The sequence below is a fragment of the Euprymna scolopes genome, chromosome 45 (genome assembly GCF_053919585.1).
Source record: "Euprymna scolopes isolate OS-2025 chromosome 45, ASM5391958v1, whole genome shotgun sequence".
NCBI lineage: Eukaryota > Metazoa > Mollusca > Cephalopoda > Sepiida > Sepiolidae > Euprymna > Euprymna scolopes.
In genome coordinates, this window is record NC_136526.1 from 56,863,340 (window position 1) to 56,935,428 (window position 72,089).

Here is a 72,089-nt window from a genome sequence, read left to right on the forward strand (position 1 = left end):
TTTTCTTCTTGATACTCAGACCCCATTGGCTGGCCCATCGTCACATCATCATGTGACCGTTTCTAAGACATTCAGTGTAACACGTGGGTAGGTCACCCATGAGTGACTGGCTGATCATGTTACATTACTTATTGTTGTCTAAACAAAACTGTCACGTATGCATTTTCTTGTATGTAAAATTTAAATCTTTCTTTTATAAGATACTAGCATTTCAGCAGGGCGTTGCCCGGGTGTTTGGAGGTGTATGCTGAGCAAAAAAAAAAAAGAGTAAATTTTTTTTTTAATTTGACCCCTATTATGACCCCTTAAAATTTATAGTTTCGGGCTCAAATCACTTTATTAAGTTAGATCCAGGTTCAAGGAACCTATATCTAAAATTTCAAGTGTCTAGACCCAAAATTGTCGGAGGAGTTTGGTAGAGTTCTTAAAGGTCAAATCGTTGAAATTTGACCCCCTTAACAGCCAAATTTCTAGCTGACACCCGTCACATCGATTTTCCCAAATCTCAGTACCCGGTATTTCAAATTTCGAGTCTATAGACTAAAAATTGACAGAGTTATTGCGTAGGGAAATGTACACAGACAGACAGACAGACACGTTCACTTTTATAGATATATAGATATAGACTTTGTTCAGCGAGGGATTCTTAAGCTTGAATTTAAGATTTCATACTGTTATGAAATACGTAGCTGCGGCTACAACAAAGTACGTAGCTACAACTACAACCTCCTGCGAAACTGCGTATGAAAACACGACTAGCTCCGCAAGCCACCATTCATTCAGGCAATAAAGCTGCAGCGTATTCTTAACTCAATATTGGCTTTGTGTTCTCTCTGCTTCTCGCTACTTAACATGGTGTCAGCGGGATTTCTCTCTTCGGAATGACCCATATACACTCAGTGAACACTTCCAACACATGATCGGCAAAACTCACGTAGTATAATACTTTAAACTCTAGTCTTACATACACCCTTGTCTCTGTACGAAACAGATATTTAAAGAGATTTAAACAAGCTCAGAATTTTGACAAAGCCTATTCATCAATAAACATGGCGTATGCAATTCCACCACCAGCAAAAATGGAAATGGATGGCGATTTGCGATAAAACTGGGCGCTTTTCAAACTAACATGGGAGAACTACGCAGCCGCGATGGAAATTCGGAAAAAAGCAGAAAACGTACAGGTAGACACACTTCTTTCACTAATCGGCAAGGAATGTCTGCAACAACATTTTCTCTGGACTGAGAAGGCTACCAGGTGAATATAACCTTACAACTGACAATTCTGTTTCTAAAGTGTTAATGATAAATGAAAACCTGGATGGCAGCACTAAATTTAAGAGGCTACTTGTATATTATCAACAAACATTAAAAATGTGTCTGATCTACTACAGGTAAACAGAATCATTACCAGAGCCAAATCATCTAAGCTATCACTAAAATTTCAACCCCCTTGGAAGAGATGAATGACTACACTTGATGATATTTAGTGATGAGTGAAGTAAAGGATGCAAAACCAATCACAAAAGAAGAAATCCTCAGCAACATTTTCTCTGGACTGGGAAGAGTACCAGGTGAATATAAAATTGAAATCGACTCGAACATCAAGCCTATGCAAAATAGTCCTCGCCAAGTCCTTCTGCCACTTAAGGTAGAGTTAAAAAGAAAACTTGATGAAATGGTCAATGAAGGAATAATAGCCTGGGTCACTGAGCCAACTCCATGGATCAACAACCTAGTTGTCATACAGAAACCTAATAAAATGCGAATATGCATCGACCCATATCACCTGAATAAGGCGATCAGGCGCAACCTTTACCCAACCCCAACAGTCGAGGAAATTGCAACGAAAATGAAGAACGCCAGACTCTTCTCAGTTGTAGATGCCAAATACGACTTCCTTCAGGTTGTTCTAGATGAACCATCCTTGTTCATGTAACGACATGCTTGACCCTCTTTGGCAGGATACAGTGGCTTCGAATGCCATTTGGAATCAGCTCAGTTCCCGAAGAATGGCAGCGACGACTTGACTGCGGTTTCGAAGGACTCCGTAACATACAAGTGATGGCAGATGATACTACACTCTACGGGTCCGGTGATAGCGATGCAAAAGCTGAAAAAAGTCATGACGCTGCCCTTGTGGCACTTCTAGAAAGGTGCGGCAAACAAAGAGTAAAACTTAACCCTAATAAGTTCAACTTCAAAAAAACCTCTGTTAGCTACATGGGACATACTTTCAGTGCACAAGGGTTGGCACCAGATCCGGATAAAGTCAAAGCAATATCAGAGATGCAACGCCCTATGGATATCCAAGGCGTTCAGCGATTACTAGGAGTCGTAAACTACCTCGCCAAGTTTGCACCCACACTCAGTACAGTATGTGAACCACTGCGATGCTTACTGGACAAAGAATCTGTCTTTGACTGGCTGCCACAACACGAAACAGAAAAGCTCATCACTGAAGCCCCTATTCTTCATTATTATGACCTCAATAAGGACGTCTCACTTGAATGTGACAGCTCAAAAGTCGGTCTCGGGGCAGTCCTAACACAGGAAGGGCATTCTGTTGCATATGCATCCCGAGCACTCACAAAAACTGAGCAAAACTATGCTCAGATTGAGAAAGAGTGTCTTGCCATCGTATTCGTCACAGAACATTTTGAACAATACATTCTCGGTTAATAGAAAGTCAAAGTATTCTCTGATCATAAACCACCGGAGACAAAACTCGCAAAACTCATTCATGTGAGCCCAAAGAGACTCCAGCGGATGCAGCTAAGGCCCCCAAAATACTCCTTAGAAGTGAGATACAAGCCAGGACCCCAAATGTACATTAGCGATACCCTGTCTCGTGCATCACTACCTACTCATGAAGTCACGACAGAAGATAACTGCACCATATTCCAACTGCAAGAACAGGAACTCACAAGAGACTTGGAAAACATCAATATGGAAAACAGCCTCTTCGTTACAGACCATCACCTCTTACAGATTCGAGAAGAGACCAGTCACGACACAACACTACAGACACTAATAAAGATTACAAAAAAAGGATGGCCTGAGGACAAAAACGACACCCCACTAAACATTAGAGAATACTGGCCATACCGCGACGTACTGTGTTCTGAAAATGGTCTAGCATACCGAGGCACACAGCTTATCATTCCAAGCAAACTCAGACCAGAGCACACAGATCTCACCTAGGCATTCAGTACACACTGAACACAGCCCGTGACATAATGTTCTGGCCACAAATGCATGCAGAGATCACTGAGACAGTCTGAAGGTGTGAAAACCTGTCAACTGACCCAACCTCAACAACAGCCACAAACCTTGATGACCCACTCAATACCAGTACACCCTTGGCAGTGTGTGGCCAGTGACTGCTTTGAATTAAACGGTAAATACTTTTTGGTATTGGTTGACATATACTCTGATTTTGTGGAGGTCGGCCTGCTCCCAGACCTAAGTGGGAACTCCCTCAAACCCATCTTCGCTGCATATGGCGCACCAGCAGCAATGATATCTGACAATGCAAGCAACTACACGAGCAGTGATTTCTGTAGATTTCTGGAATCATGGGACATTGAACACATGACTTCTAGTCCTCACCCCCATCAATAGAACGGACGGGCCGAAGCAGCAGTGAAATTGATGAAAGGCATTATAAAGAAATTGACAAAGGAAGGCACGGACATGTGGAAAGCTATACTAGAATGGCGCAATGCTACAACACCTGGTATGCACAGATCATCAGCACAAAGATTCTTTTCCAGGCACACTCGCTCCATGCTACCCTGCAAAACCACAGATTACACACCGCAAGTGCAAACAGAGGTACAAGATAGCCTCATAAAAAACGACAAACAGCGAAAGCATATTATGACCGTCATACCAAGCCACTACCCAATCTCATCATAGGACAGCGTGTAAGGGTGAAATGCCACCCACAAATCCCTAACTGCAACTGGGAATTGGGCACAGTCATTAGTAAAGTAGCTCTATGCAGTTATGGGGTCGAAGTAAATGGAAGATGTTATAGAAGAAACAGAATCCATATCCGTCAACCAATCACTCTCCCAACGGGTGTAGATTCCATGCCACTACATGCCCCCACGATATTCTAAATTTTCTCATTGGTACTGTCTTCAACTACGTCCGCCAGAAATATGTTCATTTTATTTTTGTTATTGTGAGAAAAGCGTGTGGGCGTATTTGAAATTATGTCGTTGCTGGAAGAACTTATTTATGTGCAAAATGCACGGGGAAATTAAAATTAATAAACGTTTGTTTATTTGCGCGCGAGCGTGTGTGTGAGTGTGTGTGTGAGTGAGTGATAGCACAACTGTTACGTCATACGCCAAATCATATGTCTTATTTGCTGTCAAATCTAACCTAATGTTTATTCTATTTCTCTCAGCTAAAATTCGCAACTATAAACATAATTCTATTTTTAATAACTTCTGAAAGAATGTTGATACTTGTTGGAAAATTCCTAACTAATTTTTCAAAACATAATTCTTAACATAATAAATTATATTTTTGGTAAAACCCGACAATCAATGTATAGTGCTCTATACAGCGTTACTACACCACCTCTCCACACCTGGGCAACACTGGGTACTCCCACTAGTCTATTATGTAAAAGGGAAAATGTGTGTTAGGTTTGCTAACATACTATCCGAGTTAAGTGCCCTTGATAGGAACTCGGCTACCTTGGCTTTGGGGGCAACTCCCCGAGCAGTGGTAAGAAAACTGTGATGTCGACCTGAATAAAGTGTAACTGAATGAAGTGTCCTGTTATTATTCCCTCACATAAAATATCTCAAATTTTAATTATACAAGATTGTATGTGCGTGTGTGTTTGTATGTCTCCCAAAAACTTTTGACAGACGCATCGGATTGTCACAAAATTGGTATCATTAGAAAGATCGATATCTCACTTGACAAATATCGAAAAATTGACCAAAAAAGATAAATGCTGCACTGGTCAACTGGGCTGTTTTCTGTGTGGAGTGGTCAGTTTTTAGTGTCCACATTTTTGCAAAGTCATACGCCTGGCACTCTCAATGTACATTGAAAAACCCTTATTCCAGAAGGCCTGTGAGGTCGCTGAGATTGTTTCTTTTCACTTCCTTTTCCTCTTTATAGGTTCGAACCTGGCTACTGCAGCTAATTTTTTTTTTTTTTTTTTTGCTTTCATGGGCACTGCGGCAGTGCGGCACTCACTGCTATTTTGATTGAACCATTTTGGTGGAAGGGTGCTCAATAGCCTTAGTATACCACCTATCTCCACACGGGCAACACCAGATATCTATGCTAGTCTATGATAATCGTAGAAAAAACTTTTTAAAAAGAAAATGAAAAACACGCATTTTTTTGGGGGGGGGGAGCATTTTCGTACAGGTCCACAAAAAAATTTTTTTTCATAATATCATTTTTCAAATAAAAAAAAAGAAAATTATTTTTTAAAAATTTTGTCATTAAAAGTGCAAATAAAAACTAATTATTTATCTGTATTTTTTTTTTTTTTTACAAAGGCATCACCACATTATCAAGGCCCAGAGGCCACTCAAGGATAAGGGTTAAAGAGTGTACAGTAGAAATTGGTCAATATAGTAATCATTAGTAATGAAAATTTGGCAAATTTAATAACCTATATGGAACGGCCCATCAAGAACTTATTTACTTTAGACTTGAACACAACCATATTGTAGTCAGCCGGAAAGCAGGAAAACGGAAGACAATTCCACAGGCGTGCAGTTCTAAGAAAGAAGCTTTGTTCATGGAATCTACGTTTAGGTTTAGGCACAGATAAAGAGTGGGGGAAATTATTGATAGTGTTTACAGCTAGACGAGTGTTTCTTGTGAAGTTTGTTTGGGAAAGAGGATGGAACAACTTTCTCTTCTGCCTCTCTCTCACACTCTTTATCTTCTCTCTCTCTCTCTCTCTCTCACCCTGTTTCTCTTCTCTATTTTAATTCTATAACACAAAAAGGACTAGGGTGGACTTGCACCCCCTATTTGTATTATTGTTTTTCTTTTCGTCTTTTCTCAGCGGATTATTATAGATTTGACTTACAATATTATCAAATAATAAAAGAAAAAATTTCAATATTTATATGGGGTGTTCAGTTTCTAATACAACGTTCTAGTAAATTGACCCCCCATATTGGAACCACTCGACGATAACACGTACACCCTTTTTTTATGAAGAATTTTTCATTCATTAATTTAAGGGCAATAATAATAAGCCCTTTATTATCCATTGTTTTCTGTAACTTTGGGGGGGGGTGCAGGCACACAAAAACAAACATGGCAACGATTGAAAACAATATGGAATACAATGGATAATACAGGTCTTAATATCATTGCCCTTAATCAATGAAAAATCCTTTCTGTATGAAAGATGGTTTGCATGTTCTCGTGGAGTGGTTCCAATATGGGGGACCGATTTACTTGAACGTTGTATTAGAAACTGAACACCCTTCCAAAAATTGAAACTTTTTTCTTAATATGGAAAATTAGTGCCCGACAGTCTGTTGAAAAAAGACGAAAAAAAAAACAACAAAAAAAAAACAAACAAAAAAAACAACACAAGTGGGGGAGGTACCCTAGTTTGTTTGATTATTTTTTTTTAGCAGCTTTAAAAATGTTCACGTTCGGAATGAATGCTTACTACATGGGAACGTTATTTTAAAGCGTCAATTAGGTAAACAAGAGTTTCGTCTCACAATTTCATTATTTTCGTAATATAAAAATTAAACAAATAAAAATTATGGTGCTTCTACATTTTATTGGCGAAATTGGAGACGCCTTTTTTTTTTTTTCATGCACTTGTTGTCCAAATCCAGGGGAGATATCATTATATGGCCGAACGATTGCTTCCGGAAAGGGAAAGAATAAATTTACCAAAATTAACATCTATTACTTCCGGAAACGATAAATTAAACTAAAATTATCCTTTATTACTTCCAGAAACTTGATTTTTCAAAGTTGCTTTAATTAAAAAAAAAATGTATAAAATTATTTATTTGTTCGAAACACACACACACACACACACACACACACACACACACACAAACAAACAAACAAACAAACAAAACCTATTTTATACAAATCCAATGTTGCTTTCATTACAAAATTTTCTTAAAATTATATTTTTTACGCAAACTTTTCAATAAATGTTTTTCCGAATATATTTTGATAAATTTTTATACAATAAATGTTTTGGTTTTGTTTTGGTTTTCAAATGGCGCTCGCCAAGTTTAAACCATTATGAATATGTCATTTCATTTTCTATTTTTTAATAAAAACGAAATGTTTCATGAAAAACTTTCCCGTTCTCATTAATTAAATCTAAACATTTCCAAGTAAACAATTACGGATATATGTTCTCTTTCACCTCCTTTATTTACTTTTTTACTTTTTTTATAGTTCTTTTTTTGTTATTTATTTCATGCTTCGGCCATAGTTTGATAAAATGATGTCTCCCCTGGATTTGGACAGCAAGTGCGTGAAAAAAAAAATGGCGTCTCCAATTTCGGCAATAAAATGTAGAAGCACCAAAATTATTTCTGTTTTACCCTTCTTTTAAATGGTCCAAAAGTTATATTGATAATATTTATTTATAATAAAGTTACATCGTTTTACATATAGGTGGGGGTTAATTCTGTGGTGACATTTGGATGGAATTTAGGAAAACTCGTCCCGGGAAAACTCGTCTCGGGAAAACTCGTCTCCGGAAAACTCGTCTCCGGAAAACTCGTCCCCTTTCGCTAGGTAGGAAAACTGGTCCCTTATTGAATAAATGTCGATTGAAAACACATTTTATGATCGTTCTTGAAGGAGATATTATTTTTTTAAAATAGACTATAACCCCCATAATATTTAAAAAAAAATATTTTTACTTGTTTAATGTTTTTTTTTTTTTTTTAATAAAATCGATTTTCTAAGTGTTCGCTTTCTACCTAACTGGTTAAGTTCTTAGTGGTTTCACTTATTTTAAAGCGGTTAGTATGTTCATAAACGAGACCGCTTTTTTTTTATATTAATATAAAAAGAATTTATGGCTTTGTATTACTGTACACATAGATTCGAAAAAGTTGTCAAAAAACAAATATATAACAAATAAATGTTATCAAAGGCAAGATAAGTTACTTTTCTACCAAACTGGATATAATTTTCGTGTTTTTATTCAATTTAACATGTTTATTCAGCTCGAAAAGCATACAGTGTTTACCGACGTATTGGAAAATTTAAAATGGCGGCCGACTCTCTCTTTAACACGGTAAGTTCGGAAAAAGGTGTAATAAATAATAAACTAGACAAAATACTGTTAGAAATTTGCTCAATATATGTTACCGTGACATAACTTGACATATATTCGGTGTTTTTTTAATAGCATTTTCTTTAGTTTATTATTTATAACACCTTTTCCCGAACTTACCGTGTTAAAGAGAGAGTCGGCCGCCATTTTGAATTTTCCAATACATCGGTAAACACTGTATGCTTTTTGAGCTGAATAAACATGTTAAATTGAATGAAAACACGAAAATTATATCCAGTTTGGTAGAAAAGTAATTTATCTAGCCTTTGATAACATTTATTTGTTATATATTTGTTTTTTGACAACTTGTTCGAATCTATGTGTACAGTAATACAAACCCGAAAATTGATTAATGAATTTATTTAGTGATTACTTTTTCTCTTAATGATTTATTTTAGAATTTTGAAGTAAAAATTTAAAAAAATTAAAAATTAGTTAACGAGAGATTGTTAGCACATGGCCTCCCTCGCGCTCGCGCCAAAAAAAATATTTTGGTTTTTAATTTATTAGTTAATTTTTGCAAAATTTGACAGGACGACAATAAATGTTGATAATTGATAAAATTATAATTTTAAATAAGGCATGAGTGCATTTGGTATGAGAGAAAACAAAAACATAACAACAAAAAAACTATCATAATTAAAAAAACAAAACAAAAAGCAACGAAAAATCGAATCGCTGCCTATTTTTAAATTTTTTGGTTTTGTTTTTAATTATTGTTTTTATGACTCCAAAAAACATCGTTAAAATAAGAACAAAAAAAATTTGTAATTAACTTTGTATGAACATAATAAACGCTTTAATATAAGTGAAACCACTAAGAACTTAGCCAGTTAGGTAGAAAACGGACACTTAGAAAATCGATTTTATTTAAAAAAAAAAAAAAAAACAACAACATTAAACAAGTAAAAATATTTTTTAAAAATATTGGGGGGGGGGCTATAGTCTATTTTAAAAAATAATATCTCCTTCAAGAATGATCATAAAATGTGTTTTCAATCGATATTTATTCAATAAGGGACCAGTTTTCCTATCTAGCGAAAGGGGACCAGTTTTCCGGAGACGAGTTTTCCGGAGACGAGTTTTCCGGAGACGAGTTTTCCCGAGACGAGTTTTCCGGGCACCATTTGGATGTGCCTAATGAGTTAATTCTTAACGGTGTGACCTTTTTAAACCAAATCTTACAAAATTTAAAAAGGTAGAAAAATCTTGAGTTATAAATTTTAAGCCCTACCCCATCCCCACTGTTTTTAAAAATGTTTGGAGCTTATGACACCCCGCCCCCGCCCCTCATCAAACTAGAAAAAAATGTTTTACGACTACATGCCTCGTTGACCACTTTGCGGCCAAGAAAATGTTCCCCAAATCTAAAATGTTAAATTTTTATTTTTTTAATAAATTCTTTTCGCTCACATTATCTTTAAAATACTAGCAAAAAAGGTAAAACTATACAAACACCGTGACAGCGAATTAACCCTAACCCCAACCCTAACCCTAACCCCCCAACCCTAACCCTAACCCCCTAACCCTAACCCTAACGCTGTCACGGTGTTTGTATAATAATACCGCAAAAAAGCGGTAGATTTTGATTTCGTTTTAGTTGGTAAACTATACAGGATTATGCCGTAAAAAAATTAGGAAGTATGTTAGCTTTTACGTGTTTTATCTTTTAATCATATTTATTATAATAGATTCTGTCCTAATCTAGAAAAGTGTAAAAAAAATAAATAAATAAACAGGAAAATGTGAGATATAATTCCTTAATATAAAAACGAAAATAGTTTTATCCTTGTTCTGTGTACGTACAAAAAATAGCCAATCAGTATACAGCTTTCATTGACTTGCTTCAAATCAACCAATCAGAATGATCGTAGCATGTATTATAATCAAGATGGCGGCGTGCATCTTTTTCCGGTCGCCGCCATCTTGATTATAATACATGCTACAGTCATTTTGATTGGTTAATTTGAAGCTAAATAAAAAATCTATTCTGATTGGCTACTTTTTGTATGCATACAACGCAAAGGTTAACATCTCATTTGAAAAGGACAAAATTCAAATTTTTAATTAATACATCAAAATCTTGGGTTGAAAATTTTTTGTAATGTTTATGATTTTACACATATTATATTAAAAAATTAATCGCTACCCGTTTTATAACCCACGAAAGGTGATGATTTTCGTTTTGGATTGTTGCTTTTCGGTCACCATCTTGAATTTTAACTTCCTATTCCGTTAATGCCGTTGCGTTTTAATTTGCAATCACATCATTTCTGTCTCTAATAAAATCATTCAAAAGAAGATTATAAAAAAGTGAGTATTACTTGAATTTATTTTACCGACAGTGCGTCTCATTTGTATTTTATTTGTTATTTTATATTGTAATAATTTTTTGGGTTTGTATTACTGGACGCAGATTCGAAAAAGTTGTCAAAAAAAAAACAAATATATAACAAATAAATTTATCAAAGGCAAGATAAGTTACTTTTCTACCTAACTGGATATTTTTTTGTGTTTTTATTTAATGTAAAATGTTTATTCGGCTCGAAAAACATGCAGTGTTTACCGGTGTACTGGAAAATTAAAAATGGCGCCTGACTCTCTGATGAATACGGTAAGTTTGGGAAAAAAGTTAAAAATAAAAAACTATACAAAATACTGCTAAAAACCCATGTCAGCCTATGTCACGGTTACATATATTGAGCAAGTTCTAGCCTACCTACCTACTACCAATTTTTTTTTTTTTTTTTTTGCTCAACACACACCTCCAAACACCCGGGCAAAACCTAGACAATCCTGAAAATTTAAGCATGTAACTCACGGTGGTTTCCGATGTAGAGAATTTATTTGAAATTTCATTTCCTATTTTGCATATATCATCGCATTTTCAATCACGTCGTTTCTGTCTTAAATAAATCATTCGAAATCAGATTATAAACAAGTGAGTATTACTTAAATTTATTTTGTTAACATTGCATCTCATGTGCATTATATATATATATATATATATATATATATATATATATATATATAAAGGAGATTAGAACAATAGTCTAAAGAGCTGAGTGTATTTTAATGTAACAGTGAAATTACTAGTTTAATTAAAATACAGGAAATAGAAAGTGCTCGTTGTAATTTAGATATATAATAAGCTCGATAGTTAAATGTCCTAGAGCTAATTCAATATTAAGTAATGTGATTTATAATTTAACATTTAAAAATCAAATTTTAATTAAATTAAAAATAAATAAATTCAATAAAATAAAAAGCTATAGCAAACATCTAAATGACTACTTTAACCACAGTTCCTGATTTCAAAAAAAGAAAAATTAAAAGATTCATCTGCCTTACTTTTAATGCTAGGTTTATTTATGGTGTCTTTTAAATTCAATAAAAACCCTCCAAAATTTGCTGATGAGGAGACCTTGCTTACCAAAAAACTATATATAATTATTCTACATAACTTGATGTATACCACAATAAAAAGCATTGTTTTCCGAAACGATCGTACAGATAATTCATTTTGTTGTTGTTCCTTCTTATGAAACGGATTTTTAATTTAATTAAAATTTGATTTTTAAATTTTAAATTATAAATCACATTACTTTATATATATATATATATATATATATATATATATATATATATATATATATATATACGAGCAAACAGTTAATAAAACATGTTAAAAAACACTTTGAAATGAGTTAAAAGCATATTTAATCTGAAAAGAAAACACTAGATAAGTGGATAGTCCTTAATCCACGGAGTTTCGAAGAAATACTTTCCTTCTCATCAGAGGGTAGGAGTTAGCAAAATGCGGGATCGGATTTTGCATGCAAAAGTATTTGATGAAACAACAAGTAAGTCAAAGATCTTACTTGAAAACAAAAAAAGTGAAGCAGAGGGAATATGGTGAAGAAAAAGGTGATTACACATGAATGGATAGTCTGGTGGAAGATAAATAATCCAATATTCCTATTTGGTTTTATCGAGCTTTTACATCTGGCTGAGATAATTTTATAAATATTAATTCTTTAATATTTATAATATACTTTAATTTTACCATCTTGTATCATTTTGGTAAATTTAATGTTAATTTTTATTTTATATATATATATATATATATATATATATATATATATATATATATATATATAAGGCAAAATGTGTATTAGAGTGTGTGTGTGTATGTGCATTTTTTGTGTATGTCCAGCAAAGGCTTTTTTTTGTAGGGCTGGTGGTGCTCGGGGTGGTTACTGTTTTTTAGAACCTTTTATATGCTACCTAGATTATAATATCTAAGATTTACGAAACAAGCTCGCATGTATCTTAAATTTCGGCGAATTTTACTATTTTTGAGATTTTTTCACTCGCCACATGTTTGTTCTGCTTTTCTGTATAAAAAAAGCGAAACTGTGAAAGCGAAGTAGTTCTTGGCCTTTCGTGCCAAGACGTCCAGAAAGCAATAAAAAAAACCCCGTCATATCAGACAACTGCTATTCATTTGGACACTCCCTTTTTTAGGAGAGCTGTTTTCCCCAACATCTCGGCGGGAGAGACAAACAAATACACAGAAACTGGCTTGCAGCCAAAGTTAAGTCGCGTGATGTTTGACCTCATTAAATTCACGCACCTGCCACTTAAGTTTTTAATTGTTAAATTAGAATGCTTTTCAGTCCCTCTCCCATCCTGACCAAGCGGTAAGATGTCAGGTTTGTTCACACTTTCTTTTTCACCACTTTGCCTCAAGGCTTTGGGTTCGAGCCTACCTCCCTACCAAATCTTTTTTTTTTCTTTTACACCGACAAACACACAGGCAATGCCGAGCACCCCCGCCAGTGTTATATAAAATATAATATATTCAAATAAAATATAGTTTGTTATTGTAGTTAATTTGGAAATATGTCTGTTAATTGGGTCAAAATAATATTTTTCTTTTTTAAATTTGAAAGGTGAAGTAATATTTAAAACTAGCCTGATATTAATGCATTGTGTTTTCCAATGAAATATGTTATTATTTTCGCATAGCTGTTGTTTGTAACAGAGTAGCCAGTTTTAAATGTGATATTTATTTTCAGCAAACCCCAAAACATTAAAAAGTCGTGATTTTAAAGTTTGAAATAAATGAAAAAAAGTATTCATTGCTTTTTACTGTAAAGTAGTTTTTAAATTATCAGTTTTATCTAAATACTAGCGAGGGAGGGGGGTACCCGGCGATGCCCAGGTGTCTTGAGGTAAATCAAAACTCCCGGGGAGGTGGGGTAAATAATAAAAAAAAAATGTTTTGGTAGGTGAGTGTATGAGGATCGAACCCGTACCCTTGAGTTGGAAATTAATGTGTGAAAAAAAAAAGAAACCATGCTACGTTAACCATTGAGCCACGGCGACATACAACGTTAAGCAGGTTTGAATTTATTTATTTAACTATAAAAACAGGTGTGCGCAATAAAAGTTAACTGTGCTGCTTCCATTTGACCTAATTAAGAAGGTCAAATAGAAGTCACACAGCGTTTGGGTTTGTTTACCCAAATTTGACTGTTTTTTCCCCCCGACAGATGTTGGGGAGGGGGAAAGCAGCTCCCAATTATCCAGATTGAATAGCAACTGTCTGATATACAAGATTGATCAAAGCTGATTGCTTCTGGACGTTTTTCCCAGCACAATGCCGAGAAGACGTCGTTTGAGTTTAGTTTCATTTTATTTATACTAAAAAACCCAATCAACACGCGAGAAGCCAAAATAACAATAATTTTGTAAAAATCGACGTAAATAAGTCTATACGCTACGCGCTTTCCTAATTCCTAGATATTATTATATAGGACCTATATACACAGTTGTAAGCGATAGTAACGAACCCGGGACTGTGTGCGAGAAAAGTCTTTGCCAGACATACACAAAATGACCACATACATTTTGCCTTTTATATATATAGATGAAAAAAAACTGTAAAACATAAAAATAAATATTACTTTAACTTTTACGTCTTGGTCCAACATAATATTTAATTAAATGTTGCAATGGATGAAGTATAAAACTTGATATATTCAAACAATTTGGTGTAGTGCATTAGAAGATATCAATATAAAATTTTTTTATGATAATTTATGAAAATAATCTAATGGGGTAAAATCGCACGAATGAGGTGGCCAGTTCGATGGTCCATTTCGATAAGTTATTTGTTCAAAAAATGAGTTCTCAAAATAATTTTGCACAATTTGCAAATACTGCTTGGCTGTTAATCTCTTCATGATGAGCTACTAGATGAAGCTGAACTCAAAATAACCGATAGTTACCAAATCTGCAAATAACGAAAATAGACTGTGTGTATGTGTGTGTTTGTATGTCTTGCAAAACCTTTTCTCAGCTGCATCGGACTGGGTCGAGACCAGTACCAGCTGAAAGAGTGATGTCTTGGTCGAATAATATGTGAGAATTAGAAAAGAAAACAATCAATTATTCCGTAAAGAAATGCTTAAACCAATGGAGTACATGTAACGGTGGTCTTTTTGTTGTTTTGTAATTTTAAAAACAATTTCGATTTTTTTTATCAGGGGTTTTAAAAGAAAGTTTAACACCAAAACCAAGTTTAACATCGAAAGAAAGTTTAACACCAAAACCAAGTTTAACATCTAAAGAAAGTTTAACATCAAAACCAAGTTTAACATCTAAAGAAAGTTTAACACCAAAACCAAGTTTAACATCTAAAGAAAGTTTAACACCAAAACCAAGTTTAACATCTAAAGAAAGTTTAACACCAAAACCAAGTTTAACATTTAAAGAAAGTTTAACATCAAAACCAAGTTTAACATCTAAAGAAAGTTTAACATCAAAACCAAGTTTAACATCTAAAGAAAGTTTAACACCAAAACCAAGTTTAACATCTAAAGAAAGTTTAACACCAAAACCAAGTTTAACATTTAAAGAAAGTTTAACATCAAAACCAAGTTTAACATCTAAAGAAAGTTTAACATCATCAAGAAAGTTTAACATCATCAAGAAAGTTTAACATTTAAAACGAAGCTTCTATCTACATCATCAACGTTCTGATCCCCATCTGGCATCAATTGAAATGAATGGCTCTCGTCTTGGGGAGGCCTCATGTTTTGACAAGCTTCTGGGCTTAATCTTTACTCGTGATCTTAAATGGAACACATACATCAAATCTGTTGCCAAGGATACTGGAAAATGGTGGTATCCTATCTATCCAGTAGATATCTCACTGCTGATGCAATGCTCTATCTATATAAGAGCCAGGTATGTCTAAGGATGGAGTACTGTTGCCACATCTGGGCAGGAGTTGCTAGAAAGGACTTATCCTGCCTTGATAGAGTTCAAAATAGACTTCATAACCTTTTAGAAGATGTCCTTTCTTTCTTCCCTGCAACCTCTATCTCACAAAAGAGATGTTGTGAGTTTGTCTCTGCTTTATCGTCATTTTCATGGCAAGTGTTCGACTAAACTTCAATCTATGGTCCCCCCTCACCAAACTTTCACAAAAAACACTCGTTAGCTGAAAACACTATCAATAATTCCCCTCACTCTTTATCTGTGGCTAAACCTAAACGTAGATTCCATGAACAAAGCTTCTTTCTTAGAACTGCACGTCTGTGCAATTGTCTTCCATTTTCCTGCATTCCAGCTGACTACAATATGGTTGTCTTCAAGTCCAATGCAAACAAGTTCTTGATGAGCCATTCCACTTAAGTTAACAAATTTACCGAATTTCCAGTACTAACGATTACTATATTGTCTAATTGACTACTGTACACTCTTAACCCTTATCCTTGAGTGGTCTCTGGGCTTTTATAAGTGGTTATGCCTATGTAAAAAAAAACACTTAAACAGGGTTAAAAGGTTACGTAATGTGATTTTTTCCTTTTAAGTAATCACTTTCATAACGGTTATTTTGGTTAAAAACAAATTCTACTTTTTTAAATCTGAATTTTTTTCACTTTGTTTTTGTTGCAACAAAACTACGACTGGTTTTCACATACTTCTACTTTTTCTGCCTGATTATATTTTTCTGTTTTTATCTTTTTGTTGAGAGTTGAGACAGTATGTTGACCAAAGATGGTGACAGTAAATCAACTCAGCAAAGAATCAATGCAGTCATGATTTCGAGAATAAAGTAATTCCTAGTAACAAAGATTGCCGCGAAGAATCAATACAGTCCCGATCTTGAGTGTTAAGTAATCCCTAGTAACAAAGATGGCAGCGAAGAATCAATGCAGTCCTGATCTTGAGTGTTAAGTAATCCCTAGTAACAAAGATGGCGGCAAAGAATCAATGCAGCCGCAATATTTAGTTGTTCTGAAACAGAGGCGAACTGATTGAATCCAAAATTCAACATATTTTATAATAAATTTTGAAGCTTCTGATTGGTTGATTATTATAACTGTGGTTATAGAAACAATCATTGAAATCATTGGAATCATACTCTTTATGCTCCAAAATATTTTAACACTTTTATTTTCAAGTATATTTGCGAACGGACGTTGTATCTACATTTATTTTCTTTTAAAAAGTCATGCTATTCCATCTTTTTGTGTGTTTGTTGATCTTTTCCAAATAAATAAAGCGAAACTCATTGAAGCAAAGCTGTCAGTGGCCTTTCAGGAACGCACCACCAAAGATCAAAGTGTAATGGTTTTAAAATTGGGTTTTAGTAGAGACACCCTGCCACAGCTCCACACACAAAATACAAATTTAAAAGGGTAAAGATGATAAAAGATGCTAGTCCCGATCTTGAATGTTAAGAAATCCTGTAAAGTTTCCAACAGAGACGAGATGGACCAACTAGCCTCCCCCCCCCTTTCTTTTTGAGTTGGCCTTGTGCCTAAATTTTTTTTTCATTTTCCCATTTGTAGTTTTTTTTCTTGTGAATAAAAAATTTAATTTCTTAAAGTGTAGTATCTGTTCCGGCAGATGCTGCACTAAAAGACCATTGCCCTTGAAGCAATCAGTTTCTGGTCCATATAGGGGCAACCCTGCATACCAAGAGACACTACCAGTCCCCCTCCCTTCTCTAACTTCATCTCCACCCGGGCAACACCGAGTACCCATGCTATTTGTCAATTTAAAGTTAACTACCTCTAAAATATATATAATCTTAATTGTCTTTATTATCAATATAAGTCATTACATATGAAATCTTTTAATCTATAATGAGTTTTTTTATGTAAAGTAAATTGATTTTAATGCAGATATGATGCTTATAATTTTATATTTCTTTTTTCATTCACAGATTACAGTTAGTGGAGAATGAATGAAATAAGAATTTTAAGTGAGTAAAGTACTATTTACAAGGAACTCTAATTTTGAAATAAAAAACATGGAAAGAAATTCTAAAGGAAAGAAATATTCTTGTATAACATGCGGATTAAAGTTTCCATATAAACATCAGTTAAAAACACATGTCAGAACACACACTGGAGAGAAACCTTTTGCTTGTAAAATATGCGCGTCAACATTTTCAGATCATGCTGATATGAGAACACATATGCGAGTAACACATCCTGAACAGACAATGGAAGTGAAAACTTATCCTTGTATTATATGTGGGTTGAAATTTGAACAGCGTTCTCAGTTAAAAAAGCATGTTAGAACACACACTGAAGAGGAGAAATACATTTGTCAAGTGTGTGGAAAGCAGTTTCAAACTGATGCTTATCGAAAAAGACATATGCTGCTACACACTGAAGACAACAGCTGTCTAATATGCGGAGAAGTATATACACTGCGTTCTCGGTTAAAACAGCATGTAAAAACACACATTATAAAGGATAAACCTGCTTGTCAATTGTGCGGAAAGCAATTCACCTGCGAGGGTAGTAGGAAGAAACATATGATAATACATACGAAAGAGAAAACTTTTCCCTGTTCACTATGCGGGGAAGAGTTTGCACAGAGTTCTCTGTTAGTCTCGCATGTTGAGTCACACACCGAAGAGAAAAATTATTGTAAACTTTGTGGGAAGATTTTATACGATAAAAAAAATCTTAAAAGACATATGCGAACACATACGGGAGAGAAACCATTTAGTTGTCAGATTTGTGGAAAATTATTTGCAGATAGAACTACCCAAAAAAGGCACGAGAGAAGACACATTGGAAAAGTAAAGGAACAATAAATATTCTGAATTTAATGGATTATGGATTAAAATTTTCATATAAACATCAGTCATCAAATATAATAGTAGTACAGCGAAAACAATGCAGCCAGTCCCCATCCTTGAGAAATAAGCTAGACAAAGTTGAACTCAAAATAACCAATAGTTGACAAATCTGCAAATAAAGGAGATAGACTTGTCAAATTGAAGTTAACCACCTCTAAAACATGTACCACTTTAGTTATCTTTATTATATGTATAAGTCATTATTGTTATAAAATAATTAAGGTTTGTCAGAACAACCTGGCATGAGGATATTTTTCCCTTCAAGTAAACCCTGACTAATTATTCAAAAGAACATAGTATCCACTGCCCAAATAAGATCTCGTCGCGATAGCTAACCCACATTAGCTTTTATAAGAAATAATGCACCTACTTCAAGTGATGTTACCTTAAGCAATAGCATGAAACTGGATGCTCCACCAGTCTAGATAAATTCTTGTCCTGGAATCCAGTAAGACCAAGAGATGAAAATGAAAGATATACCACAACGTATGAAAATGGTTAATTGGGGAGAGGAAAATTGTTCTCAGTTTCTTTACTGACTCATTTTTTTTTTTAGAGATAAATAAGTTTAACGGAATGTTAAAATATCTATGTATCTTATCTAGATATATTTCCATACGTCTGAATACCCTATATACAAATTTTCTAATCTGTAGATAAAAAATTTGTTGAATATATAGGGTGAGAATTGTACTTACTCTCTCTCTCTCTCACGCACACATTCTCACTTTTATGGATATAATATATAGATTATGCTAGATATATTTCCATATGTCTGAATACCCTATATACAAATGGTCAAATCTGTAGATAAAAAATTTATTGAATAGATAGGTTGAGAATTGTTCTCTCTCTCTCTCTCTCGCAACCTTACACACACACACACGCAAACATTCTGACTTTTATAGATATAATAGATCGATTATGCTAGATATATTTCCATATGTCTGAATACCCAATATACAAATTTTCAAATCTGTAGATAAAAAATTTGTTGAATATATAGGTTGAGAATTGTTCTCTCTCTCTCAGGTATTAGGGTATTCAGACATATGGAAATATATCTAGCATAATCTATCTATTATATCTATAAAAGTGAGAATGTGTGTGAGAGAGAGAGAGAAGAGAGAGAGAACAATTCTCAACCTATATATTCAACTAATTTTTATCTACAGATCTGAAAATTTGTATACAGGGTATTCAGACATATGGAAATATATCTAGCATAATCTATTATATCTATAAAAGTGAGAATGTGTGTGTGTGTGAGAGAGAGAGAGAGAGAAAGAGAACAATTCTCAACCTATATACTCAACAAATTTTTTATCTACAGATTTTAAATTTTGTATATAGGGTATTCAGACATATAGAAATATATCTAGCATAATCTTTCTATTATATCTATAAAAGTGAGTATAGGTGTCAAATTTGAGGAAAATCATTTGCCGATGGAACCACCAAAAAGGGCACGAGAGAAGACTCATTGGAAAGGTAAAGGAACAATAGAAATTCCTGCAAATTTTATCTGAAAAGAAATCTTCCAAGATCTATCAGAGTGAAGTTTGGACTGACAAGTTTACCCTCAGGGACGTAAAGTAAATTAGCATTTTATTTTATGACAAGAAATATAATGGAACAATAAAAATCTGTTATCCAAACAGGAATTTTCCAAGGATATATATTCTGTACTTTTTAAAAAATTTTTTCAACAGCAATTTTTTCGTGCTGTTTACATTTTGATCTTACTTCCCTCCTAAAAATATTTAGCTAATTTGTCTCGCCCAAGCATTTTGCCTTAAATTTAAGTGGTTTCCTGCTTTAAAATATTGTTTCTTTTGGTTGTGTTTTTTTAATTAATACTTCCAACTTTTCAGGAAAGTTAATCGGCTAAAAAGACAAGATCTCATTTGAAAAGTGTGATCATGTGTATTCTTAGCATTTTACACAAATTAAAAAAAACAATAACATAGTTAATGAATGCAACACAAACTAGATAATTATTTCATGTTAAATTTATGCAAAAGTGATCTCTAATTCTAAATTCTAAAATAATTGTTCTCTATTTACTGCCAAGATTTTTTTTAGTAAATGAACATAGACTTTATTGAAAAAGTTCAGTAGTTTTGCATTATTTTTTGTGTCCAAACAAAATTGTAAATTATTGTTATTTATGTTGATATTTTCAAGTCAAATTCAAGTTTTACAGTATCTTTTTTTTATTAAATTGCCAGCTGAAACTACCTAATAGTTGAAAAATCTCCTCTACTCATGTTAAGAATGGGGTTCTAAATAATAGCATCATTGTTTCAACACAGTACCTTCACTGTATCAGGGCTAAAATCTAATTCGTAATGATTTTTAATATAAACTGAATTGATTTGATATTTCTCTTTCATTCACAAAAATTGTAATAAAATGAGTTATTCTTGTCTATAGCATTTTATTAATAATAATAATAATAATTTAGTAATGATAATGTCTATAGTATTTTATTAATATTTTATTTTAATTGAAAATGATTTTAATGTGAAATATATTGATTTCAATGATTGTAACTTAGTATTTCTTGTTGGAGAAGGTTCCGTGCTATGTTTCTGGTTTTTCGGTATCTTTTGTTCATTATATTGTTAGATGAATTGTCACAAAATTCTCCTCTGGCCATGTTAAAAATGAGTTTCTAAACAATAGCATTATTATTTCAACCAAGGCTAGAATCTTCTAATTTATTATAATTTTTAATGTAAAATGAATCGAGCTGATATTCTTTTCATTCACAAAATTGTAATAATAATTCTTGGCTATAATATATATAATAGAATATAATAATAATAATTCTTGGCTATTAATAAAAAAATCTGTTTAATATTGATTATTCAATTATCATACAATTTCATTTTTTGTTAATAGACATTTTTGTCTCTATGATATCATTTATTATTTTTATTCTTGTTTAAAGTTGAAATAATATTAATTAATCTTGTCTATTAATTAAAAACTAATTCTTTGCTTTTTATACAAACCTTAGTGGTTTTATGTAAAGTTTGAATAAATGATACTCATTACACATGAACTCTTTTAATTATTGTTATGTTTTAATGTGGAATGAATTGATTTTATTTCAACACAATACTCCCTCTGCATTAAGGTTAAAAACTTCTTATTTATCATAATTTTTAATGTAAAATGAATCGATTTGATATTCTTTTTATTCACAAAATTGTAATAATAATTCTTGGCTATAATATATATAATAGAATATAATAATAATAATTCTTGTCTATTAATAAAAAAATCTGTTTAATATTGATTATTCAGTTAATATACAATCTTTTTTAATAGACATATCTTGTCTCTATGATATTATGTATTACTTTTTGTTCTTGTTTAAAGTTTAAATAATGCCAATTATTCTTTATTAATTAAAAAAGATATACTTAATATTAATTCTTTGCTTCTTATACAAACCTTAATTGTTTTTATGTTATGCATGAATAAATAATAGTCATTATGTATGAACTCTTTTAATTATTGTTTATGTTTTAATGTAAAATAAATTGACTTTAATGCACATATTATGATTGTAATTAGATTCTCTTTTTCATTCACAGATTACAGTTACAGAATTAAATGAATAAAGTGTTATTTACAAGGAGTTCTGAGAAAGAAGCATGGACGCAAATTATACTTGTATAACATGTGGATTAAAATTTACATATAAACATCAATTAAAAACGCATGTTCGAACACACACAGGAGAGAAACCTCTTGCTTGTAAAATATGTGCATTAGGATTTTCAAATAACGCTGATATGAAAAGACATATGCTATTAAAACATCCGGAAGAGACAACTAAAGCGAAAACTTATCCTTGTATGATTTGTGGGTCGCAATTTGAAAAACGTTCTCAGTTAAAACAACATGTTCGAACGCACACAGAAGAGGAGCAACCGACTTGTCAAGTGTGTGGAAAGCAGTTCAAAACTGATGCTAATAGAAAAAGACATATGGTACTACACACTAAAGAGACAACCTGTTTAGTATGTGGCGAAGTATTTACACTGCGTTCTGTGTTGGAAGAGCATGTAAAAACACACAATCACGAGCAACCTATTTGGGACGTGTGTGAAGAACAATTAAGTTGTGAGGCTGGTCAAGAAGGACATATGACAGTATGTGCTGAAGAGAAACCTTTCTCCTGTTTAGTTTGTGATGAACGGTTTTCACAGAGTTCTCTGTTAATATGGCATGTTGAATCACACACTGACGGGAAATCTATTTGCAATGTTTGTAGGAAAACAGTATGTGATGATGGTAGTCTTAGAAGACATATGCGAACACACACAGGAGAGAAACCATATAGTTGTCAAGTTTGTGGAGAATCATTTTCTGATAGAACTAGCAAAAAAAGGCATGAGAGAAGACACGTAAATGGTAAAAGAACAATGAAAATTCCTAAAGTTTTTCTCTGATAAGGAATCATTAAGGATATACTGCAATGAAGTTTGGCCTGGAGTAAAGTATCAAATTTTTCCTCAGGGACTTTGTAAATTAAGTTAGCGTTTTAGTTTATGACAAAAAAAAAAAATACAATGGAATAATAAAATCATTAAAGTCTTGACTCAAGAAGAATGTTCCAATGAAATATATTCTGTACTTTTTTTCTTAAATGTCTTTTTTTTACTGGCAATTTTTTCATGCTGTTTATATGGGAGCTCTGCACGTTTGACACACCGGTTCTCATCAGATCACTGAAGTTAAGCAACGATGAGCCTGGCCAGAATCAGATGGGTGACCATTTGTGATTTTCAGGTGCTGTATGTGCTCTCTGCTTATCTCGGCATTGTTTCCAGTCGTCCTGGACTTTTCCTTGCCACTGTTTCAAACAGTGCCGGTTCAGGAGAGGTGTGGTTGGGGATTGCGCAACTCTTGTCTTAGAATTACATGTGCATCTGCCCCAACAGGGGGTATCCTTTGTCTTTCGATACTGAATGGAGGCATTGACTCTGCTGAAAATATACATTATGACTATTCTGTACTCATAAATTTTGTCAATATGTCCTTAAAACGCTATCTGGTCTGATCATTTGATCTTAAATTTAAATGGTTTCTTCCTTAAAACTACCTTTGTTTCTTTTTCTTAATTTTTTGTTTTTAATTTATACTGCCAACTTTTCAGGCTATAAAATCGACTAAAAAGATAGAATCTCATTTGGTGGGGGTGGGGGGAGTCAGATATATGTTAATCACTATACTCAAATTTAAAAAACAATGAACGCAAAAAACTAAGTGATCTCTCAATGTAAATTCTGAAAAAAATGTTTTATTTTTAATGAAAAACTTTTTAGTAAATAAGCACAACTTTTGGCTACAATTCAATAGTTTTGTAATAGTTTGGCAGTATTTTGTAACTTATTGATTATTATTCATTTTGAGGTATTTTCAAATTAAAATTCAAGTTTTACGGTATATTTTGTTTATTAAATTGTTAGGTGAAAGTAGAGAATAGTTACAAAGTTCCCTCTTTTATTATTTTACTTGGATAATGTGTTTTTAAAATGCTAGCTGCTCCCCCCTCCCGCTATTTTTTTTGTCACTAAACAAAATTGTAAATTATTTCCTATAATTTGTTTTGATAAAATTTTCAAGTTAAATTCAAATCTAATGTTATCTTTTGTTTATTAATTTGTTAGGTGAAAGTATAAAATAGTTACAAAATCCCATTCTTCATAATACTGCTCCTCCTCACAAAAACATCGGCTAATGTGTTTTTAAAATTTTACCTTAAATTCAAGTGATTCCCCATTCTAAAATATTGTTATTTATTTTGGTTAGATTTTTCTTTTTGATATATTCTAGAAACAAACAAATTGGAACAATAACAATAAATACAAAAAACTAAGTGATCTCTTACTGTAAATTCTAAAATAATTGTTTTATTCTTTTTACTACCAAAATGGTTTTGTAAATAAACATGTTTTGGAAATAATTATATAATTATTGAATAAAGAAAGAAAAACTCGGTGATTATTTTATATTAGTTAATTATTGGAATTCTGAGATGAACAATTTGTATATTTTATTTATTTATTTGTGGACCATTATCCTCACGTTCTATAGTTGTTGCTTTTACGATATTTTGCCCAACTATTCCTCTGTCCTTCACCAGGATGTTAACCGCAATGGGATAGGAATACTGAATCTTCAACTGTATCTTCAGTAATTAATGTCTTCCATAGTTGTTGCCCAGGTGAGCATTGTCTGAAGATAGCGGTTTCAATCCTACCCAAAGCTGGCCAGAGGGTTAGTTGGCCTAAACGTGGTTTAACGACAACAACTATGGAAGGCAGTAATTACTGAAGATACAGTTAAAGATTCAGCATTCCTATCCCGTTGCGGTTAACAACCAGAGGAATATTTCGCCGAAACATCGTTAAACAACAACTATAAAAACTATGAGGATAATAGTCCGCAAATAAAAAATAAAATATACAAATTGCTCATTTCAAAAAGAATTCCAATAATTGAATATAGTTGTTTTTTAATGTTTGGATGAGACTCGTATCTTTAGTAATTACTGCCTTCCATAGTTGTTGTCATCTCTCCATGTCTTGGCCAACTAAGCATCTAGCCGACTTTGGATAGGATTGAAACCGCTATCTTCATACAATGCTCACTGGGAACTGTAGAGATTCAATGTCTCTATCCACTGTGCCACTGGCACCGAAGTAGTGAGACGACAACAACTATGGAAGGCAGTAACTGCTGAACATACTATTGAAGATTCAACATTCCTATCCCATTGTGCTTAACATCCTGACGAAGGGCAGAGGACTAGTTGGCCGAAACATTGTAAAACAATAATTATAAAAGATGAGGATAATGGTCCATAAATAAATAAGATGATTATTTTATGTTAAATTAATGCAAAATTGATTTTTAACTTTAAAATCTAAAATAATTTCTTTTCTTATTATTTTTACAACAGTTTTTTTTTTAATCAATTATGTTTTCAACGTACTCGGAATTTTTTAAACAAAACTCACATCTGCAGTGTTTTTGTGTTCAAAATTAAAGTATTTCTTCTATAATATGCTTTGTTCAGCAAGGAGATCTTAAGTTTCGATTGAATATTTCTAACCGAGGAAATCCAAAGAAAATAAAGTAACACATATTTTATTTATACATTTTTTTTTATTTTATAGAGTTAGTAAATATTGAAATTCATTTTTTTTTTTTTTTTTTTTACATTTTCACTCCAAACAAGGCAAATTGACACTTTGGTGTAGGGGCTACTATCAAGAGCAACAACTACTGGGGTACTATATAGGGAGTTGGGCAGAATGATGTTATAAGAATGACAAAAATACTCTAAGCTTGTTTATAGTCGTGATGCATATTTGAGGCTGAAATCCTAAATTTGATTTCGGCTTTTTTTTTTTTTTTTTACAAGGGTGTCACCACTTATCAAGGCCCAGAGGCCACTCGAGGATAAGGGTTAATAGGTATACATTAGTCATTGTGATTTTAGCATAGTAAACAGTGGGAATTTTGTAACTTGGATTACTTAGGGGGACGATTCAATTAGAACTTGTTTACATTGGACTTTTTCTTTTTTTTTTTTTTCATAGGTATCAACTCATTATCAAGGCCAAGAGGCCACTCAAGGATAAGGGTTAAAGAATGTACAGTAGAAATTGGACAATATAGTAATCATTAGTAATAAAAATTTGTTAAATTTGATAACTTATATGGAACGGCTCATCAAGAACTTATTTACGTTAGACTTAAGAGAAGTGATAATCCATATGCTAACTATGCTGACTAAGTATAAGATTAGATGGCATATTGTGTACATAGTATAAGATTAGATGGCATATTGTGTACATAGTATAAGATTAGATGGCATATTGTGTACATAGTATAAGATTAGATGGCATATTGTGTACATAGTATAAGATTAGATGGCATATTGTGTACATAGTATAAGATTAGATGGCATATTGTGTACATAGTATAAGATTAGATGGCATATTGTGTACATAGTATAAGATTAGATGGCATATTGTGTACATAGTATAAGATTAGATGGCATATTGTGTACATAGTATAAGATTAGATGGCATATTGTGTACATAGTATAAGATTAGATGGCATATTGTGTACATAGTATAAGATTAGATGGCATATTGTGTACATAGTATAAGATTAGATGGCATATTGTGTACATAGTATAAGATTAGATGGCATATTGTGTACATAGTATAAGATTAGATGGCATATTGTGTACATAGTATAAGATTAGATGGCATATTGTGTACATAGTATAAGATTAGATGGCATATTGTGTACATAGTATAAGATTAGATGGCATATTGTGTACATAGTATAAGATTAGATGGCATATTGTGTACATAGTATAAGATTAGATGGCATATTGTGTACATAGTATAAGATTAGATGGCATATTGTGTACATAGTATAAGATTAGATGGCATATTGTGTACATAGTATAAGATTAGATGGCATATTGTGTACATAGTATAAGATTAGATGGCATATTGTGTACATAGTATAAGATTAGATGGCATATTGTGTACATAGTATAAGATTAGATGGCATATTGTGTACATAGTATAAGATTAGATGGCATATTGTGTACATAGTATAAGATTAGATGGCATATTGTGTACATAGTATAAGATTAGATGGCATATTGTGTACATAGTATAAGATTAGATGGCATATTGTGTACATAGTATAAGATTAGATGGCATATTGTGTACATAGTATAAGATTAGATGGCATATTGTGTACATAGTATAAGATTAGATGGCATATTGTGTACATAGTATAAGATTAGATGGCATATTGTGTACATAGTATAAGATTAGTATAAGATTAGATGGCATATTGTGTACGTAGTGATGAATAGCTTATTATTCTTTATTAATTACTAGCCCGGGTGTTTAGAAGTATGTGTTGAGCAAAGAAAAAAAAGTGGTAGTAGGCAGGCAGGCTCGAACCTGTGACGTGAAGGTGGAAAAGAAAGTGAAAGAAAACCTGATCCCTATTCCATGACGTAACCAGAAGTTCGGAACGTTAAAATTAGTAAAGTCATTCCAACTGATTCGATGACTTGAAAAAATGGCGACACAAAAAAAACAAAAAAAAACGACCCTTCTTGTAGAAAACTGCCCAGTTGAGGGTAAAGGAGTTAATGTTTTCAGCCAATTTTTTTATATTTGTCGTCTGAAGGGTGGAGCTTCAAAACGATACCAATCTCATGAAAATCTGTCGCCTCTGTCGAAAGTTTTAGGCGGACATACAAACATACATACATTTAAAAAGGCAGATGAGATTTATATAATAAACTAGAAGGGGTACCCGGCGTTGCCTGGGTATTTGTAGGTGTAAAAGAAAAAAAAAAGTTTTGGTAAGTAGGTAGGCTCGAACCCGAACCCTTGAGGTTAATAGACTAATGACTTCCCGCCACACTACGCTGGCAGAGAAGTGTGAATGTGTGAAATAAAAAAATTTTTTTACATGGTAGTCACCACTTATCAAGGCCCGGAAGCCACTTGGGGATAAGGGTTATTGCGTGTACAGTAATCAATGGGATAGTATCCTAGTAATCGTTAGTAATGGAAATTTGATAAAGTGTCTTAAAGGGGCGGTTTATCAGGAATTTATTTATGTTAGACTTGAACACATCCAAGTTGTAATCAGGTGGAAAACAGGCAAATGGAAGAGAGTTCCACAGGCGTGCACTTCTAAGAAAGAAGCTTTGTTCATGAAATCTACATTTTGAATTGACCTACTTGGCTTTTATATAGATAGAGAATTGCATCAGCAGTGAGATATCTTCTGAAGCGGTAGAAGGATCCCAACATTTTTCCAGCGACCTTAGCAACAGACTTGATGTACGTGTTCCATTTCAGATCAGGAGAAAAGGTCAATCCCAGAAACTTATCAAAACATGGAGCCACCCCAAGATAAGAGTTATCCATTTCAATTGATGCCAGATGGGGATCAGAGCGTTGATGATGTAAAGATAGGAAGTTGGTTTTAGATGCATTAAAAGTAACCAGCCACCTCTTCCCGCATTGTACCACATGCTCAAGATGAGAGGAGAAAGAATCAGAGAGAACTTTATAATTTATGGCCTTTGTTGCCATAGATGGTCGTGTCATCAGCATAGATGTAAGCAAATGATTTAAGTATGTGTTTTGGGAGATCATTGATGTAGATCAGGAAGAGAATTGGGCCCAGGATGGATCCCTAAGGGACGCCAGCATTAATACTGTGGGCCTCTGATTTCTGCTAATCAACCATTACTCTTATGAGCCTATCAGAGAGAAATGATGTAATAATTGAGAAGACATTTCCAGTTATACCGTAGCTGGAAATCTTGTGAAGAAGGCCTTTATGCCATACCTTATCAAAGGCCTTTGGTATGTCAAGAGCAATTGCCCTAGAAAGGAAGCCTTTGAGATATAACCATTAGCACATCTGCTGTAGATCTAGCAGAACAGAAACCATATTGCATGTCGCTAAGAAGGTTATTTCTGCTAAGGTGGTTGACAACTTCTTTATTTTATATGGATTCCAGCAACTTACTCGTGACACGCAGGAGACTTATTGGTCTATACTGAGAGAGAAATGACTTATCACCTGAATTCTTGAATACAGGGCATACTGATGAGGTTTTCCAGGGTGTTGGGAAGCACTTCACCTTAAGGCAAAAATCATTAAAAAGTGTCCTGATAGGTCAAACATCATTCCACAGTGCATGAAACGTTCATAACCACACGTGGCAGGTGCATGTGGAATTTAATTCCGCACTAAATTTTAACTGCGGGATAGTTCTTTTTTGGGTTTGTTTTTTTTACCCAACTTTGTCTGGTTTTGTTTTCTCAATGTGGAAAATCAGCTCCACCTTTAATAGGGGAGTGTCCAAATAGAAGCAATTGTCTGATATGACAGTGAAAACCGACATTGACCAAACGTCCATTTGCTTTCTGGACGTTCCCGGCCAAAGCCGAGAACTTCTCATTAGTTTCACATCGGTTTCACTTTTATACGAAAAAGCTGAATCCACATGTGAGAAGCCGAAATAGCAAGAATTTTGTAAAAGTCACTGTAAATAAATCTAGCCATGACGCTTGTTTGCAATTTGTACATATTATGATCTACATGGTATAATGATAGTAACACCCTCCCCCAAAAAGCCTTTGTTTGACATACAAAAACTATCATGCGCATTTTGCCTTTAACTAGCAGGGGGTACCCGGCGTTGCCCGGGTGTTTAGAGGTGTGTGTGGTTTTGGATAAATCAAAACACCCAGGTGTTTGTGTCGAGGTGGGGGGGGGGTAAAATAAAAAAAGAATTTTGGTAGGTAAGTATCAAGGATCAAAGCAGAACCCTTGAGGCAAAGTTGGTAATTAAAGTGTGAAAAAAAAAAAACGTGCGATGTTAATCACTGGGCCACCACGAAACACTAACGGAAACACTTTTGAATTTATTTAACTATTTAGAATTAGCAGGTGCCCGTTTTTAATTACTTAATGAGGTCAACTTTGACTGTGGGCTAGTATTTTATAGAAGGGGATTGTCCAAATTGAATAGCAATTGTCTGATATAAGGAAAAACTCCACATTGATCAAATCTGATTGCTTTTGGACATTTCCGGTGATCGCGACCGGAAAAATACTGATAGAATTAGTGTCGCTTTTATTATACAAAAAAGCCTAATCCACACGCGGCGAGCGAAAAATGTTAAATATTTATCTTTTCAAAGTCGAGCAAATTAAATAGACAGGCGACCTCCTTTATTAACTCATAGATATTATGATTTATATGTTGTTAATTCGTAGTAATATGTGATATAAAAAGTTTTAAGAAGTTGTGAGCCGACCGATCGCTTCTCGGAAAAAAGCCTTTTACAGACATACACATAAAGCGAACATACATACATACATACATACATACATATATTTTCGCTTTTATATTTATAGACTAGCAGGGGTACCCGGCATTGCCCGGGTGTTTAGAGGTGTGTGTGTGTGTGTGTGTGTGTGTGTGTGTGTGTTGGGGGGGGGAGGTAAATCAAAACAAAAGAATAAGGGAAGTAATAATCTTGTTTAACGTGATGCAAACGAACGATGTTAAAACAAAAACTAAAAAAAAAAAAAAAACGCGAACGTGATGGGGAACGAAACAAAAACGAACGATGTTAAAACAAAAACTAAAAAAAAAAAAAACGCGAACGTGATGGGGAACGAAACAAAAACGAACGATGTTAAAACAAAAACTAAAAAAAAAAAAACGCGAACGTGATGGGGAACGTGTAATATATTGGACAGGATTATCTCCCTTGCACTTCAATGAACTACGGATTATCTCCCTTGCACTTCAATGAACTACCACTAGAGGGTGCGACCGACGGTCTTGAAATCTTTTTCTTCAGTAAATAAAAGGACCGGGAGACGATCTTTTCCCTACAAGACGTACCGTCTGCCGATCTATCTATAATGTTATTTTGTCTTGTGCATTTTTATTCATTATGCATTGTTAATGTTGATATACTTCAATTGGCGACGAAGAACGAATAATGCGGAGGAGTAACAAGACAATTTAAAATTAAAAGCGAACACCCACAACAAATCGAACGAGGAAAAGTTGCCGAGTCGAGTAGCGGATAAAAATGGCTTTATTAGGCACCATTGGAGAATGGAATAGTGCGGAAGAAGAATGGTCGCACTATATTGAGAGAGTAAAGTTTTTTTTACTGCCAATGATGTGTTGAATGAAGGTAAGAAACGTGCTATATTTTTGTCGGTTATTGGGGCAAAAGATTATGCTATTCTCAGGGGTTTAGCCGAAAACAGGCCAGAGCAGAAAACATTTGAAGAACTATGTATTCTGATGGAGAGGCACATCAGGCCGGCCCCCAACGAGATACATGAACGTTTCTTATTCAACACGAGAGACAAACAAGAAGGTGAGTCCATTCATTAGTGAATATGTGGCCACACTGAGAAAAATGTCAGAACATTGCAACTTTGAAGAAAAAGTAAATGAACACATACGTGATCGTTTGGTTGTGGGAGTGAAAGATGAGAAGATACAGGAGCGCTTGCTGGGCGAAAGAATGCTAACTTTGCACAAGGCCATTGAAATAGCAGTGTCTATGGAATCGGCAAGGAAATATTCCAAGTTGATGTTGGGAGCACAGACGAGTGGAAGTGAAACGTCCGTACACAGGTTACCATTAAAACGAGAGTGTTATCGTTGTGGAAGCACTGGCCACCAAGCGGACAAGTGCCAGTTTAAAAACAAGGAATGTTTTAAATGCAGGCGAATAGGGCATACTCGTCGGAAGTGTAGGCAAGAAGAGAGCAGGCCTCCTAACTCCGAAAAACGAGGTAAGGAAAGCAGGATGGTGAACAATGTGGAGGAAAATTGTTGTGAAGAAATGGAAATAAATATGGAAAGGCTAGACTTGCACACAGTTGCTAACCTGCGGACACCACCAGTATTAGTGGAACTGCTAATTAATCAAGAGAAAGTGGTCATGGAAGTGGACACTGGAGCTGCATGCACAGTAATGAGCCTAGAAAAATTCAATAAAATTGGCCAAGTTCGTGATCTAAAGGAAAGCCATGTCAAGTTGAGAACGTACACTGGTGAATTAGTGAAACCACATGGGACCACAGACATGGAAGTAATCCAGGAAGGGTTAAAGCATCGACTACCTTTGCTGGTGGTGAAAGGTAATGTACCGACACTTCTTGGCCGCAACTGGTTGAATAAGGTAAAGCTGGATTGGAGAAGCATGTTTCCTTTATACCAGGAAGATTCCCCTTCGAGGTTGGAAAGGCTTTTAAAAGAATTTGATTCGCTGTTCAGTGAAGAAATGGGGTGTTTAAAGGATTTTAAGGTCAAAATACCCATTGATAAAACGGTGAGTCCCAAATTTTGTCGGGCAAGACCAGTACCTTATGCCATAAAAGCGGATGTGGAAAAGGAGCTAGATCGCCTGGAAAACCAGGGAATTTACAAAAGAGTGGAATACTCTAGGTGGGCTGCCCCCATTGTACCGGTTGCCAAAAATAATAATGAAGGCATCCGGATCTGTGGAGATTACAAACAAACAGTAAACCGGGCATCACCATGTGACTATTACCCTCTTCCTCGGACAGAAGATATATTTGCTACTTTGAAAGGGGGTCAAAAATTTAGCAAGCTCGACTTGAGCCATGCCTATCAGCAGCTGGAATTGGATGCAGAAACCCAGGAACTGCTAACAGTAAACACTCACCAAGGATTATACCAGCCCACCAGACTACAATTTGGGGTACACAGTGCTACAGGGATTTTTCAAAGGGAGATGGACAAAAGATTGAAGAACATTCCTTTTTGCAAGGTGCGTGTGGATGACATCCTGGTTTCAGGTAGTGATGACAGTAGTCATCTGAAGAATTTATACAGTGTATTTGCTGCTCTAGATAAGGCCGGATTAAAATTAAAGAGAAGTAAGTGCAAGTTTCTCCTTCCTGAAGTGACATATCTGGGTTTCAGAATTAGTAAGGAAGGCATAGCGCCTCTTCCAGACAAAGTAGCCGCCATGACAGAGGCACCTCGACCGCAAAACATCACAGAATTAAGAGCCTACCTAGGGGCACTTAACTATTATCATAGTCATTTGCCAAACTTATCAACTATACTTGAACCGCTCACAACTTAATGAGGAAGGGTGCTCCCTGGGTATGGGGTGCTGAACAAACCAGGGCTTTTGAAGAAACAAAGAAAATGCTGTGTTCTGCACCTCTTTTAACTCATTTTGATCCATCTAGACCGATTCTGGTGCAAGTAGATGCTTCTCCCTATGGACTAGGAACTGTAATGGCTCACAAAATGGAAGATGGAAGGGAGAAACCAGTATGCTACGTATCACGAATGCTGTCTGAGGCAGAACGGAATTATGCGCACATTGAGAAGGAGGGGCTGGCCCTAGTCTTTGCGGTAAAAAAGTTGCACCAATATCTGTATGGGAATAATTTTACGTTGTTCACTGACCACAAACCGTTATTGGGGTTGTTTGCTGAAAACAAGCCGATCCCTTCTCTTGCTGCTGCCAGAGTTCAACGCTGGGCCATATTTCTGGCTGCCTATAATTACAGGTTGGAGTATCATGCCGGGTCCCTTAATGGAAATGCAGATTGCCTCAGTCGTCTTCCAATCAGTGTGCAGGAGCAAGATGTCACACCTAATTCTAACAGGATACACATGATGAACTTGGTTGATGCTCCAGTGACTGTGGTGGCAGTAAGATTGGAGACAAGAAGAGACCCTACTTTGAGTCGGGTGTACGAATACATCCTGAATGGCTGGAGTAGGTGTATTCCAGACACGGCAATGAAGCCCTACTTCAACAAACGGACAGAGTTGACATGTGAAGATGGTACCGTATTATGGGGGAGTAGAGTAGTAATTCCGGCTATACTCAGAACAAAAGTGTTGCAGCAATTACATCAGACACACATAGGGATCGTGCGAATGAAGGCCCTTGCTCGCAGCTATGTGTGGTGGCCAAATCTTGATGCAGATATTGAGAGAGCCAGTAAAGCTTGTGGAACCTGCATACATTATCAAAGCAACCCCGGCAAGGCTCCCATCCACTGCTGGGAATATCCAAGTTCACCATGGGAGAGAGTCCACTTAGATTATGCGGGTCCATTTTTGGGGCACATGTTTTTGATAGTAGTGGATGCTCATTCAAAGTGGACTGAAGTTTGCATTACAAAATCATCTTCTGCTATGACCACAATTGAAAAATTGAGAGGGATCTTCGCAACTCATGGACTACCGGTATTAATTGTGAGTGACAACGGTCCCTGTTTTACAAGTGAAGAATTCAAAGCATTCATGAATGCTAATGGAATTCGGCACATTTTCACAGCTCCTTACCATCCTTCCTCGAATGGACTAGCAGAACGCAGTGTACGCACCTTCAAGGAAGTGCTTAAAAGGATGAATACAGACGGCAAGGCAACACTTGAAACCAAGGTGAACCGATTTTTATTCACTTATAGGATAACTCCAAACTCATCAACTGGGGTTTCTCCTGCCGAGCTGATGTTCAAACGGCAGTTACGAACAGCGTTTCATTTGGCAAAGCCAGACACGTACAAGGCTATGGATGTAAAAAATAAAATAGAAAGGGGGAGCAAGGTAATGGTGCCGCTCTGTGAATTTAAAGTAGCCGATCCTGTGCTTGTGCGTAACTATGGATCTACTCAGCGATGGATTGAAGGTACCATTACCAGACAGTTGGGAGCAGTGAATTTTGAAGTGGAAACCGGTAGAGGGCTAGTAAGGAGGCATGTGTACCAGCTTGTGAAACTCTCATCATCAGTAGCAGTGGAACTTACACCTGAGATACAAGCAGATAATGCTGCAAAGAATCTTGAGAGTTTCGGCACACCTGAAGTTCCCAGCACACCCGACAGTCCTGAGGAAAGTTTAATACCTGAGAGCAGGCATATGGAAGAGGTTGCAGAGACTCCAGCAGTGGTAGAAAAATCGGCATCACCACCCTCTCGCAAGTCAGGGCGTATTCGGAGACCACCAAAAAAATTTGAAGACTATGTTCGTGATCCAGAGTAAGATTGAAGGGATGTAATATATTGGACAGGATTATCTCCCTTGCACTTCAATGAACTACGGATTATCTCCCTTGCACTTCAATGAACTACCACTAGAGGGCGCGACAGTCTTAAAATCTTTTTCTTCAGTAAATAAAAGGACCGGGAGACGATCTTTTCCCTACAAGACGTACCGTCTGCCGATCTATCTATAATGTTATTTTGTCTTGTGCATTTTTATTCATTATGCATTGTTAATGTTGATATACTTCAGAACGAAACAAAAACGAACGATGTTAAAACAAAAACTAAAAAAAAAACGCGAACGTGATGGGGAACGAAACAAAAACGAACGATGTTAAAACAAAAACTAAAAAAAAAAACGCGAACGTGATGGGGAATGAAATAAAAACGAACGATGTTAAAACAAAAACTAAAAAAAAAAAAACGCGAACGTGATGGGGAACGAAACAAAAACGAACGATGTTAAAACAAAAACTAAAAAAAAAAAACGCGAACGTGATGGGGAACAAAATAAAAACGAACGATGTTAAAACTTCTTTAAAAAATCTGAAAAATAAAAACAAAAAAACAGCGGACGCGAAAAATAGGTGTGTGTGCCGGGGGTAGATGGAAACTAAAAGTAATAACCCTGATTAAATATTAAAAAAAAAACGAACAAAAACAAAAAAGTTTTAGGACGAAGGTAGGCTCGAACCCAAAGCCTTGAGATTAATAGTCTGATGACATGACACCGTGAAGGCAATAACTTTAGATGAGTCAAAAATAATTGTTTATAAACCCAGGTGGTTTTCTATGTCAAATCTCATACCATAGCAGCAGCAGGAGGAGCAGTAGAAAGAAAACGAGTTCACAGCGCGAATTTTGTAAGATAGAAGTTCCCATTTACAATGCCTCCCCCACGGGGCAAAGTTAGACACGAGGGTTGTTTTTTAATGTGGAGAAAGGAACAAAAATTAAAATTGTCTCAGTCATGAAGGATTTCTCCTCCACTGACAGAGAACAAGAAATTGAAGTGCAGTATCTGAAGAACAGATGGTGTTTATTTGCTCCCCCACTGAGCAAATTAGGCACAAGGCCGTTTTTAATGTGAGGTAAAAACCAGCTCCCCTAAAAGGGGTCACTCTGGTTACCAAAAATAATAATTGTCCCAGTATAGAGGGTTTCCCCTCCATTGACTGGTACAAATTATCTTAAGTGCAGTATCTGAAGAACAGATACTACACTTTGATCTTGACCAGAAGGCCAAGTTTGTAAGATAAATGTTGTTGAAATAAAAGACTTTTACGATGTTGTTTCGTAAGTGTTACACATTATGATCTCGATAGCATGTAAAAAGTTATAAGAAATGGTACTCCCCCCCCCGAGAATCCCGGCGAAAAATGCCTTTAGCGCACGTACAGAAAAATGCACACACACACAAACGCATATTTTTGCTTTTATATATATAGATAGATTATATTGTATCAAAGATATAGAAATAATCCCCCCTCCGAACCAGAGCCTGATCATAAAATACGTTTAAATATGATATTTTAATTCATGCAGATGTTGTTTTTATTATTGTAGAGCAAATACCAGATTGATTATTATGTTGTAACCAATATACAGTAGTGGTTTCAGATATATATATATATATATATATATATATATGTTAGAATAATTATTTCTTCTCTCAGACTGCTAGACATTACTATTCCGTACCTGTAGATTTTTTTTCTTTCGTATGTCTTGCCAGTTTGCCGTTTCAATATTGATATTTTTTTTTTGCTGATGTTAAAGACATTTTATATTTTAGGAAAATAAAATTAAAAAAGAAGATCAATTAGGTTTGAATAACTACACAGATTCAAAAATGTTGTCAAAAAACAAATATATAACAAATAAATGTTATGGTGTTAATGCAGAGAGTGATCCGTGCTATTTTTAAATCGTATTTCCACGTCTAATTAAAGTTTTATGATATGTTTTTTATTCAATTGTAAGGTTAAAGTACAGAAAAGGTACAAAACTCCCCACGTTAAGAATGGCTTTTTAAATAATAACGTTATTATTTCAGCATGGATCACTCTCTGCATGAGTACCAATGTCATCAAAGGCAAGATAAGTTACCTTTCTACCTAACTGGATAATTTTTTAGTGTTTTTATTAAATGTAATTAAATGTTTATTTGGCACGAAAAATACACAGTGTTTACTGAGATATTTGAATGGCGGCGGACTCTGTGTCGAACCCGTTTGGTTTGGGAAAATGAGTTAAAACTAAAATCTATAAAAAATACCGTTAAAACCCACCGAATATATGTCATCCTATGTCACTTAACATATATTGAGTGAGTTCTTAACAGTATTTTGTATAGGTTTTTAATTTTAACTCGTTTTCCCAAACTTAATGTCTTCAACACAGAGTCCATCTCCATTTTTATTTTTCAAATACATCAGTGAACACTGTGTGTTTTTTGAGCCGAATAAATATTTTACATTAAATAAAAGCACTAAAACATTAGCTGTTAGGTAGAAAAGTAACTTATCTTGCCTTTGATAATATTTATTTGTTATATATTTGTTTTTGTTTTTTTGACAACTTTATGGTATATTACCATACATTAACAAGGGGTATTAATTAGGGTCACCATTTCGGTAGGCCCCCACTTCGGGGTGCCTCCGATACCAGAGAGAACTGGAGCGCTGAAATTGAAACGAATGCTGATTAAAGAAGACATCGTCTCCAAATAATAATGAGGAGGTGTAACACGACTTTGCAATGAATTAAGTGGTTTTTATATCTATATATATATATATGTGTTCCCGAAATTCGGGTTACAAAGAAAAGACAGTGCATTTTGTAGAGTCTTTGTTTAATGTTCAATGTTTCCTTTTCACTACCTTACGGGAGCTAAGGAGTGGCGTGTGATGCTGTCTCTAGTCGTCGTTGAAGTAAGAACGTTTCCTTCACTTGAATGTCCCACGTACACAGTTCTCGCTTTTCATTGGCTGGAACCTCTGATGACGTATAAGAAGAAAGGAAGGAAAAGAGAAAAGAGTAGGGAGAAAGAGAGAACTAAGGTGAGAATACAGCATAGCATCGTAGTAGTAGCTCGCTACAACTTTTTCGAATATAAACCCAATTGATTTTCGTAATTTGTAACAATAAAAAAGAAAAATTAATGAATTCGATATAACTCGAAGAAAAATGAATTTCCCAAACTACCGATATTACCATTGAATTAAGCATTGTTTATTTAATATTTTCACGCACACACACAAAATATATATATATAATAGCAAAAATATTTCTACTTTTTTTTAATTACAGATTTCGCATAATTTTTATATGTCATGTTTTAATATTTTCCTTGCTAGCAAGAATATGAAACTTGCGGCGTGACATAATTTTTATATAATATTGGCCAATAATTAAAAAAAAAAATAATTAAAAAACAGGAACATAGAAAAATAATTAAATTAAAAAATTGTAAAATTTATACAAACATTTACGATACAAATGTACGGATGCCCGTCCGGGTGTAAAAACAAAAATAATAAAAAAAAGAAACCCAGCAGTCCAGCACCCTCCTTCCTTCCTTTGAATTACATGACGTCATTCTCAGACAGCTTTTCGACTGTTTCAGATTTTGGGTCTCTGTATATTCCGTATTTCCAAAAGTATGATTTGTTGTGGTTTTGTGGACAGCAAAAACACTCGGTTTTGGATCTAATTCAGCTATATTTTTTTTTTGCGAAAACAAGGTGTTTTTTTTTTAATTTTTAAATTTATTTAATTGAATATCTTAGAATTTTACTTTACTAATTATCTTTGAAATAGACGGGTTTGTATTACTGTACACATAGATTCGAAAAAGTTGTCAAAAAACAAATATAAAACAAATAAATGTTATCAAAGGTAAGATAAATTACTTTTCTACCAAACTGGGTATATTTTTCGTGTTCAAGATGGCGTCTGATTCTCTCTTTAACACGGTAAGTTTGGGAAAAGGTGTTATAAATAAAAAAACGGATAAAATACTATTAAAAACTCTCTCAATATATGTTACCGTGACATAGGTTAACATATATTCGGCGGGTTTTTAATAGTATTTTGTATAGTTTTCTATTTATAACACCTTTTCCCAAACTTACGGTGTTAAAGAGGGTGTGAGACGCCATCTTGAATTTTCCAATACATCGGTAAACACTGTATGTTTTTCGAGCTGAATAAACATGTTACATTGAATAAAAACACGAAAAATATATCCAGTTAGGTAGAAAAGTAACTTATCTTGCCTTTGATAACATTTATTTGTTATATATTTGTTTTTTGTTTTTTTTTGACAACTTTTTCGAATCTATGTGTACAGTAATACAAACTCGAATATTCTCTTGTCATAGCCTTACTGATAAGTGACAGACGAGACTGTTTATCTTAATAACATTATAAGGGGAAGTAATCAACAATTATTTTGACAGTTCCCATGTACATGAGGGTTGTCTGCCCTTGTCTACCGATTTGTTAAATTTAATATGGACGTTTTTTTTTAAACCCTAATCGAAACCGAGATAAATGTGATTTTCTTGAATAAAAAAAAACAAAAAAAACTGCCTGAATTTTTCATCCCGTGAATCATACAGATATTTTCTGATTTTTTCTTTAATTTTAAATGCCGCCATAAGTGCCAATCAGAGTAAGCACCCTGATTACACTTGTAATCACCAAAAACGCTTGTAATGTTGCGAAATCATTCTTTTTTGTGCTTGTGCAGTTTACCAAACCCATTAAAGAAACGAAGATATTGAAAAAAAGAACTATATTGTACGCACCCATTATCGAAAAAGATCGCTTAATTTGATCAAATAGTTTGTTTTTTTTACAGAGTAAAATCAAATTTTAATGAGTTCGATCGTCGTCCCCATCTTGGCTATAATGGACGAGGAGGAGAGTTGATTGGTTGTTTTTGTTTTACGGCATATCAACTTTTTTCAGGTTATTTAATGCCGAATCTAGTTATTTTGAGGAACGATTTTTGATGGAGTATATATATATATTTTTTTAAGTCGGATTCTATTTAACTCATAGTTGGGACCCTAACAGGTACTACCACTCCGGATCAGAGTGGACCTGGGAGCAATGGCAATTAAAGGGTGGCTCCACACTCCCCAAGACCCACAAGGTGGGACCTCACCATCGGATATAGTTTAAGGTCATATCCAGGACCGAGGAGGAGGGGGTGCATTTAAACGAAAAAGGGATTAACAAAGGACAAAATAAAAAAAGGGATTTAAAAAAAAGGGGCACAAAAACTCTGTAAAATAAGTGAAAAAAACTAAAATTTTTATCTAGGTATTTTTTCTGCCCATGTTTCAAAATAACCTTATCAAATTTTGACAAACTTTAAGTGATGATCGAGTTATCTCCCCCCCCTCCTCGTCTACCAAGATGGCGACGATACGATCGATTTCCTTAAAATGTGATTTTCCTAAACAAAAGCTACTTGATCAAATTAAGTGATTTTTTATGAGAACTTTATTGCATAACGGGTAGGTACAATGGTAAATGTGTAGTTTAGCGGCGTAAATTATTTGACCGACAAGAATTTATAAAAAACTATTTTATATAAAACACATTATTAGACGCAAAGGCTGAAATAAAATCAGAAAAATTTTCATTTTTATTATTTTTTCAACATTTTTATTAAACTAAATGTACGACATTCGAGGCCGCCATATTGCTTTTAACATTTGGCCTTTCTAAGTTTTGACAGATTGGCCTTATTTAAGGCCAAATTTAGCCCTTTTTACGTTCTTTCATGAACCATGTTTTTAGCTGCCATTTTTTTTTTGTGCAATGAAAGAGCGTAAAAAAATGCCAATCTGTCGAACTTTAGAGAGGCCAAATTTTAAAAGCAATATGGCGACCTCAAATGTCGTACATTTAGTTTTATAAATATGAAAAAATAATAAAAATGAATTTTTTTTTTCGGGTTATATTTCACAGTCTTAGGGTCCAATAATGTGTGTTATATATAAAAAAATAGTTTTTATAATTTTTTGTCTGTCAAATAATCCACACCGCTAAACTGTGCAATTACCTGGTGCAATATAGTTTTTGTTCAATACCTTCGTATTTTAATGGGTTTTTTTTTTGGGTAAACCGCACAAGCACCTTATATTGAATTTTTTTTTTCTTTAATTTTCTGCGTATCTGCTTTTCGGTCGCCATCTTGAATTTTAACTTCCTGTTCCGTTAATGTCTTCTCATTTTAATTTTGCAATCGCAACGTTGCTATCTTTAATCAGTCATTCAAATTCAGATTACATATATATACATATAAAAGTGAGTATTACTTGATTTTTTTTGGGGGGGGGGGGCGGTCAGCATTGTCTCATTTGTATTTTTTTTTTTTTACATAATTTGTATTTTTTTTTTTACATAATTTGTATTTTTTTTTTTTTACATAATTTGTCCAGATATGATTATAGTTTGTTATTACACAAATTAATATTTGTTTTTGTTTTTTAAAAGAATTTTATGTACTTGTACAGTTTATTGCATATCAGGTACGTACAATATATATATATATATATATATATATATTGTACGTACCTGCTATGGAATAAAGGGTATTCTTTTACGACCTGCCCCAGCAACAGCATAGTATAAACACACACCCCCCAACCACCCCATGTTAAGAACGGCTTTCGCGGTTGGGGGGGGTTAATCCGAAAGCCGTTCTTAACATGGGGTCTTTATAATACACTGGGGCAGTGGGGCACGTCGTGAAAAATTTACCGAATAAAGTTTTCTGAAAAAAAATTCACTTAATTTTGATTAAGCAGGTTTTTCTTTTTTCTTTTTTTTTTTTTCAACTGCCCAAAAAACTTTAAAATGATGACTTGTATAGGTTTTCGGTGGTGCCGAAAATGAATATCACATTTAAATTTGGGGCAGATAAGTACTTTTCATGATATGAAGAAATTACTTTTTCAAAAATTGGGGGATCACTTTCCTATATAAATTTAACGTAAAATCAGTACCCACTTTCTGGCCACCTAGTAATTTCTTCATATTATAAAACAAATTTAACTGTGATATTCGTTTTTAGCACCCCCGGAAACCGGCGCTGCTATTTTACTAAGAGATTAGTTCATTTTTTCGTCTCATAATTTAGGACGCTAATAATGCTGTCAGTAAGTTTACAACAGCATACTTTTGTTTTGGTTGTTTTTTCATGATAGAACTTGTATAGATTTTAACAACCGCTTCTGCTTCTTTCAGAAAAATTCTATTTATATTAGGGGTCGTGAAGGGGCGGGGGGATGTTATGGCGACAACACCCCACACAACATTCCCCCCCCGCCCCCTCACTGCCCCCCTAATGTAAACAGAATTCTTCTGGAATATTAAACTACAGAAGCACCTGTTAAAAACTATACAAGTTCTATAATGAAAAAAAGAACAAAAACAAAAATATGTTTTTGTAAACCTCTTGTGTAGACTTACTGACAGCATTATTAGCATCCTTTCTGTGGTGCTGAAAACGAACATCACAGTTAAATTTGTTTTATAATATGAAGAAATTACTAGGTGGCCAGAAAGTTTGTGCTCATTTTACGTTAAATTTATATAGGAAAGTGATCCCCCACTTTTTCAAAAAGTAATTTCTTCATATCATGAAAAGTACTTATCGGCCCCAAATTTAAATGATATTCATTTTCAGCACCACCGAAAACCTACAAAAGTTGTCATTTTAAAGTTTTTTGAGAAGTTTGGAAAGAAATTTGACATTGACCGAAAACTTTATTCCATAATGGGTACTTACAAAATATATTTTTTCAATATTTTCATTTTTTAATGTCTTCATTAAACTAAACAAATACGGAATTTTAAAAGTTGAATAAATATGTATTAAGATTTAATTTATTTTTATGTTTTAAAGTTTTTTTAGATTAGTGTTAATTATACTGCTACTACTTTCTTGGCCTTTTAGCCAAGATATAAAGTGTAGTATCTGTTCTTCAGATGCGGCACTTCCATTTCTCGTTCTCTTTCAGTGGAGGAGAAATTCTTCACGACTGAGACAATTTTTATTTTTGTACCTTTTCTCCACGTTAAAAAAAACGACCCTGGTGTCTAACTCTGTCCCGTGGGGAGGCATTGTAAATAGGTACTATAATAAAAAGCAATATTCAACATTCCACCATAAAAAATACTTTTAATTTCATTACTGGTTGGCTTCCTGGCATTGTCTAGTCGACATATATGCTAAATATAATATTTTAATCTATGCAGATTTTATATTTATTATTGTTATAGAGATAATGTAAGAAAAATAAGTAAAACTTACCGGACTAGAGAAGGTGTGAAATCAGAGGAGGGTCGGGTTCATTTTAGATTAAACAAAACCGGTGAACGTTTGACTCTCGCTTATATCTGCTGCTGCTGCTGTTTCTGATGGAACTATTTGCATATGAATGATTGTTACTGACTAAAGGATTGCTTCTATTGCAACAGAGTCTGCTTAGATGACGGAAACTTTCAGTGGACGTTATTTATTACCAATAATAAAAGTACCAATGCACAGGTTGGTCTCCAGCTTTGTGTTTCTTGACTCCTGATCAGAGCTAAGGGTCGCGATCTTGCAAAATTTTGAAACTGTTGTCCCCGGCCCTACTCTGATCTACCTACTTTCCTTTGGTGTCGGAGAATTTTCGACAATAATTCTGTATTGATTATTAGATTGTACCCAGTATGATAGCAACCCTCTGACGTGGTCCGGTTGTAAAATATGCTTCAATTTATTTTAATTATGCAAATTATTACAGAGCCCGTATTGATCCCTTAGCAACTATTTTTACCGGCTAGAAGTCAAATAGTATTTGTTCCACATGTCCACATATCCCACATATATCAAGTAGATCAAAAATTGACAAAGTAGTTTGGTAGAAACTATTCTTCGCATGGACTGACAAACAAAGCCACTTTTATATATATATTTATGGATTAATGATGTCTATCAGTATTCTTTTATTTGCTCTCTATCACTCCCACAACAGCGGAGTTACTATCTTTAAGAGCATATCTGAGAAACTCAACCACATCCTATCTGCTCATCCTTCGGCTAACATTCACATCTGTGGAGACTTCAATGTTCATGATGTGGAATGGTTAACCCACTAAAGACAGATGATGAGGGGAGCTTCTCTCATGATTTCTCCATTGCTTATGACCTCACTCAAATTGTCCGCAAGTAGACAATGCATTGTGGATGCATTATCGGCAGCTCCTGTAACTCTTGCTTCTCCTGATTTGTCTCTCAGTCCTCATTTTTAATGAATAATTTTTCTGACAAAGGGAGAAGAAAAAGCTGTATTTTAGGTTGGCAGTATTTTGCATGAACAGTTGTCAGAGATGTAGAAAATTTTCTGTTTCTATATCTATCCTTGTGGCCATGTCACTAGTAAGGGTGCTGGGCTGATGTTATTTGCCTGCTTCCAACATAACACATGTGCTGAGACTAAAGCTGCTTTTAGGACTGCCAATAACCGTTGTAAAAGAGTAATAAAGAACACAAGAGAGTTGTATGTTCAGACCGGCAGGTCCAAAGTAGCTGAGCAGCTGCTCGGTTCCCACCAGTTTTGGCAAATAGCAAACAGGATCCTGAACAGAAGTGTGTGTTCTATCCCAACCATCATCAATGGACCCGAGGTAATCTTATCTGCATCAGACAAAGCCAAACTCTGCCAAGAACTTTGCAGCTAATTCTACTCTATACGACCAAGGCCCCAGCCCCCAGTATTTCCTCCTGTATCAGAAAACATGCTATGCAACATACAAAATATCTGTGCGTGATGTTTCCAAGCAGTAAAGCAACTAACCCTTGCGGCATTCCAATTATAGTGCTGAAAAAACTTCAACCAGAACCAGCTACCATAAACGTTGCCTTAAGGAGAAGTGCTTCCCAACACCCTGGAAAACCTCATCAGTATGTCCCATATTTAAGAATTCAGGTGATTGGTTATCTCCCTCTCAGTACAGGCCAATAAATCTCCTGTGCATCATGAGTTAGTTACTGGAATCTGTGTTAAATAGAGAAGTAGTCAACCACCTCAGCAAAAATAACCTTTTTAGTGACATGCAATATGGTTTCCGTTCTGCTAGATCTACAGTGGATATGCTTACAGTTATATTTCATAAGATAAGCAAATCTCTTGATGGAGACTTCCTTTCTAGGGCAATTGCTTTTGACATAGGGTATGGTGTAAAGGTCTACTTCACAAGATCTCCATCTAAAGTATAGTTGGAAATGCCTTTTCAATTATTAAATCATTTCTCTCTGATAGGTTCATAAGAGTAGTGGTTGATGGGCAGAAATCAGAAGCTCATAATATTAATGCTGGAGTATCTCATGGGCCCATCCTGGGTCCAACTCTCTTCCTGATCTACATTAATGATTTTCCAAATTACATCCTTAGATTATTCATAGACATTTATGCTGAAGACACTAGCATCTATGGCAACACATCAAAGGCCATAAACGACCAAGTTCTCTCTGATTCTCTCTCCTCTGATCTTGAGCATGTGGTACAATGGGGAGTGGCTGGTTACTTTTAGTGCATCTAAAACCAAGCTTCTCTCTTTACATCATCAATGCTCTGATCCCAATCAGGCATCAATTGAAATGAATATCTTCTATCTTGGAGAGGCTCCATGTTTTGACAAGCTTCTGGGTTTGATCTTTACTCCTTATATGAAATGGAACATGTACATCAAATCTGTTGCCAAGGAAAAATGGTGGGATCCTTCTATCGATCCAGTAGATATCTACCTGCGGTTGCAATTCTCTACCTATATAAGAGCCATGTACGTCGAAGGATGGAGTACTGTTGCAACATCTGGTCAGGAGCTGCTAGAAAGATTTATCCTGCCTTGACAGAGCTCAAAATAGACTTCATAGCTTAGTAGGGGATGCCCTTTTCTCTTCCCTGCAACCTCTTTCTTACAGAAGAGATGTTGCGAGCCTGTCTCTGCTTTATCATTATTTTCATGGCAAGTGCTTGTCTGAGCTTCAATCTATGCTCCCCCCTTGCCAAGCATTTACAAGAAAGACTCACCTAGCAGTGAGATATCTACTGGAGCGATAGAAGGATCCCTCCATTTTTCCAACAATCTTGGCAATGGATTTGATGTATGTGTTCCATTTCAGATCAGGAGTAAAGGTCAAGCCCAGAAAAGCATAAATTGGAATGCAGTGTAATTCTACATAATTCTGGTTACATTGGACAAAATCACTTTTGTATATGAGACATTTTGACAATGTTTTGCTTCTTTTATAATGAATGTTGTTAAAAGCATTAAATTTTTACCTTAATAAGAACTAATGCAGTTATTAAATAAATACCAACAATGCCAACTTCATCCATGTTACAAGTAAAACTATTAAAAATTTATTCTAATTTAAAATTGATGAGAATAACACATGTAAATAATGTTGTCATATATTGTTGTTTTTAGCGAAGTTCAACTTTATTCGAAAGATATCATCACTGTTTTATCTTTGACTATTTAACTTTTACTTTCTAAAGCTTGGTTCAATATGGACTTTAAATAAATTTCCTTCAATAATTACAAGAAATCCTCTCAATCACTGATTGCCATGGCTAATGATACACTGCCAGAAAGTTCTTCTCTCAAGCCCTAGGCTTAACATTCACAGAGAACATGAATTGGAACAAATACATTGAGATAATTGCCAAGGTTATTGTGAGGGAGGTGGGCTCCCTCTACCGTGCTAGAAGGTTACTCACACCGGAGAGTATTCTGTATCTCTACAAAGCTACTATTTGCCCATGCATTGAATATTGTTGTCACATCTAGGCTGGTACATCTGATACTAGTCTCTTTTACCTTGATAGGGTCCAAAAAAAAAATCTCACCAACCTAATAATAATTATAGGTCCTGTCGGCCAAACTCTAAGCTTTGTCCCATCATTGGAATGTAGCATCCTTGCGCCTGTTTTACAAGTACTTTAATGATAAGGGCTTGAACAAATCCCAAGCACTAGTACCCCCTTGATGTACGTACCCCCACCAAACCAGATAAGTAGCAAATCTCACCTCTACACAGTAGAAATTTCTAGATGCTGGAAAGTCTTTTACTCAAATAACTTCTTCCCTTATACTGCTAGGCTAATTCTACATAATTCTGGTTACATTTGACGAAATCACTTTTGTGCATGAGACATTTTGACAATGTTTTGCTTCTTTTATAATGAAATTTTTACATTAATAAGAACTGATGCAGTTATTAAATAAATACCAATAATTCCAAATTCATCCATGTTATTAGTCATAAGTTAAACATAAATAAGTTAAATATAAATAAGTTAAACATAAATAAGTTAAATATGAATACGTTAAATATAAATAAGTTAAATGGAAATAAGTTAAATATGAATAAGTTAAATATAAATAAGTTAAATATAAATAAGTTAAATGGAAATAAGTTAAATGGAAATAAGTTAAATGGAAATAAGTTAAATGGAAATAAGTTAAATGGAAATAAGTTAAATATGAATAAGTTAAATATAAATAAGTTAAATATAAATAAGTTAAATGGAAATAAGTTAAATGGAAATAAGTTAAATGGAAATAAGTTAAATGGAAATAAGTTAAATGGAAATAAGTTAAATGGAAATAAGTTAAATGTAAATAAGTTAAATGGAAATAAGTTAAATGTAAATAAGTTAAATGTAAATAAGTTAAATGGAAATAAGTTAAATATGAATAAGTTAAATGTAAATAAGTTAAATGGAAATAAGTTAAATGGAAATAAGTTAAATATAAATAAGTTAAATATAAGTTAAATATAAATAAGTTACATATGAATAAGTTAAATGGAAATAAGTTAAATGGAAATAAGTTAAATGGAAATAAGTTAAATGGAAATAAGTTAAATATAAATAAGTTAAATAAGAATAAGTTAAATGGAAATAAGTTAAATATAAATAAGTTAAATGGAAATAAGTTAAATGGAAATAAGTTAAATATAAATAAGTTAAATATAAATAAGTTAAATATAAATAAGTTAAATGGAAATAAGTTAAATATAAATAAGTTAAATATAAATAAGTTAAATATAAATAAGTTAAATGGAAATAAGTTAAATATAAATACGTTAAATATAAATACGTTAAATATAAATACGTTAAATATAAATACGTTAAATATAAATACGTTAAATATAAATACGTTAAATATAAATACGTTAAATGGAAATAAGTTAAATGGAAATAAGTTAAATATAAATAAGTTAAATGTAAATAAGTTAAATGGAAATAAGTTAAATATAAATAAGTTAAATATGAATAAGTTAAACATAAATAAGTTAAATATAAATAAGTTAAATATAAATAAGTTAAATATAAATAAGTTAAATATAAATAAGTTAAATATAAATAAGTAAAATATAAATAAGTTAAATATAAATAAGTTAAATATGAATAAGTTAAATGGAAATAAGTTAAATATAAGTAAGTTAAATATAAATAAGTTAAATATAAATAAGTTAAATATAAATAAGTTAAATGGAAATAAGTTAAATATAAATAAGTTAAATGGAAATAAGTTAAATATAAATAAGTTAAATGGAAATAAGTTATATATAAATAAGTTAAATGGAAATAAGTTAAATATAAATACGTTAAATATAAATAAGGTAAATGGAAATAAGTTAAATGGAAATAAGTTAAATATAAATAAGTTAAATATAAATAAGTTAAATATAAATAAGTTAAATGGAAATAAGTTAAACATAAATAAGTTAAATATGAATAAGTTAAACATAAATAAGTTAAATATAAATAAGTTAAATATAAATAAGTTAAATATAAATAAGTTAAATATAAATAAGTTAAATATGAATAGTTAAATGGAAATAAGTTAAATATAAGTAAGTTAAATATAAATAAGTTAAATATAAATAAGTTAAATATAAATAAGTTAAATATAAATAAGTTAAATGGAAATAAGTTAAATATAAGTAAGTTAAATGGAAATAATTAAATATAAATAAGTTAAATGAAAATAAGTTAAATGGAAATAAGTTAAATATAAATAAGTTAAATATAAATAAGTTAAATGGAAATAAGTTAAATATAAATAGGTTAAATGGAAATAAGTTAAATATAAATACGTTAAATATAAATAAGTTAAATATAAATAAGTTAAATGGAAATAAGTTAAATATAAATTAGTTAAATGGAAATAAGTTAAATATAAATAAGTTAAATATAAATAAGTTAAATGGAAATAAGTTAAATATAAATAAGTTAAATGGAAATAAGTTAAATGGAAATAAGTTAAATATAAATAAGTTAAATATAAATAAGTTAAATGGAAATAAGTTAAATATAAATAAGTTAAATGGAAATAAGTTAAATGGAAATAAGTTAAATATAAATAAGTTAAATATAAATAAGTTAAATAGAAATAAGTTAAATAAAAATAAGTTAAATATAAATAAGTTAAATAGAAATAAGTTTAATAGAAATAAGTTAAATATAAATAAGTTAAATATAAATAAGTTAAATGGAAATAAGTTAAATGGAAATAAGTTAAATGGAAATAAGTTAAATATAAATAAGTTAAATATAAATAAGTTAAATATAAATAAGTTAAATATAAATAAGTTAAATATAAATAAGTTAAATATAAATAAGTTAAATATAAATAAGTTAAATATAAATAAGTTAAATATAAATAAGTTAAATATAAATAAGTTAAATATAAATAAGTTAAATATAAATAAGTTAAATATAAATAAGTTAAATGGAAATAAGTTAAATATAAGTAAGTTAAATAGAAATAAGTTAAATAGAAATAAGTTTAATAGAAATAAGTTAAATATAAATAAGTTAAATATAAATAAGTTAAATGGAAATAAGTTAAATGGAAATAAGTTAAATGGAAATAAGTTAAATGGAAATAAGTTAAATATAAATAAGTTAAATATAAATAAGTTAAATATAAATAAGTTAAATGGAAATAAGTTAAATATAAATAAGTTAAATATAAATAAGTTAAATGGAAATAGGTTAAATGGAAATAAGTTAAATGGAAATAAGTTAAATATAAATAAGTTAAATATAAATAAGTTAAATGAAAATAAGTTAAATATAAATAAGTTAAATGGAAATAAGTTAAATATAAATAAGTTAAATATAAATAAGTTAAATGGAAATAAGTTAAATGGAAATAAGTTAAATGGAAATAAGTTAAATTGAAATAAGTTTAATATAAATAAGTTAAATATAAATAAGTTAAATGAAAATAAGTTAAATATAAATAAGTTAAATGGAAATAAGTTAAATATAAATAAGTTAAATGGAAATAAGTTAAATATAAATAAGTTAAATATAAATAAGTTAAATGGAAATAAGTTAAATGGAAATAAGTTAAATATAAATAAGTTAAATATAAATAAGTTAAATGAAAATAAGTTAAATATAAATAAGTTAAATGGAAATAAGTTAAATATAAATAAGTTAAATATAAATAAGTTAAATGGAAATAAGTTAAATGGAAATAAGTTAAATATAAATAAGTTAAATATAAATAAGTTAAATGGAAATAAGTTAAATGGAAATAAGTTAAATATAAATAAGTTAAATATAAATAAGTTAAATATAAATAAGTTAAATGGAAATAAGTTAAATATAAATAAGTTAAATATAAATAAGTTAAATATAAATAAGTTAAATATAAATAAGTTAAATGGAAATAAGTTAAATGGAAATAAGTTAAATGGAAATAAGTTAAATATAAATAAGTTAAATATAAATAAGTTAAATGGGAATAAGTTAAATGGAAATAAGTTAAATGGAAATAAGTTAAATGGAAATAAGTTAAATGGAAATAAGTTAAATATAAATAAGTTAAATATAAGTAAGTTAAATATAAATAAGTTAAATATAAATAAGTTAAATATAAATAAGTTAAATATAAATAAGTTAAATATAAATAAGTTAAATGGAAATAAGTTAAATATAAATAAGTTAAATGGGAATAAGTTAAATGGAAATAAGTTAAATATAAATAAGTTAAATGGAAATAAGTTAAATATAAATAAGTTAAATGGAAATAAGTTAAATATAAATAAGTTAAATGGAAATAAGTTAAATATAAATAAGTTAAATGGAAATAAGTTAAATATAAATAAGTTAAATGGGAATAAGTTAAATGGAAATAAGTTAAATGGAAATAAGTTAAATATAAATAAGTTAAATGGAAATAAGTTAAATATAAATAAGTTAAATATAAATAAGTTAAATGGAAATAAGTTAAATATAAATAAGTTAAATATAAATAAGTTAAATGGAAATAAGTTAAATATAAATAAGTTAAATGTAAATAAGTTAAATATAAATAAGTTAAATGTAAATAAGTTAAATATAAATAAGTTAAATGGAAATAAGTTAAATATAAATAAGTTAAATGGAAATAAGTTAAATATAAATAAGTTAAATGTAAATAAGTTAAATATGAATAAGTTAAATGGAAATAAGTTAAATATAAATAAGTTAAATGTAAATAAGTTAAATGTAAATAAGTTAAATATAAATAAGTTAAATGTAAATAAGTTAAATATAAATAAGTTAAATGGAAATAAGTTAAATATAAATAAGTTAAATGGAAATAAGTTAAATATAAATAAGTTAAATGGAAATCAGTTAAATATAAATAAGTTAAATGGAAATACGTTAAATATAAATAAGTTAAATGGAAATAAGTTAAATATAAATAAGTTAAATGGAAATAAGTTAAATAGGAATAAGTTAAATAGAAATAAGTTAAATAGAAATAAGTTAAATATAAATAAGTTAAATGGAAATAAGTTAAATATAAATAAGTTAAATGGAAATAAGTTAAATATAAATAAGTTAAATGGAAATAAGTTAAATATAAATAAGTTAAATGGAAATAAGTTAAATATAAATAAGTTAAATGGAAATAAGTTAAATATAAATAAGTTAAATGGGAATAAGTTAAATGGAAATAAGTTAAATGGAAATAAGTTAAATATAAATAAGTTAAATATAAATAAGTTAAATATAAATAAGTTAAATATAAATAAGTTAAATATAAATAAGTTAAATATAAATAAGTTAAATATAAATAAGTTAAATATAAATAATTTAAATGGAAATAAGTTAAATATAAATAAGTTAAATGGAAATAAGTTAAATGGAAATAAGTTAAATGGAAATAAGTTAAATATAAATAAGTTAAATATAAATAAGTTAAATATGAATAAGTTAAACATAAATAAGTTAAATACAAATAAGTTAAATATAAATAAGTTAAATATAAATAAGTTAAATATAAATAAGTTAAATATAAATAAGTTAAATGGAAATAAGTTAAATATAAATAAGTTAAATGGAAATAAGTTAAATATAAATACGTTAAATATAAATAAATTAAATATAAATACGTTAAAAATAAATAAGTTAAATATAAATAAGTTAAATGGAAATAAGTTAAATATAAATAAGTTAAATGGAAATAAGTTAAATATAAATTAGTTAAATGGAAATAAGTTAAATATAAATAAGTTAAATATAAATAAGTTAAATATAAATAAGTTAAATGGAAATAAGTTAAATATAAATAAGTTAAATGGAAATAAGTTAAATATAAATAAGTTAAATATAAATAAGTTAAATATAAATAAGTTAAATATAAATAAGTTAAATATAAATAAGTTAAATGGAAATAAGTTAAATGGAAATAAGTTAAATGGAAATAAGTTAAATATAAATAAGTTAAATGGAAATAAGTTAAATGGAAATAAGTTAAATAGAAATAAGTTAAATAGAAATAAGTTAAATGGAAATAAGTTAAATGGAAATAAGTTAAATATAAATAAGTTAAATGGGAATAAGTTAAATGGAAATAAGTTAAATGGAAATAAGTTAAATATAAATAAGTTAAATGGAAATAAGTTAAATATAAATAAGTTAAATATAAATAAGTTAAATGGAAATAAGTTAAATATAAATAAGTTAAATATAAATAAGTTAAATGTAAATAAGTTAAATATAAATAAGTTAAATGTAAATAAGTTAAATATAAATAAGATAAATGTAAATAAGTTAAATATAAATAAGTTAAATGGAAATAAGTTAAATATAAATAAGTTAAATGGAAATAAGTTAAATATAAATAAGTTAAATATAAATAAGTTTAATATGAATAAGTTAAACATAAATAAGTTAAATACAAATAAGTTAAATATAAATAAGTTAAATATAAATAAGTTAAATATAAATAAGTTAAATATAAATAAGTTAAATGGAAATAAGTTAAATATAAATAAGTTAAATGGAAATAAGTTAAATATAAATACGTTAAATATAAATAAATTAAATATAAATACGTTAAAAATAAATAAGTTAAATATAAATAAGTTAAATGGAAATAAGTTAAATATAAATTAGTTAAATGGAAATAAGTTAAATATAAATAAGTTAAATATAAATAAGTTAAATATAAATAAGTTAAATGGAAATAAGTTAAATATAAATAAGTTAAATGGAAATAAGTTAAATATAAATAAGTTAAATATAAATAAGTTAAATATAAATAAGTTAAATATAAGTTAAATATAAATAAGTTAAATATAAATAAGTTAAATGGAAATAAGTTAAATGGAAATAAGTTAAATGGAAATAAGTTAAATATAAATAAGTTAAATGGAAATAAGTTAAATGGAAATAAGTTAAATAGAAATAAGTAAAATAGAAATAAGTTAAATGGAAATAAGTTAAATGGAAATAAGTTAAATATAAATAAGTTAAATGGGAATAAGTTAAATGGAAATAAGTTAAATGGAAATAAGTTAAATATAAATAAGTTAAATGGAAATAAGTTAAATATAAATAAGTTAAATATAAATAAGTTAAATGGAAATAAGTTAAATATAAACAAGTTAAATATAAATAAGTTAAATGGAACTAAGTTAAATATAAATAAGTTAAATGTAAATAAGTTAAATGTAAATAAGTTAAATATAAATAAGTTAAATGTAAATAAGTTAAATATAAATAAGTTAAATGGAAATAAGTTAAATATAAATAAGTTAAATGGAAATAAGTTAAATATAAATAAGTTAAATGTAAATAAGTTAAATATGAATAAGTTAAATGGAAATAAGTTAAATATAAATAAGTTAAATGTAAATAAGTTAAATGTAAATAAGTTAAATATAAATAAGTTAAATGTAAATAAGTTAAATATAAATAAGTTAAATGGAAATAAGTTAAATATAAATAAGTTAAATGGAAATAAGTTAAATATAAATAAGTTAAATGGAAATCAGTTAAATATAAATAAGTTAAATGGAAATAAGTTAAATATAAATAAGTTAAATGGAAATAAGTTAAATATAAATAAGTTAAATGGAAATAAGTTAAATAGGAATAAGTTAAATAGAAATAAGTTAAATATAAATAAGTTAAATATAAATAAGTTAAATGGAAATAAGTTAAATATAAATAAGTTAAATGGAAATAAGTTAAATATAAATAAGTTAAATGGAAATAAGTTAAATATAAATAAGTTAAATGGAAATAAGTTAAATATAAATAAGTTAAATGGAAATAAGTTAAATATAAATAAGTTAAATGGGAATAAGTTAAATGGAAATAAGTTAAATGGAAATAAGTTAAATATAAATAAGTTAAATATAAATAAGTTAAATATAAATAAGTTAAATATAAATAAGTTAAATATAAATAAGTTAAATATAAATAAGTTAAATATAAATAAGTTAAATATAAATAAGTTAAATATAAATAATTTAAATGGAAATAAGTTAAATATAAATAAGTTAAATGGAAATAAGTTAAATGGAAATAAGTTAAATGGAAATAAGTTAAATATAAATAAGTTAAATATAAATAAGTTAAATATGAATAAGTTAAACATAAATAAGTTAAATACAAATAAGTTAAATATAAATAAGTTAAATATAAATAAGTTAAATATAAATAAGTTAAATATAAATAAGTTAAATGGAAATAAGTTAAATATAAATAAGTTAAATGGAAATAAGTTAAATATAAATACGTTAAATATAAATAAATTAAATATAAATACGTTAAAAATAAATAAGTTAAATATAAATAAGTTAAATGGAAATAAGTTAAATATAAATTAGTTAAATGGAAATAAGTTAAATATAAATAAGTTAAATATAAATAAGTTAAATATAAATAAGTTAAATGGAAATAAGTTAAATATAAATAAGTTAAATGGAAATAAGTTAAATATAAATAAGTTAAATATAAATAAGTTAAATATAAATAAGTTAAATATAAGTTAAATATAAATAAGTTAAATATAAATAAGTTAAATGGAAATAAGTTAAATGGAAATAAGTTAAATGGAAATAAGTTAAATGGAAATAAGTTAAATATAAATAAGTTAAATGGAAATAAGTTAAATGGAAATAAGTTAAATAGAAATAAGTTAAATAGAAATAAGTTAAATGGAAATAAGTTAAATGGAAATAAGTTAAATATAAATAAGTAAAATATAAATAAGTAAAATATAAATAAGTTAAATATAAATAAGTTAAATATAAATAAGTTAAATATAAATAAGTTAAATGGAAATAAGTTAAATAGAAATAAGTTAAATGGAAATAAGTTAAATATAAATAAGTTAAATATAAATAAGTTAAATGGAAATAAGTTAAATATAAATAAGTTAAATGGAAATAAGTTAAATATAAATACGTTAAATATAAATAAGTTAAATATAAATAAGTTAAATGGAAATAAGTTAAATATAAATTAGTTAAATGGAAATAAGTTAAATATAAATAAGTTAAATATAAATAAGTTAAATATAAATAAGTTAAATATAAATAAGTTAAATGGAAATAAGTTAAATGGAAATAAGTTAAATATAAATAAGTTAAATATAAATAAGTTAAATATAAATACGTTAAATATAAATAAGTTAAATATAAATAAGTTAAATGGAAATAAGTTAAATATAAATAAGTTAAATGGAAATAAGTTAAATATAAATAAGTTAAATGGAAATAAGTTAAATATAAATAAGTTAAATATAAATAAGTTAAATATAAATAAGTTAAATGGAAATAAGTTAAATATAAATAAGTTAAATATAAATAAGTTAAATATAAATAAGTTAAATATAAATAAGTTAAACATAAATAAGTTAAATATAAATAAGTTAAATGGAAATAAGTTAAATATAAATAAGTTAAATATAAATAAGTTAAATATAAATAAGTTAAATATAAATAAGTTAAATATAAATAAGTTAAATGAAAATAAGTTAAATATAAATAAGTTAAATATAAATAAGTTAAATATGAATAAGTTAAATATGAATAAGTTAAATAGAAATAAGTCTAATAGAAATAAGTTAAATGTAAATAAGTTAAATATTAGTTAAATGAGTTAAATATGAATAAGTCTAATAGAAATAAGTTAAAAATTGATGAGAATAAACCAATAATGTAGTTGTGGGTTTGGTTTTGTTGTGAAACTCGATTTTATTCTAAATATTTCATCACTTTTTTTATCTTTGACTATTTAACTTTTGCTTTCTAAAACTTATTTTAATGTGAAAAGTTTTCACAACTTCATCTTGCATACCAAAATAATTTGCTCTCCACAACAGATTATTTCTGCACTGTTGAAAAAAGACTCAAGTTTATATAGTTTATATGTAGGTGAAAAAATAATGTTTTAGATTTTTGGGTCAAGAAGTACTTAATAGCGTCTACATGAATGTCGAAAATATAAATAACACCACGTCATTTTTTCCCCCATATTAGTATTATATTATGGGGCAGTGTTCTCTAAGATTACGGGGCCAGAATTAATATATTATGTAGTCAGAGGATGTAAGAGTGTATATTCAATGTTTATGTAATCGTGTCAATATAATGAAGGTCCTCGTGTCATTACAGGGTGGTCAAAAAGTCAGGTAACATTTTAAAGAAAAACGATATTAGCAATACACGTATATTTAAGTACCATACATTGAAATATAAAATGAAACAAACATGAAATATGTTTATTTTGTTAATTGTCGTCCATTTCTCTCTATCAATCGCTGGAAGCGATTAACCACTGATTGGGTAACACGTGTAATTACCTGACTTTTTGACCACCCTGTAGTTGTTCCTAATTGTTCTTTGGGAACGTGTGTGTGTTTGTGTGATATACAATACAGTTCAACATATAACATTTAATGCATAAATGTCTACAGATAAAGGAAAGTCTGCTCGGAGTGAGCTGCTCTTGGTTGTTGTTGTGGAAGTGGGTTTTGAGGAAGGAGTACATAACATTCATGTCCAACACTTGTGAGATATTAGATACTCTTTCTTCTTTTTCGTTTGAACATTCATGCAGACATTTTGAGATACTTCTGAACGAAAAATAGTAAAAAGTTTTTCTTCATTCACATTTTCTATTCAAATGTAAGTAAAAACGAAGAAATCCTATAAGTTTGAGCAATGTAATTTATAACAGTTGCTTTTTTTTTTTTTACACAGTGATCACCACTTATCAAGGCCGGAAAGCCACTCAGGGATAAGGGTTATTGCAAGTACATTACGTTAGTATGGAGATTTAATGAAGTGTTTACTTAAGGGGGCGGTTCATTAGGAATTTGTTAACATTGGACTTGAAGACATCCAAGTTGTAGTCCGGTGGGAGGCAGGCAGACGGAACAGAGTTCCACAGGCGTGCAGTTCTAAGAAAGAAGCTTTGTTCATGGAATCCGCGTTTTGATTTAGGCACAGATATAGAGTGGGGGAAATTTTTCACAGTGGATTCAGCTAGACGGGTGTTTTTTGTGAAAGATTGGCGAGGGGGGACCAGAGATTGGAGCTCAGACGAGCACCTGTCATGGAAATAACGATAAAACAAGGATAGGCTCGCAAGTCTCTTCTGTGGGAGAGAGGTTGCAGGGTAGAGAAAACGGCATCCCCCACTAAGCCTATTTTGTACTCTGTCAAGGCAGGATAGGCTGTTTTTAGCAGCTCCTGCCCAGATATGGCAACAGTATTCCATCCTTGGATGTACTTGACTTTTATATAGATAGAGAATTGCATCAGTAGTGAGATATCTTCTGGAGCGGTAGAAGGATCCCACCATCTTTCCAGCGACCTTGGCAACAGACTTGATGTACGTGTTCCATTTCAGATCAGGAGTAAAGGTCAAACCCAGAAGCTTATCAAAACATGGAGCCTCACCCAGACGAGAGCTATCCATTTTAATTGATGCCAGATGGGGATCAGAGCGTTGATGATGTAAAGATAGGAGGTTGGTTTTAGATGCACTAAAAGTAACCAGCCACCTCTTCCCCCATTGTACCACACACTCAAGATGAGAGGAGAAAGAATCAGAGAGAACTTTGTCATTTATGGCCTTTGTGGCCATAGATGGTCATGTCATCAGCATAGATGTCAACAAATGATTTAAGTATGTGTTTTGGGAGATCATTGATGCAGATCAGGAAGAGAATTGGGCCCAGGATGGATCCCTAAGGGACTCCAGCATTAATACTGTGGGCCTCTGATTTCTGCCCATCAACCACTACTCTTATGGACCTATCAGAGAGAAATGATGTAATAATTGAGAAGGCATTTCCAGTTATACCGTAGCTGGAAATCTTGTGAAGTAGACCCTTATGCCATACCTTGTCAAAGGCCTTTGATATGTCTAGAGCAATTGCTCTAGAAAAGAAGCCTTTGTCAAGAGATTCACTAATCCTGTGGGATATAACCGTCAGCACATCTGTGGTAGATCTTGCAGAACTGAAACCATATTGTGTGTCACTAAGAAGGTTATTCCTGCTGAGGTGGTTGACTATTTCTCTATTTAATATGGATTCCAGCAACTTACTCATAACACACAGGAGACTTATTGGTCTGTACTGAGAGGGAGATGACTTATCACCTGAATTCTTAAATACAGGGCAAACTGATGAGGTCTTCCAGGGAGTCGGAAAGCACTTCTCCTTAAGGCAGCGCTTAAACAGTTTCGTAAGTACGGGAGCAAGTTCTGGTTGAAGCTTTTTTAACACTATAATTGGGATGCCATCAGGGCCAGTTGCTTTACTGGAATCTAGGTTCTTGATTAGCTTGGCGACCTCATGCATGGATATTTGTATGTTACCTAGCTTGTTCTGTTTTATAGGAGGAAATATGGAGAGTTGATGGCCTTCGTCGCATAGGGTAGAATTAGCTGCAAAGTTCTTTGCCAATAGTTTGGCCTTGTCTGACGCTGACAAGATGACCTCTGGTCCATTGATAATGGTTGGGATAGAACGCACACTTCTGTTCAGGATCCTATTTGCTATTTGCCAAAACTGGTGGGAACCAAGCCGCTGATCAGCTACCTTGGATTTAACAGACTGGGCATATAGCTCTCTTGCATTTTTTATTACTCTTTTACAGTGGTTGCTGGCAGTCCTGAAAGCAGCTTTAGTCTCAGTGCATCTATTACGTTGGAAGCTATGGAAAAAGTGATTTCTGTGCGCGATAGCAGCAGCACATTCTGGGGAGAACCATGGCTGGCTGTTAGGTTTTTGTTGGAATTTTTTAGACGGTATGAATTGGTCTATGCCTACAATTAACCATTCGGTCAGATCTGATACTATAGAGGACACTTCCTTTTTAAACATGGAGTGCAGAGGTAAATCAGATATGAATGTATGGAAGCTATCCCAGTCAGCCATAGAGTATCGGTATACAGTACGTTGGAGGGGTATGTCTGGGGGCTTCTTACATTTTGTTTTTATCTTAACTGATACGACGGAGTGGTCGGAGGATCCTAGAGGAGAATGAACATAGCTCAGGGGAAGTTGAGAGAAAAAGGTCTAGGAGGCTTGCATATTGACCGGGTGTATCGGGCACACGGGTGCGTTCACGAACAATCTGAGTGAGGTCATAAGCAATGGCAAAATCATGACAAAATCTCCCCTCATCATCTGTCTTATTTGAATGGGTCAGCCATTCAACTTTATGGACGTTAAAGTCACCACAGATGTGGATGTTAGCCGAGGGATGTGAAGACAGTATGTGGTCTATTTTCTCAGATATGCTCTTAAAGATAGTAACTCCGCTGTTGTGGGGCCTATAGAGGGAAAATATAAATGCAGTGGTGTTAGCAAGTGCAACCCTGGAGCACATATAGGGTAGATTAGGATCTTCTCTAGAGATATCCCTGCCACACGGGAAGCCATCCTTAATGTAGGCACATATTCCATGCCCATGGCGATCTTGGGTGTCAGATTTAGCTGTTAAATTAGAGTATCCGTTAATAATGAACTCATCTAGGGAAGTGGTCGGCCCTATTCCAGTTTCACTTAGAAATAATATGTCCGGTTTCGTTTCCTGTAATTGGGTTTCAACCTCTGGAAGGTTGGAACGTAGACCTCTGATGTTGGAGAAGGAGACCTGGTAGTAGGGGTCTACGTTGGAAGATGGGGTTCAAGGTTTAATCGAGTTTTTATTCTGGAGATATTTCATGTTGAGGTTTTGGGATTTGTGGAATAGGTCGGCATACTTGGTTAGTGCAGGATAGAGAGGGAAAGTAAGAGAAAAAGACAGGAAAATTTTTTTTTTGTAGCACACGAAAAGGTAAAGCCGTAACAATTACCCACTAGTATGGCATCGAGAGGCCCCACCAGAGACTACTGCATGGTCCAGATCCACTCACCAAATGGCAATACAGCAGTCCCAGTACTTTGCGCCTGCTGATAGGACAGCCTCCTTAGTGGTTAATCCAAGGTTCGGGTCCCTGACTATCAGACTGTCAGCCCAGACAAAACGTTTATCTCCAGCACCCTTACTAGTGACATGGCCACAAGGACAGACAGAGACAGAAAAATTTCCGACCTCTCAGACTACTGGTCACCAAGTACTACCGACCTTTAAGCAGCTTTTTCTTCACCCTTTGTCAGAAAAATCACTTATTGAATGAGGACTGAATGACAAAATAGGAGAAGCGAGAGTTACTGGAGCTGCCGATAACACATCCACTGTATTATCTCTACTCTCCATTTAAAAAAAAAAAAACCGGGGGGGGGGGGAATGGGGACAAGTGACTTATTTATATCTAAGTAGTAAGTCCGGTGCTAAGTTAACAATTCAGGACACTTTTGATGATAGTCTCCCCTCCCATATTAATTGGTGGAAGTTTGTCGTTATCTATCGAGTTTGAATCATTAGAGTTTCACTTTATAATTAATTAAAATCCAATAATTAACTAATATCAATTTGTCGGCTTAATATTAATTTACATTCGAGTTTAGATAATTATTCAAGGATTTACTTTAGGAGATTCGTTTTCATGAGTAACTGTTTCTTTGCACTGTATTATATTTCAAATGTACTTGAACATAAGGCTAACTATATTAGATGGTTTGATTGGCCAGCAAGGAAGCAAGCATTTTCAATACAGGCAAGCTTGCAGTAATAGTATATATTAAGTATACTACTTAAATAAAGTCCTAAGTTTATCTACTCTAATAGAGAATAATTTCCGGCATTTTTTCTTTTATCGTTAGTTGCTGGCATTTTGTTTGTTTTTATCGTTTAACTTTGTAGGATGGGGGGGTCACGGATAAGACAGGAGAAATACAGACAAGAAGCCAGGAGAATACAAACAAAATACATAAATAAAACACGAAAAACAAGTTTAAACAAGGTAACATAAAAAACATTTAGGATTAGTTTAAAAAAAAATACTTAACGTTTTTGCCATAGTGTTCCCTCCGTCGTCTTTTTGTCAACTGGTAGCTGGCATATGTCTTTCTAGAGCGTAAGATTTCTACTTCCGGATAACTTGGTCGAGTGCCTATCTATTTATAGAATAAAAGTCGTTACGTTCAGATGTGTAAAATATTTAATTTACATTTTTTTTTATTGTTAAAAAAGTTCTAACTTTTTTTTTTTTTTTATAAAGTCCTAAGTTTATCTACTCTAATAGAAAATAATTTCCGGCATTTTTGCTTATTTATAGCATTTTCTGTTTTCTGTATATCAAGCAAAACGTTACCCGGCCAACATTTTAATAATTGCATCTGTTTCAATATTTTCAGTTTGGAACATGGTATTACTCTGAAAAGTTACTCAAGTAAGTTTTTGGACCTGATGGCTCCAAAAATAGTATTGGATTTGATGGCTCCACAAATAGTATTGGATTTGATGGCTCCAAAAATAGTATTGGATTTGATGGCTCCAAAAATAGTATTGGATTTGATGGCTCCAAAAATAGTCTTGGATTTGATGGCTCCAAAAATAGTATTGGATTTTATGGCTCCAAAAATAGTATTGGATTTGATGGCTCCAAAAATAGTCTTGGATTTGATGGCTCCAAAAATAGTATTGGATTTGATGGCTCCAAAAATAGTATTGGATTTGATGGCTCCAAAAATAGTATTGGATTTTATGGCTCCAAAAATAGTATTGGATTTGATGGCTCCAAAAATAGTCTTGGATTTGTTCAGAAATAAAGTGTTATAAGTCATTTTATCAGGTTTTTAAAATTTTCCACATATGCCTTAGTTTTGTATATTAAAGGGGACACCTGGAATTAGAGAAACGAAGTAATTAGGGTCAAAGATGATTATTATTAAAGGAGAATGCTGGAATCAAACTCAGTATTAAATGTTAAAATGAATACATATTGTCATTAGATGCGATTCCAGGAATGTAGTGAATTGTCCATTATGTTAGAAATAATTATAAAACAAAGGTCAGAGCAGGAATAATAGACAATCAAATGAAGGAATGTTCTTTCTGTTGCTGGAACACGTGTTGGAAGCATAGGCAATATCCATTTGAATGGGATGCACATGTTTAATAGGTGTGTTGACGTCAGATAGAATCAATAAATACAGTTAAGTTAGGGTTCCAACACACACACAGTTGAGGAGAGACAGTTCAGTAATAAAGCCAGAGGGAGTCCCTAACGAGATGCCTTTCCAATATTTTTGGTTTGGAACATGATATTACTCTGGAAATTCACTCAAGCAAGTCTTTGGACCGAATGGCTCCAAAATTAGTATTGTGATTCTTGTTCTTGTTTTCTTATCTGCATCTTTAGAAATAAACTGAAAATTGATCCTACAAAAAGTACTCATTGAATTTTATTGTAGTTTTTAAATTATCAATTTTATCTACAAATTTTAAAAAACTTCATATTCTGTTTTTGTCATCGCATTTTAATTTTCAATCACATTGTTTGGGTCTTTAATAAATCATTTGAAATTAGATTATAAAAAAGTTAGTAATACTTGAATTTATTTGACTAACATTGCATCTCATTTGTATTTTATACTGTGTAGCAGGGGGCTTATATTGGCGGGGACTTAGAACAGATGACGATGGTGACGATGAGGGAGACATTTATATCTGACTGGGATGATTCTTGTTAACACATATAGAGGGGAGGAGGAGATACTTCACTTATAATGGCAGGGAGGACACAATTTGGAAGGGGTTACACAAAGTTCGTTACAAGATAATGATAAAACACATTTACCTTTTCTCGTGTAAGGAATGACGAAACAGGACAACAGTTACAAACATAGTTGATTTCTCTATTCTTCAATCGACCAATCGGGGATTTCAGGAATTCAAACTTTGATTTACATGGTTTATTTTCCTCCCTTCGCTTCTAAGGGGCACTCCTCTCCAACTGACTATCACTGTGTGATCTGCTCTGAATATCTGATCCTTATCTACTAACGTCGAACCCTCAGATTCCTATATTGAGAAATCTTCTTTGTTTATGGCATCAGAAATGTGTTTACCAACGTGACTCTATCACGTTTTCTACACATGTCCGTGCAACACACTTTTGGCAAAACAAAGAATCCTCAATTCTAATTTTTAACCTATTTTTAAACAATATATTTTAAAGCGCATTGTGCATTAATTTAAGTGACATAGTTAATATCCAGATTTCTAAAAGAATGGCCATCGACTCTTTTTCTGACATAAACAATATTTAACTATTTCTAATAAAATTTACAATATTTAACTATTTCTAATAAAATTAACAATAATTAACTATTTCTAATAGAATTAACAATATTTAACTACTTCTAATAAAATTAACAATAATTAACTATTTCTAATAGAATTAACAATATTTAACTATTTCTAATAGAATTAACAATATTTAACTATATTAAATAGAATTAATATTTAACTATTTCAGATAGAATTAATATTCAACTATTTCAAATAGAATTAACAATATTTAACTATTTCTAATAGAATGTACAATATTTAACTATTTCAAATAGAATTAACAATATTAAACTATTTCTAATAGAATTAACAATATTTAACTATTTCTAATAGAATTAACAATATTTAACTATTTCTAATAGAATTAACAATATTTGACTATTTCTAATAGAATTAACAATATTTAACTATTTCTAATAGAATTAACAATATTTAACTATTTTTAATAAAATTAACAATAATTAACTATTTCTAATAGAATTAACAATATTTAACTATTTCTAATAAAATTAACAATGATTAACTATTTCTAATAGAATTAACAATATTTAACTATTTCTAATAGCATTAACAATATTTAACTATTTCTAATAGAATTTTTAACCTATTTTTAAACAATATATTTTAAAGCGCATTGTGCATTAATTTAAGTGACATAGTTAATATCCAGATTTCTAAAAGAATGGCCATCGACTCTTTTTCTGACATAAACAATATTTAACTATTTCTAATAGAATTAACAATATTTAACTATTTTTAATAGAATTAACAATATTTAACTATTTCTAATAGAATCAACAATATTTAACTATTTCTAATAGAATTAACAATATTTAACTATTTCTAATAGAATTAACAATATTTAACTATTTTTAATAGAATTAACAATATTTAACTATTTCTAATAGAATTAACAATAGTTAACTATTTCTAATAGAATCAACAATATTTAACTATTTCTAATAGAATTAACAATATTTTACTATTTCTAATAGAATTAACAATATTTAACTATTTCTAATAAAATTTACAATGGACTTAATTTCTAACATTCCATTATCCATTATCTTTAACACTTGCATACAGGGTTCGATTCTAACCTTATCCTAATATCATTTTCACTTATCTAGTATGTCTTCTTACTTACATGAGAAGGGGATATCCCGTTTATGTAACATTTATTTCATATAAAATATAATATATTCAAATAAAACTATTATAGTTTGTTTTTGTAATTAATTAGGAAATATCTCTAATTAGGTCAACTTAATATTTCTTTTCTTTTTTCATTTGAAACTTGAAGTAATATTTAAAACTAGCCTGATACTAACGCATCGTTTTTTCCAATGAAGTCTGTTACTATTTTCGCATAGCTCTGTTTATTACAGATTCACCAGTTTTAAATATGATATTCATTTTCAGCAAACCCAAAAACATTAAAAAATCGTAATTTTAAAGTTTGAAATAAACTGGAAAATAAAAAAATATTCGTTGCTTTTTACTGCAAAGTAGTTTTTACATTATCAGTTTTATCTAAAAAAAAAACCCCTTTAAAACATAAAAATAAATATTACTTTAAATTTTGCATTTCCTGAACGAACTTTTCTAAGATGGTTCAACAGGATGAAACTGAACACATTCAAACAATTTGGTGTTGTGTTTTAGTGGGCAAATTAATCAATATGAAATAATTTATGATTATTTATGAGAATAATTTGATGGGAGTAAATCGCACAAAGTACAGCACAATCATGTTGACACACTGGTTCTCGCCAGAACACCAGAGTTAAGCAACGTTGAGCCTGGCAAGTACCAGATGGGTGACCATTTGGGAAGGCTAGGTGCTGTATGTACCTTCTGGGAAGGTTGGGTGTGGAGCCAGCACCCTCACACTGTAAAAAAGAATTCCTCGCTATAAAAACATCTACAAAGTTGCAGATGGCCTATGCCCCTCCAGGGACTCAAGGGATATGGATGGATGGGAAATCGCACAAATAAGGTGACCAGTTGTAGGGTCCTTTTCATTAAATTATTCTTTCATCAAATGTTTCAAAATGATTTTTGAAACATGTGCACAATTTGCCAACACTGCTTGGGTATTTTTTTTTTTGTCAAAAAAATCACTCATTTGAATGAGGACTGAGGGACAAAAAAGGAGAAGCGAGAGTTACTGGAGCTGCCGATAACACATCCACTGTATTATCTACTCTCCATTTAAAAAAAAGAAAAAAGAAGTCTCTTGATGATGAATTGGGAAACAAAGCTGAACTCAAAATAACTGGCAGAAAATAAAGTTGTCACTTTCAAATCAACCGCCTCTAAAATACATACAACCTTAGTTGTCTTTAATTAAAGTATAAATTTATAATAATCATAACTTGTGAAATCTTTAAATTAATGTAAAATTTTTAATGTAGAATCGATTTTTATATTCTTATTGTAATTAGTATTTCTTTTTCATTCACAGATTACATGTACAGTCACAGTAGACAATTACTGAAATCATAATTTTGTAACTGAGGAGCTATTTACAATTTAGAAAGAAACATGGCAACAAATTCTAAAGGAAATCGTAATATTTGTATGACATGTGGATTAAAATTTCCATATAAACATCAATTAAAAACACATACTCGAACACACACTGGAGAGAAACCTTTTGCTTGTAAAATATGTGCATCAGCATTTTCAGATCATGCTGATATGAGAACACATATGCGACTAAAACATCCGGCAGATACAACTGAAGAGAAAAATTATACTTGTAGTATATGTCGGCTAACGTTTGCCCAGGATTCTCAGTTAAAAGACCATGCTAGAAGACACACTGGAGAGAAACCTTTTGCTTGTAAAAATGAGAAGACAGAAGTGAAAACGGAAGCAGAAACTTTTCCTTGTATGATATGTTGGTCCGAATTTGCGGAGCGATCACAGTTAATAGAGCATGTCAAGACACACACTGAAAAGGAACGACCAGCTTGTCAAGTGTGCGGAAAGCAATTTAAAAGTTATGCTCATAGAAAAGCACATATGCAAGTACACACTAAAGGTACAACTTGTTTGGTATGTGGGGAAAAATTTTCAGTGCGTTCTCTGTTCAAACAGCATGTAAAAACACATGTTAAAAGCGAGCAACAAATTTGTCACGTGTGTGGAAAACATTTCAGTTGTGAGGATAGCCGAAAAAGACATATGCTGCTACACAGTGGGGAGAAACCTTATAGTTGTGAGCTTTGTGCGAAAGCATTTTACGATGAATCTAATTTGAAACTACATATGAGAATACACACCAAAGAAAAAACTTATTCCTGTGGGACGCATGTCGAATCACACACTGGAGAAAACCCATTTGCTTGTAATATTTGCGGCTCAGCATTTTCAGATAAAGCTGACATGGACACGCACGTACAAACGGCACACGCTCTAGTAAATACTTGCCAAGTTTGCGGGGAAATGTTCTCCAGCAATGCTGATATGAAAAAACATGTGGAACTGGAACACACTAAAGTGAAACCGTGTCAAGTTTGTGGGGAAACCTTTTCCAGCAAGGCTGATATGAAAGAACACATGCGAACGGTACATGGTAAAGGAAAAATTTGTCACGTTTGTGGGAAAAGCTTTTCCAACTACGCTGCTATGGAGAGACATATGTTAATGCAAACGTACTCCGTTTTACGATGTGGGTCAGAATCTGAAGAAGGTTCCCTGTTGAAGCAGCATCTAAAGGCAGAAGAAGAGGAATTTATTTGTAACGTGTGTGGAAAAAAATTAAGTTCAAAAACTAATATGAAAAGACATATGATACTACACAGTGGAGAGAGACCTTACAGTTGTAAGGTTTGTGGCAAAGCAGTTATCGATAAAGCTCATTTAAGAGTACATATGAGGAAACATACCGGTGAAAAGCCTTTTTGCTGTTTAGTATGTGGCAAACGATTCTCCCACAGTTCCCTGTTAACGTGGCACGTCAAATCACACACTGGTGAGAAATCGATCTGCAAACTTTGTGGGAAAGCCTTATGTGATGATACCAGTCTAAAAAGACATATGCTGACACACACTGAAGAGAAACATTTTAGTTGTCAAGTTTGCGAAAAACAATTTGCCTCAAGGTCTGGCCTAATAAAACATGTGAGGACGCACACTAGAGAGATAAAAGAATGATAAAAATTCATGGAATCTTGATCCGAAGCAGAATCTTTCAAGATATTTTGCAATTAAGTTTGGCCTGAAAAAATATGCCAAGTTTTCCCTCAGAGCTGGAATGAAGATCCAAATAAACATACAGCTTGATGGGGAGACTGGCATCTAAAACCTAAAGAGCAAAAACCTTGGCATAGTCATAAACAATGCAATTCAGCATGCCAAGAGAACTTAAATGCCTATTAGACACTGTCTACGAGTATCTAAGGTCTCTCTGTACAGGGATTTGTCAGAACAACCTGGCATGAGGATACTTTTTCCATAGAAGTAAACTCTGACCAAATATTAAAAATCACATAGTATTCGCTGCCCAAATAAGATCTCCTCATTATGGCTAACCCACATTAGCTTTTTCGAGGAATGGTGCACCTTCTCCAAATGATGTCACCTCAAGTAACTGCACAAAGCTGGATACTCCACCAGACTCGATAAATTTTTGTCCTGAAATCCAGTAAGACCAAGAAACCAAAATGAAAGTTATACTACAACGTATGAAAATGGTTAATTGGGGAGAGGAAAATTATGTTCTCAATTTCTTTACTAACTCAGTGTTTGAGAGATAAAGAACTTAAATGGAACATTTGAATATGTATGTATCTCATATAGATTTTAAGTGTTAGCCCAAGGTTGTGGGCCCCTTGATTTCTGAGAACTTCGAATGAAGTAAAATGAAAAAACCAAAAAGAGAGATAAAGGAATAATAAAAATTCATGGAGTTTTGATCCGAAGCAGAATCTTCCAAGATATTTTTCAATGAAGTTTGGCACGGAAAATGTGCCAAGTTTTTCTTCGGAGCTGGGATGAAGATCCAAAAAAAAAGCATACAGCTTGATAGGGAGACTGGCATCAAAGAGCTAAAGAGCAAGAACCTTAGCATAGACAAAACCAATTCAATTCGGTATGCCAAGAACAAACAATTGGCCGAGAATATGTATCCTGAAAAAAAGATGCAGGATGTAGGGAAAAATTAATGAAACATGTGAGCACACACACAGGGCCATCAAACCAGACATTGTAATATGGAACAAGCCTGAAGGAACTTCATTCATTATTAATGTCATTGTTTCAAATGACTATGGATTTAATAAAGCTGAATGCAAAAAAATAACTAAATATCAGGACATAAAAAAGATTTAAAAAAAGATATGTGCCTTAAAGCAACCAACATTATACCAGTTGTGATAGGAGCAACTGGCTTAATGAAAAAAAAAATCTTAAGAAATACTTAGAAATAATTCTTGGAAAACCAAACTAGCACGAAATACAGATAGCAGCGATAAAGGGGACAATGTCTATTCTTTAAAGAATTCTCAAATATAAATTGCAATTGTAATGACATCAAAGAACAATAAAAATCTCCGGAATCTTGATCTGAAACAGAATCTTCCAAAATATTTTACAATAAAGTTTGGTTTGGACAAATGTGTCAAGTTTTCTCTCAGAGCTCGGATGAAGATCCAAGTAAAAAAACATACAGCTTGATGGAAAGACTGGCATCAAACAGTTAAAGAGCAAAAAACTTGAAATAGACAAAAGCAATTCAATTTGGTATGCAAAGATGAGAACAAACAATAAGAACATGTACGCCTTGTTTCATGAAAAAGATCAAGTAGGATGTAGGGAAAAGTTTGTAGGTCTAAGTGTCTGTTAATAAAACCAGTTTTGAGGTCTGGAGAATTTTTTAAAATTTTGTGCAAACATTAAACATGATATGAGTATAAAAATAACAGAACCGATTTTCCAGGGAAACTCTAGTTGCTTCCCCACCCCCCAGAGGTTCCTTTCAGGTTAAAATGGTGAACATTGACACTCTTGTGCTTATTAAAACAAATTGATGCCTTGGATCTTTATAAAAATTTAATAAAAATTTCTGAAAAGTTGTAACTAACTGATTTCTATATAATTTTCTATATAATATATTTTCTATATAATTTTGTTTGTCTATAGTTCGCGATAACTCTTGGAGATGCCCCAGTGGATCTTTGTGCCAATAACTCTTGGGTGTGCCCCAGGGGCTAATAAAAGACTCCATTTTTGGGACTGTTTTACCATATTTGTCCTAAATTTTCTGTGTATGTCTATTTAGCAGCTTTGCATGGTGCTGAACTCAAATTTAAATATGTCAAGGCCTTGGGAACTTTGGTGGCTAAAGGGGAGGGGGGGCAAACCATAGATTTAGTCCTTTCTTTTTTGCATGGTACAGAACTCAAATTTACATATGGTAAGGCCTAAAACTGCACCGTTTGTTCATTTTCACCGAGATTTGACATCTCCTGGGGACGTTTGGGGCTAAATGGCGGGGAGGGGCAAATGCTGAACTTAGTCATTTTTTTTATGCCTCGTTTACTGTGCACTCAGGGGGGACAATGCATCACAACTTGTAATCTCAATAAAAGCAAAATAATGAATTTTCTCAATGGGTGGTACATCTGCTTGAGCACCAACATCGGCATTTAGATATTTTAAATGATTTTCTTATGTATATAATATATGTGTGTGTGTGTGTGCTTTTATGTATGCGTGTGTGTGCTTCAGGACAGCTCAATGCATCGAAAACCCTTTCCGGCTATGGTTATGGTCTTTGGTGTGGTTTCAAGTGAGGGTGACAGTTCCTAACTCGTGGTGAGACAGTGATTGAGGCTGAAGGTGGCTGCATTGAATAGATATCAGCTCTATTCTATAATCAAGTTATCTGCATTAATTTTTAAAATACAAGTTTAAAATAAATGTGTATTGTTTATATATAACGTTAAAGGGATTTTCTTAATTTAGCAGAAATTCTTCATTAAAAAAACAAAAGTGAAAGGATAAACCAAACAGTTGAGATCGTATTTTATTTTTTTAATTCAACAAAAGTTCACTAAATTCATCAAATTTCACAAAATTCAGTTTCAAACTGATATGTCCGCGATAGTGTAAAGTACTTGTTTACTGTGCACTCACAGGGGACCATGCATGTTTGACTTGTTTAATGAATAGCAATTGTCTGATATGAGGGGTTTCCCCCCACAGTGATCAAAGCTAATTGCTTTCTGGATGTCCTTCGTAGAAAAGTCGGAAAGCTGCTTTCGCTTTTGATTAGTTTCGCTTTTATACAAAAAACACAAACAAACACGCGTGTTAATCAAAGAAATCTAGAGACTATGTCCCTTCGCAAATCTAAGGAGTATATAAAAGTTCTAAAACATAGTAACCCCCTCCCCTCTCCTAGAACCCCCAGAAATAAGCCTTTGCTGAACATCAGAAACGCGTGCCTCTTTTGCCTTTTATATGTATAGATTACATGTCAAGTTTATATGAAGCCACAGGAAGTGAAAAGCATTCAAATTTAACGATATCAATCAAAAAGTTGACTTGCAGAAATAAATGTTGGCTGAAGGCCAGTTCAGCTTTCTGCTGCTTCATTTATTTCCCCACGATGTTGTGGAAAACCAGCTCCCCACAAAAAAGGAGTGTCCAAATAAATAACAAATGTCTGATATGAGGGGTTTCCCCCACATTGATCAAAGCTAATTGCTTTCTGGATGTCCTTGGTAGAAAAGTCGGAAAGCTGCTTTCGCTTTCGATTAGTTTCGCTTTTATACAAAAAACACAAACAAACACGCGTGTTAATCAAATAAATC

At 31.9% G+C, this 72,089-nt stretch overlaps 1 long non-coding RNA gene and 1 pseudogene across 2 annotated transcripts; both read left to right on the forward strand.

Moving 5' to 3' along the window:
- The first annotated feature begins 10,326 nt into the window (after positions 1-10,326).
- Positions 10,327-23,624, forward strand: LOC145269720 (uncharacterized). 2 transcript variants are annotated; one of them, XR_013865207.1, is made up of 3 exons: positions 10,327-10,642; positions 17,577-19,997; positions 22,115-23,624. It is a non-coding gene; the product is annotated as an uncharacterized LOC145269720 (long non-coding RNA). The 2 variants fall into 2 exon arrangements; XR_013865206.1 differs by lacking the exon at positions 22,115-23,624 and having other exon boundaries at positions 17,577-20,179.
- Positions 23,625-65,999: 42,375 nt separating this feature from the next.
- LOC145270021 (5S ribosomal RNA) lies at positions 66,000-66,116 on the forward strand (annotated as a pseudogene).
- Positions 66,117-72,089: the final 5,973 nt, after the last annotated feature.